This window comes from Lithobates pipiens, unplaced genomic scaffold, assembly GCF_037356315.1.
Source record: "Lithobates pipiens isolate NorthernLeopardFrog02 unplaced genomic scaffold, aLitPip1_a1.2 Scaffold_1, whole genome shotgun sequence".
In the NCBI taxonomy this organism is placed as follows: domain Eukaryota; kingdom Metazoa; phylum Chordata; class Amphibia; order Anura; family Ranidae; genus Lithobates; species Lithobates pipiens.
In genome coordinates this window covers 120,969,946-121,042,034 of record NW_027507685.1, presented here as the reverse complement: position 1 = coordinate 121,042,034, position 72,089 = coordinate 120,969,946, and the positions used below count along the sequence as shown (strand labels likewise).

The 72,089-nt window shown below is 44.4% G+C and overlaps 2 protein-coding genes across 2 annotated transcripts; one reads left to right on the top strand and one right to left on the bottom strand.

The window, feature by feature from the left end:
• Window positions 1-19,935: 19,935 nt before the first annotated feature.
• LOC143987375 (extracellular calcium-sensing receptor-like) lies at window positions 19,936-42,365 on the top strand. The gene is made up of 7 exons (XM_077486046.1): window positions 19,936-20,027; window positions 21,350-21,565; window positions 29,701-29,989; window positions 30,742-31,578; window positions 33,117-33,341; window positions 33,451-33,574; window positions 38,026-42,365. Exons 1-7 carry the CDS (start codon window positions 19,936-19,938, stop codon window positions 38,925-38,927), a joined length of 2,685 nt encoding a protein of 894 aa, XP_077342172.1. The 3' UTR covers window positions 38,928-42,365.
• A 3,489-nt stretch (window positions 42,366-45,854) lies between these two features.
• LOC143987368 (olfactory receptor 10C1-like) lies at window positions 45,855-49,422 on the bottom strand. Its single transcript, XM_077486035.1, has 2 exons — window positions 49,391-49,422; window positions 45,855-46,966 (listed from the first exon to the last, which is right to left on the bottom strand). Exon 2 carries the CDS (start codon window positions 46,590-46,592, stop codon window positions 45,855-45,857), a length of 738 nt encoding a protein of 245 aa, XP_077342161.1. The 5' UTR covers window positions 46,593-46,966; window positions 49,391-49,422.
• Window positions 49,423-72,089: the final 22,667 nt, after the last annotated feature.

Genomic DNA, 72,089 nt, shown 5'->3' with positions numbered 1-72,089 from the left:
GCATAATCGCTCAGTGCCACCAATTATACTCAGACCAATCCTGCTCTGATGCATGAGCTGCAAAACTGTCTATTGTGCACTCTTGGCATTTGGAAAACCAGTTCATGGACCCCATTGTGAAAAAGCTGCTGGAGGATATCTCTGCCTTATAGTTAAAGAAGTGAATGTATGTGGCCATAATGCTGTTCCTCTCTTGTGTCTTCACTTCACTGCACCTGGATAGGGATGAGCTGGGTGTTCAAGTCGAATGCATGTTCAACTCGAACACCAGGTGTTCGCCCGTTCGGCAAAGCCAGAACTTTATGGGCCGTTCGCGCCATATTCGTGTGGCGCTCACGGCCCACAATGCACTGCAGAATCGCAGTGCATTGCTGGCTGATGATTGGCCAAGCATGCACTATGACCCGCATGCTTGGCCAAACACAGTGCCGGCAGTGAGGAGAGCCATAAATGGCCACAGGCCGGATGCCCGTGCCTAAGTATAGCTCAGGGGTTTTAGTACACGCCCCACACTATATAAAGCCACGCGGCCTTGCGTAGTGTATTGCGGCGGCTCATAGAGAGACAGATAGGCAGAGACAGTGTCTTCATTTCTTTTGAACCTAGTGCAATTACAGTCTGTCTATTGTGCCCCTTGCACAGTGTACACCTGAAGCTACCCCATTTGCTGGTGTTGTTCTGGTCCTATACCACAGGCAGCTGCAATAATTAGAGTCGGTGTATTGTGCCCCCTGCACAGTGTTTACTTGAAGCTACCCCAATTGCTGGTATTGTTCTGGTCCTATACCACAGGCAGCTACAACAGTTACAGTCGGTGTATTGTGCCCCCTACACAGTGTTTACCTGAAGCTACCCCAATTGCTGGTGTTGTTCTGGTCATATACCACAGGCAGCTGCAGCAGTTTCAGTCGGTGTATTGTGCCACCTGCACAGTGTACACCTGAAGCTACCCCCAATTGCTTGTGTTGTTCTGGTCCTATACCACAGGTAGCTGCAGCAGTTACAGTCGGTGTATTGTGCCACCTGCACAGTGTACACCTGAAGCTACCCCCAATTGATCGTGTTGTTCTAGTCCTATATCACAGGCAGCTGCAGCAGTTACAGTCGGTGTATTGTGCCACCTGCACAGTGTACACCTGAAGCTACCCCAATCACTCATGTTGTTCTAGTCCTATACCACAGGCAGCTGTGGCAGTTACAGTCGGTTTATTTTGCCCCCTGCACAGTGTTTACCTGAAGCTACCCCAATTGCTTGTGTTGTTCTGATCCTATACCACAGGCAGCTGCAGCAGTTACAGTCGGTGTATTGTGCCACCTGCACAGTGTACACCTGAAGCTACCCCAATTGCTCATGTTGTTCTAGTCCTATACCACAAGCAGCTGTAGCAGTTAAAGTCGGTGTATTGTGCCCCCTGCACAATGTTTACCTGAAGCTACCCCAATTGCTGGTGTTGTTCTGGTCCTATACCACAGGCAGCTGCAGCAGTTACAGTTGGTGTATTGTGCCACCTGCACAGTGTACACATGAAGATACCCCCAATTGCTTGTGTTGTTCTAGTCCTATACCACAGGCAGCTGCAGCAGTTACAGTTGGTGTATTGTGCCACCTGCAAAGTGTACACCTGGAGCTACCCCAATTGCTGGTGTTGTTCTGGTCCTATAGCACAGGCAGCTGCAGCAGTTATAGTCGGTGTATTGTGCCCCCTGCACAGTGTTTACCTGAAGCTACCACAATTGCTGGTGTTGTTCTGGTCCTATACCACAGGCAGCTGCAGCAGTTACAGTCGGTGTATTGTGTCACCTGCACAGTGTACACATGAAGCTACCCCCAATTGCTCGTGTTGTTCTGGTCCTATACCACAGGCAGCTGCAGCAGTTACAGTTGGTGTATTGTGCCGCCTGCACAGTGTACACCTGAAGCTACCCCAATTGCTCGTGTTGTTCTAGTCCTATACCACAGGCAGCTGCAGCAGTTACAGTCGGAGTATTGTGTCACCTGCACAATGTGCACCTAAAGCTACACCAATTGCTAATTGCTTGTGTTGTTCTAGTCCTTTACCACAGGCAGCTGTAGCAGTTACAGTCGGTGTATTGTGCCACCTGCACAGTGTACACCTGAAGCTACCCCCAATTGATTGTGTTGTTCTAGTCCTATATCACAGGCAGCTGCAGTAGTTACAGTCGGTGTATTGTGCCACCTGCACAGTGTACACCTGAAGCTACCCCAATCACTCATGTTGTTCTAGTCCTATACCACAGGCAGCTGTGGCAGTTACAGTCGGTTTATTTTGCCCCCTGCACAGTGTACACCTGAAGCTACCCCAATTGCTCGTGTTGTTCTAGTCCTATACCACAGGCAGCTGCAGCAGTTACAGTCGGAGTATTGTGTCACCTGCACAATGTGCACCTAAAGCTACACCAATTGCTAATTGCTTGTGTTGTTTTAGTCCTATACCACAGGCAGCTGTACCAGTTACAGTCTGTGTATTGTGCCCCCTGCACAGTGTACAACTGAAGCTACCCCAATTGCTGGTGTCCTGCTGATCCTATACCGCAGGCAGCTGCAGTAATTACAGTTGGTGTACTGTGTCATCTGCTCAGTGTGCACCTAAAGCTATCCCAATTGCTGGTGTTATCATCTCCCCGCAGGCCATTAGTATGTCTGGAAGGCCATCAAGGAGAGATAGACAGTCACGAGCCAATAAAAGTGGGCAAGCAGGCTCTGTGTCTAGAGGCAACAGTGCTGGTCATGGACGCGTACATCGTCATCAGCACGTGGCCATGGGACATGCTTGTCCTTATTTTCGGCAGCTGGACTTTTTGAGCCAAAACATGCCGAAAGACTCCGTAGACTGGATGACCAAGCCCTCCTCATCCTCCTCATCCTCTCTCACCCAGGCTCAGGGTACTGGCAAAGCAGCTGCCAACACAGCCTCTTCCCTCGTCTCAATGGCATCAGTCACTCCTTCCCTAGACCCAGCATGTCCTCCTGAGGAGTCCCCGAACTGTTTGAGCACAATGTTGGTTACATGCACCAGGAGGATGCCCAGAGTTTTGAAGGTTCTGATGATGATACCCAGCTAGAGGAAGGCAGTAGCGTGACCCCAGAGAGAGGGGATGCCCAAGAAGGACAGCAATCTGCCAGTCATGTTCCACCAACTGCAGCATTATGCCAGGTTTGCTCCAGTGATGAGGAGGGAGGGGATGATGAGGTCACTGACTCCACGTGGGTGCCTGATAGGAGAGAGGAGGAGGAGGAAGAGGCACATCTCCAACGAGGCAGGATGCCCTCCAGGGGCCAGCTTAAGGGCATCACACCTACTGAATCACACCGCAGAGCTCCGCCTGTACAGGGCACTGCCTCTGCGCATTATTCCAAAAGTTCTTTGGTGTGGGCCTTTTTTGAGACGAGTGCATCAGATTGCACCGCTGCTATTTGAAACATATGTCTCAAGTGTATCTCGCGTGGCCAAAACATCAGCCACTTGGGCATCACATTTATTGACCAGATATATGTTGACCTGTCATGCAGTTCGTTGGCAAGCGTATCCTTAAAGACCCACACCAAAGAACAATGCAGACCTCTCCTTGCTCCTCATCAGCTGGGATCTCCAACCCCACTATACTTTTAGTCCTCTCTGAAACCTGCACTGAGAGGAATGAAGGTGTAGAATTAGGTGTGTCACAGCCAAGTACTTGCGGGCACTCTGCTAGCAGTACACTGACGTCCGATTGTACCAGGCAAATTTCCCTGCCCCAGCTGCTGGACCGTCGAAAGAAGTTCACTCCCAGCCATCCACATGCCCAGCAGTTGAATGCTAGCTTGGCTAAATTACTAGCACTTCAACTGCTGCCTTTTCAGTTGGTAGACTCGGCCACCTTGTGTGAGTTTGTGCAATGTGCGGTTCCTCAGTGGCAGGTTCCCAAATGCCACTTTTTCTCATAGAAAGCGATTCCAGCTCTCTACCAGCATGTGGAAGGTAATGTCCATGCCCAACTGGACAGGGCAGTAAGCGGTAAGGTGCATATTACCGCTGACTCATGGTCCAGCAGGCATGGACAGGGATGTTACCTATCTTTCACGGTGCATTGGGTCACTCTTCTGGCAGCTGGGAAGGATGAAGGACAAGGTGCAGTAGTGTTGGAGGTTGTTCTGCCACCACGCCTCCAAAATGCTACTACTGGTTGTGGCACACCTCTCTCCTCCACCCCCTCCTCTTCTTCTTCCTCCATGTCCTCTTCCTGTGCTTTGGCCTCGGAACCAGCGGTGCTCCGTAGGCGTTCAAGGGGCTATGCAAGTACGCAGGCAAAAAGATGCCATGCCGTGCTTGTGCTGGTGTGCTTGGGGGACAGGAGCCACACTGGGGCAGATATTCTGTCAGCTCTGCAGGGGCAGGCTGAGAGGTGGTTGATGCCATGCCATCTTAAGCCAGGAATGGTGGTTTGCGAAAAATGGCACAACCTCCTCTCCGCCCTCCGACAGCGACAACTGACCAATGTGCCCTGTGTGGCTCACGTCCTTAACCTGGTGGTGCAGCGGTTCTTGGGCAGGTACCCGGGCTTACAGGATGTCCTGAGGCAGGCCAGGAAAGTCTGTGTGCATTTCCGCCGATCATATAATGCCAGTGCTCGGCTGGCTGAGCTCCAAAAGGAATTAAACCTGCCCAAGAACCGCCTAATCTGTGACATGCCCACCAGGTAGAACTCAACATTGGCCATGCTGCAGCGGCTGCACACAAAGCAGAGGGCCATCAATGAGTACCTGTGCGACTATGGCACCAGGACAGGGTCAGTGGAGCTAGTTTTTCTTCCCTGCACCATTGGGCCATGATCAAGGATGCATGCACTGTCCTGTCACCATTTGAGGAGGCCACGAAGATGGTGAGCAGTGACAGTGCATGCATCAGTGACACTGTACCTCTTGTCCACCTGTTGGAGCACACGCTGCTTTGAATAAGGGACAGGGCACTTGAGGCAGAACAGAGGCAGGAAGAGGAGGACTTCCTTGTCTCTCAAGGCCCCCTTTATCCAGACAGTGTTCCTGCTGTCCCGCGGATAACACAGGAAGAGGACGAGGAGGAGGAGGATTGTGTCAGCATGGAGGTGGAGCCTGGCACTCAGCATCAGCAGTCTTTTAGGGGTGATTTACAGTCCCAAGAAACCCGTGGACTTGTACGTGCCTGGGAGGAGGTGGCTGCGGATCATGTCGTCCTTACTGACCCAGAGGACTCCGGACCGAATGCCTCAGCTAACCTACGCTACATGGCCTCCCTAATCCTGCAAAGCCTGCGGAAGGATCCGCGTATTCTTCGGATCAAGGAGGGGGATCATTATTGGCTGGCAACTCTTCTTGATCCACGGTACAAGGGTAAGGCTGCAGACCTTATCTTGCCATCGCAGAGGGAGCAGAGGATGAGACATCTCTGGGGAGCATTGCAGAAAGGTCTGTGCAACGCGTTCCCAGAGCCTGAGAGGCTACAAATTCCTGGTCCTGGACAACGTGTTGCTGAGGCTTCGCTCAGTCACAGAAGGAGCGGTGGAGAAGGTGGCCATCTGACCGATGCATGTTTTAGTCCGCATGAGGTATGATCGCCAGCATCTGATTTATATGGTGCAGGAATACCTTGGGGCAAGGTTAGACTTGGATACCTTTCCCACCGAAAATCTTCTGGGTTACTGGATCTTGAGGATGGATCACTGGTCAGAGCTTGCACAGTATGCAATTGAGTTACTGGCCTGTCCTGCATCCAGTGTTCTTTTGGAACGCACTTTTAGTGCTGCTGGAGGCTTTGTAACCGATCACAGGGTGCACCTGTCCACCGACTCGGTTGATTGACTGACCTTCATAAACATGAATCAGTCTCGGATCACCACCAGCTACCAAGAACCTGAAGCTGATGTAACTGAATCATTTTTTTTGAAATGTCACATTCCTTCAAGACTGCCTATGCTATCCTGTTATGCTTACTGACTATCCTATTCCTCCTCAATGATCCTGCTGATAGCTTGGAAGAACATTTTTGGTTCTGAGCGCTGCCACCAGTGGCTAAGGCCCAATTTTTCAGCCCGTGTTTAACAGGGGCATGCAATTACAATTTTTGATGCAATGCTTAGCAGCAGGGCTCATTCCTGCACTCCAACTAGAGTATCTGTATGGGGTTGAAGTGTCGGGGCACCAGCACCAATGCCTAAGGCCCAATTTTTCAGCCCCTGTTTAACAGGGGCATTGTAATTACAATTTTTGATGCAATATTTTGCAGGAGGGTTCGTTGCGGCTCTCAGCTACAATATTTGTGAATGGTTGCATTGTTGTGGCACCAGCACCAGTGCCTAATGCCCAATTTTTCAGCCCCTCTTTAGCAGGGGCATGTAATTACAATTTTTGATGCAATTCTTTGCAGCAGGGCTCATTCCTGCACTCCAACTAGAGTATCTGTGAGAGGTTGCAGTGTCATGGCACCAGCACCAGTGCCTAAGGCCCAATTTTTCAGTCCCTGTTTAAAGGGGCGTGTAATTACAATTTTTGACGCAATACTTTGCAGCAGGGCTCATTCCTGCTCTCCAACTAGAGTTTCTGTGAGGTGTTGCAGTGTTGTGGCACCAGTACCTAAGGCCCAATTTTTCAGCCCTTGTTTAACAATGGCATGTAATTACAATTCTTGATATAATATTTCACAGCAGGGCCCGTTCCAGCGCCCACCGAGAGTAACTGTGAGGACTTACAGTGTTGTGGCACCAGCACCACCACAACCACCAAAGGCCCAATTTTTCTACCAGTGTTCAACAATGGCATGTAATTACAATTCTTGATATAATAGATCACAGCAGGGCATTCCAGCACCCACCAAGAGTAAGTGTGAGGGTTTACAGTGTTGTGGCAACACCAACACCTTAGGCCCAAATTTCTGCAGAGCATATAGGGCAGGCCCCTACTTTCAAACATCCAACTTACAAACGTCTCCTACTTGCAAATGGAAGGAGACAACAGGAAGTGAGATGAAAAAAGACGGATGGCCAAAAAAATTATAAAGGGGTGATAACCCTTCCACATGTTTTCCAAATTGATTTTTGGACTGAAGCTACACTTTAAAAATGTACCAGTTCAAAATTACAAACAGATTCTACTTAACACAACAAACTTACACAGTCCCTGTCTTGTTTGCACCGCCTATATACTGCTGTTCTGAGTATATAGGGCCTGTGGGCCCCACGCCTTTCCTTTTTTTAATTTGGGTATGGGGTTCACCTTAATATCCGTGCAAGACCCAAAGGGGCTGGTAAAGGGCAGGGAGGCTAACCATGCCATTTTTGTCAATGATTTTCATCCGTATTGCCGGAACCAGACATTACATTAAAACCACAAGCAGTTTTAAAGGACTTTCCATTCGAAATGTCATTTTGTGCAGGGACTGTTCTAAAGATGGGAAACATGTGCCACTTCACAGGCATACTATAGACACCCCACAGGCACGATATTTAAAGGAATATTTCACTTTTTTTTTCACTTTTAGCGTCATTAAAATCAGTGCTCCCGAAAAAACTTCAGTTCCTAAAAGTTTTTTTTGCATTGATACATGTCCCCTGGGGCAGGAGCCGAGTCCCCAAACCCTTTTTAGGACAATAACTTGCATATTAGCCTTTAAAATTAGCACTTTTGATTTTGAACGTGCGAGTCCCATAGATTTTAATGGGGTTCTAAAGTTCGGTCCGTTCGCAGGTTCTGGTGCGAACCGAACCGGCGGGTGTTCGGCTCATCCCTACACCTGGAAGTGACGTTGTGACTCCTTGTCATTGGTCTAGCACAAGTGGAGACTCTGCTTACTCTGTCCACACAATTCTGGTTGCCTCCTGCAATCCAACCCTAACCAGTTCACAAAAACACAGACCAGTCCACGCACTTCTTCCTGCTGGTTGCCAATGACAATGACAATGACAAAGAAGAAGGAATCCAGGACCAAGCCCCCTACTTGGTTAGGTTCACTGTTTTTAAGTCCTGGGTTCTATTACTGATAGTGCAGCAGCCAGGAAAACAGCAACTTGACACATTAATTCAGGAAACACATAAGGGTTGCCTTTTTAAAGTTTTATTGCAGCATTAACTTGGATGGGTTCAGGGAGCTGTTGGATACTCCACATTACTAACTGCAGCAGTGAGGACATTCTTCCCTGTGGTAGCTCTTCTGAACTGTGTACTCCCAAGGTAAGTCTTTGGAACCCCTGAAAGGGTTTGTGGCTGATGAGCTGGCTGGGCCCTAAGCAATATAGCCAAGAAGGCAGGCAGTCCTTCCTGGCTGGGAACTTCTCTTCCTGGGCTCTTGGCTCCCCAACCACCATCTGGACACACTTCTCTAGGATTTGGCTGGGGTTGCCCAAATATTCAAGTTGCATATCTAGCTCTTCCATTCACAATGTTCTGGAAAGCTCCAGAAAACAGGGAAAAGCAGCCAGACTATCAGCGCCCAGAGCCCAGAGGTACTCTAAAGCAATAACACACAGCTCTACTGATTACAGGAGAGCATAACTAAATTTACCTAACCAAAGTCCTAACAGCCTGTAAGGGAAGTGTTATGCATGTTTACAGATACTCCACTAGTGAACCCATCATCAAGTAAAATATGAGAAAGATCCAAACTAGGAATTCCTGTTTAACGTGTATGGGCCTGGAAATTGAAGCTGGCCATACATGGATAGAAATTAGGTTGGTTCAGCAGGGACTGGATGCATTTCAATCCATGTATGGGCAGTGAGGTTGTACAAAAGTTGATCTACCAATTGACTTCTGTACAATTGTCATATCATTTTTTTGTCCTTCAATCAGTCCCACAGGCTACAGCCAGCAGTGCTGATCAGTGTCATCTAATGGTGGAGAAGTCTCCCTGATGTCAGAAACCAATAGCTCAGGGGAAGGAGTCCTTCATCCACAAAGAATGTGCAGATGGGGGAATCAGCTCAGATTTTTTTTGATCAACCCGCTAGTTGAATAAAAAAAAAAAATGTACACATGTATGGGCTGTCCTAGAGAAAGAATTTCTAATCAATGATGGGAGAATTGGGCGAGAAATATAATTTAACAAAAAGAAATGCACATGAGCTTTCACCTGGAAAGAAAAGAAGATTACCAGCCAGGAAAAATTCTGTAGCAATGAGGTGAAATTGAAGGCTTGGTTGGTCAAATTTAGAAATCAGTGGTGGCACCATCGGATCAGAAAACACTAACAAATTCTGATTTTTGAAAGAAAATTTGTTGAAAAAGAATTCAACCTATGTATGGCTTGCATAAGGAATGTTTTTTTCTTATAATAATTTTTATAATAATTTTTCCCAATGTGATTATTGTTACATTTACCATAGTTGCAAAATATCTTTCAATGCTGAGCACCTGATACAGCCTTAATACCTTGTACTTTATACCCCATGGGTAACTTATGTGTGTCTGCATCATCAAGAAATAATGTTTAGCCGGTATGAATTTTCCAACAATTATATTGCATGGTATAATTATAATGCAGAAATTATAGTGATCACATTTAAATATATGGTGAGTGAATTAATAGACACTGGAATACTAGGTGATACAATAGGAAGTGCTGGAGGAAATCCTCATGTGGCTCAAGGAAAACTCTCCCTACTGACCAGACTAAAAGTATATATTCAGGCATCCATCGGTGCCCCATCCAGCTCTCCAGAAGACTGTATTATCATTCATGCTTTGTGTAAGAGAAGTTGAAAAAGGCAAGTTCGCTCTGTTTGTCTAGGTCTATGCCTAGTCCAGGTCTATCTATCCATCCATTCATCTATTTATCTATCTACATATCTATCTATCTATCTACATATCTATGTTTCTATCAAATCTGATACTAATTAAAATTGTAGGTATTTTTTTAAATCAATTAACAGCCTCAAAGGGCAGAAAAAGGAAAAAAAACATTAAATTAAATCATTATTTGGCGTATCCAATTGTTGCATTAAAATTGCATTAATTGAGTTGCAAGGTTTTATGCATATTTTGTCAAGCTAGATATTGCCTTTCTGTCTCCTACAGGAGGGCTTTGATCTCTAGGCAATTATTCTCCCATGGATACTTGCACACAGCTAAAGCTGAACTCCAGGATTTTTGTTAAAAAATAAATAAAAAAAAAACCCTTGCAGTGGGTTCCTCCTGCACTACAAGGGTTACCAGTTGTTAAGTCTACAAGTAGAGGAATAAGTTGTAATATTTGGCTTATTCCTCTCTCCGGCAGGCCTCCAATGTTCTCACTTATAATGCAGGACTGCTGGGCCCAAATGGTACAAGATGACCTCAGGGTGTCACTACTGCCTAGAGTGCTGAAAAGAGTAAGTATTACAGCTAATTTCTCAACCCCTAAGCTTTATGAGCATTTAATCCTTTGCTGTGTGGGGGATGGCAGACTGCAAGTGTATTTTTTTACAAAAATCCTAGAGTTCAGTTTTAAAGTGTAACTCTTGTAACTTTTGTTGAGAAAAAAGCATTCCCCTCTGGGTGATCTATGTACATTGCAAGGATTTCAACAAACTTTGTTGCAGATTCCTACCTTTTGTTAATCTGAAGAAATCCACTCTTTTTTCTTCTGTGCCCTTTTGCTGAGTGACTCTAATGGGAGTGATTTTATAATTATTAACCAGCTGCTGCGCCTGCAGGCGTCTAATGAGAAAAGCTGCCGGGCCTGCATCTCTTTAGCCATGATATCCTATTCAAAGTATCTCACCAAAAATTACATTTTTGTTGCAGGGGATGCCGGAAATCTGATCTGTATCTTAGTGTAGACTTTTGGGAAAATCAGTGAGTCAATCACACAAGCAGGAAATTATGTTTCTGGGGGGCGTTCTGTACACACACTGTGTACAGAACAACTTCAGTTAACCATATTGCCTGTCATTTTCAAAATATTACGAAGCTGCAGATTGAAAAGGAAAGGTCATTTTTAATATCATTCAATAACATTATGGCTTGTGTCGCAATTGTATACACTATATTATTTTTTCTCTATTTGCTGTTTTTTTCCCCCTACGAAAGCAGAGTTACCCTTTAAGGATTTTGACGGCATATGGGTCTAGTGCATGATTAAAACAGTATTAAATCCCAAAACAAATAAAATATTAAATTGCAGCTCTTGGAAGTGGTGGCTGCAGTATTTATTTAGGCTTATTTCCTTTATTTTCACCTGGTGATCTAGCCATTACATCTGTTATTCTTCAACTTATTTTAACAGGCCAAGTTGCCGAAACAAAATAGCAGTTAGGGAGTTTAGACAAATAATTTAACACTGACTGGGGTGCTTGCAATGGTCAGGTTTTATTTATTCATGTAAAATATTTATTCCCGGGGGCGTGACCGGAAGTCGACCCGGATGGCAGCCTAAGTCTCCTGCTCTCCCACCAGCCTCAGCTATATCGCACCAAAGGGGAGAATCCAGCTCCATCCGATGGGGAAATCTAGGGCCACACGGTCCTTCAGCTCCAGGGGACCTCCCGCACCGTCGCTGGGCACTGCCACGGACCTCCGGTCCTTCTTTTCCACAACGGAGCTCCCGACCGCCGGGCCTCCCAAAATGGCGCCGGCGGCCGCAGCCGCGCCGGCGCGGGCTCCTTCTCCAGCCCGCAGGGCCCATCCGCACATCCAGCACGGACCGAGAGATCGAGGACCACCGCAGATGACGTCCCCGGGCCCGGAGGCCTTCGGTGCGGTGAGTCAAACCCCGGTCCCGCCCGCCTCCGAGGCCGCCCAGCTAGGCCTGCGGCCTACCACGCCGCCGCCAGGGCACAAGACCAGGCCCTCCCTGGGACCCTCTCTAACCCCATGCTGCACAGCACCGCAGTCCCCCCACCGCACGTCCGCGGCTTTAGACGCCGGCGAGGAGTTTCTGAGCGGGACTGGACAGATCAGGGAGGGGGGTGGACTAGGCCTGGGGCCCTCTGGCAGTAGGTCCCCCCCACCTCCGGACACTCAGTGCTCACTGGCCTTGCCCAGGCTGCTCCGGACGCCCCCGGACTCCAGTGCTGGGTCCGAGGGGTCCCCCCTCTCTTTTGCAGCCGAGGACTTTCCTGCCCCCCCCCCCCTAAAGAGCCCCTGATCTGGGCGTACCGGGGGCCCGGGGGAATGGACGGACCCCTGCTGAACCATGACTCGGGGTCGCCCCCACCTAAGTCCCAGAGGCTGGGCACCTCGGGGCACCCCTCCCCCACACGTGATTGCGGGGAACGACCAGGGATGACGGCTTATCCGGGGGGGTCCGCAGCCCTTCCACCCCAGGATACCAGGGGACGACACCAGCCACCTCCCTTGGCCTGTGCTTCAGAGTGGCCGGGGGTCTGGGATTCCCTCCCTGAGCATGCCCCCCCCTCACGTACTGCAGGCCCCGCGGACCCTAGACCACTGTCGCCACGTCATCACACAGACCGGGACGACCCGGGAGACATGACCACAACACCACCGTATCCTCAGTGGCAACAATACTTACAAGCGATCCCTACTAAAGAGGATTTTAAACAACTGATTGAAGATGTCAAATCCACGTGTCGGGCGGAAATACAAACGCTCCACTCGGGCCTTAAGCACCTTGCGGACAGGGTGGAGATGGCTGAAGAGGAGATACAAGAAACCAAAATTGCGGTCCACAAAACCCAAACGCAAGGGGCTGAACACCACTTGCTCCTGAGAGATATGCAGCGCCATGTGGAGGATTTGGACAATAGGGGGCGCCGGCACAACATCAGAGTACGTGGGGTTCCGGAGTCGGAGGGCCCAGAGGACGCTCAGATTATCTTGCAGGAGCTATTCAACACTCTCCTCGGAGAACCCCCCACTAAATTTATTGAGATGGACAGAGCTCATAGGGCCCTACGCCCCAAAAATGCTACTTCTGGCCCCAGGGACTTTATTTGCAGAGTCAACTCATTCCACCTCAAGGAGGATATCCTGCGACAAGCCCGTTTAGCCCGTGAGGTGTCTTTCCGGAACCACCCAGTGCAACTCTTCCCGGACCTCTCCTGGATTACGCTGCAAAAACGTAGACTTCTCCAACCCTTGCTCCGTACCCTGCAAGAAGCCCAGATCCAGTACCGCTGGGGTTTTCCATTTAGCCTCACTGCCAAACATCAGGGTAAATCGGCCTCCCTGAGATACCCTGAAGATCTGCCGACTTTTTGCGAGGACCTGGGCATCCGCCCACCCAGGCTTCCCGATTGGGACCTCATCGCTACTCAACCCACCCCTCCGACGCTGTGGCAAAAGGTCCCCCCACGCCAACGACCCAGAAACCGGGATACGCAAAACAAACCTAAGAGGCAAGGCCCTGGCTGAAGATCCCGGCCCTTCATCCCCCTTTTTCTCTTTTCCAAGTGACTTTTAACTTTTCTCATCACGGCCTAGTTGGCCCTCCGCGACCTGTTGCCGGTGGAGATGAAGATTTGCAGCGTCCCGGACCGCTTAGCGGCGTAGTGATCAGACGTTGTTTTGCCCTAGTTCTAGTTGCACTCATTACCCTTTCCCCTTTGGTGCCTTTTCAACAATCAACCGCACTTAGGCTGCTGGTTGGGAGATTCGGGAGAGTGGGTTCCCCCTTGCTCTCACGACCCTCCCTCTAACCCCTTTTTTTTGGGGTTGCTTTTCATTTTTAGTTACTTTATTCATATTATCTATACTTTAGTGATTCTGTTCCTGTTCAAGTTTTTACACATATTAAGCTCCTCTATTCCTCCTTAGGACCTGAATGAGGAGACCTGGACTCCTATGCGGCCGCCAGGCCCAGGCCTTGTGCCCTGGGTCTGGTGGCCCCCTGGGAATCCGCGTAGTCCCGGATAACTTTTTTACCCGGGGCCGTATATTGCCCTTTGTTTGGTCCGGTTATGGGCCCATGTTTTCAATGCAATGCCTCTTTTGTGGTACTAATGTTTTTCTCCCTTCTCTCACTTTCTACTTCCCCCTCTTTTCTCTCCTCTGTCATCCTTCCGCTGCCTGCAGGGATCGGACACGTAGTGGCGGGGCCCTACGACCGGAAAGCGTCTGCTCCTGGCTCCTGGCGGTCCATCCTGGACGTGGTGGTCGGGTAAGATTTACTAAACACAGACCGCTCCCCTACCCCCCCCCACCCCCCCCGGACTTGACTGATGGCTAAGATTCTATCTATGAATGTTCACGGCTTAAATTCAAACAGGAAACGGCATCTGGCACTAAGGGAGTTTAAACAGTCGGGAGCGGATATTATCCTGGTTCAGGAAACGCACTTTGACAGAGGGGGATCTTTTGCCTTCGCCTCCAGGAGCTTTCCGCTTGTGTATCTATCCTCGGGATCCCACAAGAGAGCGGGGGTGGCTGTCCTGATCCGACAAGGAGCACCCTTTACCTATGTTGATCACTACAGCGATCCTCGGGGGGGTTTCCTGATACTTAAGGGTACATGGCAGTCACGGCCGATCACCCTGTGCACGCTATACGCCCCTAATGTCCATCAGCATAGTTTCCTCTCCAGGGTTTTTGCGCGACTATTTAAGGAAGACCACGGTTATTTGGTGGTGGGAGGAGACTTTAACTTGGCTCACTCGGCCACGGCTGATCGGCAGACAGCGCCCACCCGCGTCCCCTCGCCTAGAGCCCTTCGGGATTCGAGGCTTTTTCGGCAACTTACTCGCCGCTATGCATTGTTCGACGCGTGGCGGGCTCTCCGGCCCGGGGATCGGCAGTACACATATTACTCAGCCCCTCACCACATGCACTCTCGAATTGACTATTTTTTCACTAATAATGCTACATTGAGAGCGACGCGTGCCGCATCTATCCTGCCGATCTCCTGGTCGGACCATGCCCCGATCTTACTTACCCTAGATATAGGCCCCCCGATAACCCGGCCATACAATTGGAAGCTGAACACCTTCCTTCTTCAGCACCTTCCCTCTCAATCGGAATTAACCATGACCCTGCGTCAATATTTTGCTGAGAATTTGACCCCAGACGTCCCCCTCTCCACTGTGTGGGAAGCCCATAAGGCGGTGATGCGGGGTAGATGCATTGCGCTTTCCTCGGCCTTGAAGCGAGACGTCGCGGCCACCAAGCTTAACACCGAGAAGGAACTTAGACAGTTAGAGCAGAACCTGCAGGCCTCACCGACGGTACCACTCCTTAGGAAAATTGTTAATTTGCGTACGGCGCTGGCGGACCTGGCGCTTCGCCGCGTCGAGAAGGCCCTTCTGAGGATCAAACAGACATACTATGACAGGGGCAATAAGGCACACTCCCTTCTAGCGCGGAAGCTCAAAGACAAAACCCTTCTCTCTGCCCCACACCAGATAAAAACTAGATCTAATGCGGTTGTCTCCCACCCCAAAGACATAGTTGATACGTTTGCGGGCTTTTACGCGGAGCTCTATAATAGTCCTGACATCCCTAGCAACCCAGTGTCGCTGGAGGTCTCACAGCGTATACAGCAGTATTTGTCCGACAGCGCCATTCCCAAAATTAGAGATTCGGACTTGCTCATTTTGAACAAGCCCGTCACGGAAGACGAAGTGGGAGAGACCATTCAATCCCTCCCCGCACATAAGTCCCCAGGCCCAGACGGGCTGCCCTACGAATATTACAAAGCATTTTCTCCCCTCTTAACCCCGCATATGAGCAGACTCTTTAATGCTTTTCTACAGAAAACACCCGTCCCCCCAGATATGCAACGTTCCTTCCTTACCTTAATCCCCAAACCAGATAAGGACCCCATCCACTGTGCGAATTATAGACCCATTGCGCTGCTGAACGCGGACCTAAAAATTTTTACTAAATTGCTATCTATGCGCCTTAACAAGGTCCTACCCTCTTTGATCCATAAGGACCAGGTGGGCTTTGTCCCCCTCCGACAAGCGGGGGATAACACCCGGAAGGTGATAGACCTGGTCGAGGTGGCGAACAGGGAGGAAGTGCCGTCCCTGCTCCTGAGCTTGGACGCAGAAAAAGCATTTGATAGACTGGGTTGGCCCTTCCTCTTCGCCACTCTGACCCACATAGGGATGGAGGGACCTTTTCTGCGAGCCATACAACATCTTTACACCGACCCGTCTTCTCAAGTGAAGACTCCCTTTGCCACCTCTTCCCCCTTTTCCATCTCCAACGGCACGCGTCAGGGATGCCCGCTGTCACCCCTACTATTGGCCCTCTGTATTGAACCCCTGGCGGCGTCTATCAGGCGGAACCAGGCTATAAGAGGGGTTCCGGTGCGAGGCCAGGAGTTTAAGATATCACTATTTGCGGACGACGTAATTCTCACTCTTACCCAACCCAGAATATCCCTGCCCAACCTGCATATGGAGCTGGATCGTTACAGTGAGCTATCGGGTTACAAACTTAATGCGTCGAAATCCGAAGCCCTTCCGATTAACATTCCACCGTTGGAGGTGGAACACCTACGATCCAACTTCCCCTACCATTGGAGGTCCACCTCCCTTCGATACCTGGGGGTAAACATCACCCCAACCTATACCTCCCTTTATCAGGCAAACTACCCATCCCTCTATGGAGATATTAGGCGTCTCGTGCTAAAGTGGCGGAAACACCAGATATCTCTGCTTGGTAGAATAGCCTCTGTGAAGATGGTTATCCTCCCGAAACTCCTCTACCTTTTTCAGACTCTCCCCATTCCAGTCCCCTCCTCTCACCTGAAAAAATTGCAAAGGGACCTACTTCGATTTGTATGGAATTATAAAAGGCACAGGATACCTCGTTCGGTCATGACCGCCTCCAAATCGGATGGGGGGTTAGCGTTCCCGGACCTAGTCAGATATTATCAGGCTGCCCAACTCCGCGCGGTCGCCTCCTGGACTACCCAGAGGCCCCACAATCGTTGGTCGGAAATTGAATCCCGGTGGTTGGCCCCTACACACCCTAATAGTATGCTCTGGAGTGCGGTGGCAGCGATCCCTCAGTCCCAATTGTTGGGCCCTATGTCCCACCTGCAGAACCTATGGCGTAGGTCTTCCAAGGCATTTGCCCTGACCTCAGCTAAATCGCTCCTGACCTCTTTTATATCCAACCCTCTAGTGCCAGATAGCCTATCTCGCCAGATGCAACACCCCTGGTCCTCCCGGAACCTTTTCCAGCTGAGATCTCTGGTGGATCCCAGATCTAGGAGACTACTGACTTACACTGAACTCCAATCCCGGTTTGACCTCCCCCGGCAGAGCTTCTATAGTTACTTGCAAATCCGTCACTTTGCCCAGACCATATCCTCTGACCTCCGTTTCTCCCCGCCTACCATGTTTGAAATAGTAATCTCATCAGGTACGGCACAGAAGGGGATGATATCGGATATTTATAAAATAATTAACGCCTTTCCTATGGGCCCTAACGGCAAACATGCATACATGCTTAAATGGGAGGAGGCTCTGGGTGAAGTGTTCACGGAGGAGCAATGGCGGATGATTTGGTCGCAGGCATCCAAGAGCTCCATGTGTACGCTCTACAGGGAGAACGCATACAAAATATTGTTCTTCTGGTACATGACCCTGGACGTCCTGCACGCTATTTACCCTTCTACAACAGACCGGTGCTGGCGATGTGTGGGACATAAGGGCACCCTCTTGCATATATACTGGCAATGCCCTCGTATAGTCCCTTTCTGGACGGAAGTCCGTACGCTCTTGGCCAGTATCCTGGACCAACCCCTGGACTTACACCCAAAGCACTTTTTACTGGGAGTCCCTTTCCCCAAATTGTCCAAATCCCTACAGAAACTATCCCGCCACATCCTGACCGCAGCGAGGTGTCTGGTTGCTCTCCACTGGAAAAAAACACACCCCCCTACCCCGGACGCATTATACGCCCGCATCAGAGATGTGGAGCTTATGGAGAGGATGACCGCCAGGATACAGGACCGGCTGGAAGCACACGACGCAGTCTGGAACCACTGGAATCTTAAGGACGATCGACCCTGACAGGCAAGCGGAAGTTTTCGGATGACTACCCACCCATACCCCCTCCCTTTCCTCTCTATCTTTCTTTCTATCCTTAGGTACCCCTTTCCTCTCTCTTTCTATCCATCTTCTTTCTTTTTCCCTTCTTCCTTTCTCTTATGCCTATTATTCTTCCAGACCCCCCCCCCCCCCTTGAGGGGGGGTGTTTGTTTGGATTAAAGTGTATTATAAGTGTCTTATATTATTCGCTACCACACGTATCCTCGGATTGCAACCCTGGTTTGGCGGTTAAGTCTAGAGGATAGGTCTATTGCTGGATGGACTGTATCCCTGTTTTACATGTGTTGCAGAACATGCTGTCTGTGAATAGCTCTACCTGGCCTGGCTGGTACCTGCTCCAGGTGGCTGTATTATGTAGGCCAATATGCTTTTGTGGTATGTTCTCCCCTGTAATTTTTCTGATCCCTTTTTTTCCGCTCCCCCAATGCTGAACTGAAGTGTTTGACGTGTAATGTTTCACTTTAAGATAATAAAAAGTTATTTGACAAAAAAAAAATATTTATTCCCCCAAAAAACGTGTTTGTTGTAAGTGCTTATAAAGTGTTAGCTGGATTTCAGCTTCAATTTGTTAGTCAAGTCTAAATCTAAATCTGGTAGTACATCTAATGCTGCGTACATGCGATCTGACTTTCCGGCAGACTTGGTCTAGCGGACCACCAATCCATTGGACAGTTCGATCGTGTGTGGGCTCCAGCAGACTTTGTTTCCCCAAAAGTCAGACGGACCTAGAAATAAAACATGTTTCAAATTTATCCGACGGACTCAAGTCTGACGGACTAAAAATAGGGAAAACAGTTCGTCTGTGTGCTAGTCCGACGGACCAAATACAACGCAAGGACAGCTATTGGCTACTGGCTATTGCACTTCCTTGTTTAGTCCCGTTTATGTCATCACATTCAAAACTAATGGACTTTCAGACTGACTTAGTCCAGTCGTGTGTGGCCAAGTTAGTTTTGTTCAGAAAGTCAGTTGGACCTCTGCCAAAAGTCCTTCGGGAAGACCGTCGGACCTAGTCCGTCGAAAAGTCCGGTCATGTGTACACGGCATAACAGTACCCTCTCCCCAGACTGACAATGTTGTTACTTCATCTAGAATGCAGACATCCTAAGATAGGAAGTGTGTTACTTGCTGAATCATCAAGTGATATAAAGAAAAAAAAGCCTACAAAAGGAAAACGAATGCAACCACCACATCTACATATTACATTTTTGTTTTTGGGTGTAATACTGCTTTAATTTTAATACATACTAACTAAGATTAAACAGTATATGGAAGTTCTATAGATTATTTCATTGTGTGGCACTGTAAGGCCTTCTTAAAACACAAGGTATTCCTGTGTCTTATTTCATCGCATATCCCAAAAGTTAGAGAATTATCACTCATATCAGGACAGTGGGCAGAGCCATGCAAGTCATTGTTTTTCACCCCTCTGGTGAAATGCACATCTAGAACCACTGGTGTAGAATGCAAATATAGCCTAACATTATAAATCCATTTTTATTCCAAATTACATACAGCTGTTTCAGGCTACTTGGGCATCATCAGTGAAGTGTATAGTAACCATGGCTTCTATGGATTAGGGCTTGGGGACCATAGGTGAGTGATGTTTTATTCTAGTGTTAAGATTTAAAACGTGTCTAACATAAACAGAAGTATAACAAATGACAATAATAAAATATCTCTGCCTATGATCAGCCAGATATAAGAAATCTCGTCATAGCGGCGCTCCTATCAAGTTAAATACATTAACTCACTGACAAGATGAATGAATAAACTAACTCAGATTAATATTCAAACGGCATATAAAAGGGGCTGATATGAAAAGGCTGGAAACAAGTTCATATGTTGAAAGATATGAGGTATCACTCGTTTTGGATCTCTAGGCAATCTGTTGGTGTGTGCACCTACACCGCGATCCTACAATACATACCACACGCCCCTCTGGGGTTTTAACTCACCGAAATTATGTTAAAATCAGGCCTCATATCTCCACATTATCCTGCCAGATCTCTCAGCACAATCGCATTGGAACACTCAGAATGTGGATGTCCTTCCAGGTAAACACGTCTAAGATATCCTCCCGCATACACTGAACGATCGCACCAGACGATCTCAGGCGATCAGACCATCCATAGACATAGGAAAAGATAAACTGCACATAGAGCAGTTACGTTTTTCAAAGGTTATTGTATATTTCTAAAAAATCTTCTATGAAAACTCTCCAGAGTCATACATAAACTATGTCCCCGATTGGTTAAATAGTAAAGTGTCAGGCAGCATGTAACACTTACTAAATTGGTATTTCTTATTGGAATTTCGAAAGCACTACATGAATGCTGCGGGAGAAGTTGCAATCCATTCACCGCTTCCAGTGTCTCAGTTCAATCAAGGGGAACATACAATCACATTCTTTCCCGGTCGCCGTGAGATCAAACCCTGACCGGTTTTGTCGTACTGGTAAGTGAACCAACAATGCACTAGCTTAAAGGAACCTATTTAGAAAATAAAAAAAACAAACCTTTACAACCCCTTTAAATACATTAACTCACTGCCAAGATGAATGAATAAACAAACTCAGAATAATATTCAAGCGTCAGACAAAAAGGACTGATATGAAAAGGCTGGAAACAAGTTCATATGTTGAAAGATGTGAGGTATCACTCGTTTTGGATCTCTAGGCAATCTGTTGGTGTGTGCACCTACACCGCGATCCTACAATACAAACCACACGCACCTCTGGGGTTTCAACTCACCGAAATGATGTTAAAATCAGGCCTCATATCTCCACATTATCCTGCCAGATCTCTCAGCACAATCGCATTGGAACACAATGTGAATGTCCTTCCAGGTAAACACGTCCACGTTATCCTCCCGCATACACTCCTTCGATTTCCCTTCCAAATGTTTTTTTTCTTTGTTTTCTTTGTCTGAATTTCTCACTTCCTGTTCCTCCTCAGTAAGCTGTTCAGTAAGCTGTTCTGGCTGACTAAACACCACTCGGATGATGGTGTGAAGTTTACTGAGGAGAAACAGGAAGTGAGAAATTCAGACAAAGAAAAAAAACATTTAGAAGGGAAATCGAAGGAAAAGGTAAGTGAACCAACAATGCACTAGCTTAAAGGAACCTATTTAGAAAATAAAAAAAAAGCTTTACAACCCCTTTAACTTGATAGGAGCGCTGCGATGACAAGATTTCTTATATCTGGCTGATCCTTTAGGCAGAGATATATTATTATTGTCATTTGTTACTTATTTTTATTGTTTTTTAAGCGGCTGCTATATGGTATATACTGGGAGGAACTGGTTATAACAGTATTTTCTCCTCTTTTCTTAATAAACAGAAGGGTAACTCATATTAATTGCCCCTTTTACTTTGCAGGTCAAAAATGAGCTTTTGCATCCAGCTGGGTATTGTAATACTGCCCCTGTGTTGTATTAGGACCCTGGCTTCCAGATGTTTCCTCTCCATGTCCCTTCGGGCAGATTACACTGAGGAAGGAGACATCACTCTGGGGATGATCAATCCAATACGTGCCACTTTAACTCAGGCGTTGCCAACCTTCTCCAGTTACCCTACTCCAAGGTTGTGTGACTTGTGAGTATTATGATAGGCTGTACACTTGATTGAAAACTACTGGAAGGGACAATGATGTCATTACAGCAAACAATGAATAATAATTACAATACTACTTATTGTTAATGAAGATGGTTTAATTTAGCGATGCCCAACCACCAGTCCATGACCTGTTGCTAGTTTACTGTTGACTCATGCTTACCCAACTTGTCAGATTTACAGCTTTAAACATAATATAACAAAATGGTTCTGCTTTCTTTAGGAAAGCAACCAGGTGGTATTTCAAATTAAAAAGGTTGGAAAGGGTGATGATCAAAGAGTTCATTACCTTTTGTGAATAGGTAAAATCCGAAGCTTCTAGTTTTTTCCTTCCAGTGTGAGAAACAGACATTTTCAAGGCAAGCTGCCATGTTTAAAGTTTTGGCATATAGGGGAGGTTTAATAAAACTGGTGCACTCAGAATCCGGTGCAGCTGTGCATTGTAACCAGTCAGTAAGTACTGGGGTAAAAGCCCTATGAACCCTACAATGGTGGACTAAAACAGCCATAAAGAGGAGACATATTAAAATGTTAATAATTTTTTTGTACAATTTTAAAATCAGAGAAAGACCATGCAGATGACACCAGATCATTTTTTTTAATATAGTATATTGTGCTAACCATTTACAATGTTTTATTATGTGTATTGTCTAGTCCCCTCCTATGTTGGGTGAGGGCATTTTTTTTTCTCTGATTTTAAAGTTGTACAATAAATTTATTAACATTTTAATGCTGTATGTCTCTTTGTCTAGACTTTCCTGGATGAGGCCTAAGTGCAAGTATATTTTTTCCAATTTAGTAACCAACCAGCTTCTAATTTCAGCTTGTTCAGTTAAGTTTTGACAATAAAACCTGGAAGCTGCTTCAGATTCTGTGTGCATCAGTTTTAGTAATTCTTCCCTGTAATGTAACACTTTTTTTTAATGGTAAATGCAGCTTAAAAACTAGAATTCCCCTTCACCCTGCTAGACAGTGCAGTCCAAAAATGGAGGGAGTGAACAAGGTTCTTATATCATTTTCTAAGCTCCTGCAGGTAGAGTAATCTAAAGGGATGTTGTGGAGCTAGGCAACTGCTATCATCTGTGTAAGCATCTACGCAGCTATAACAGCAGCAAGGGTGTCAATTCTGTAGTGAGTTGCCCTACTAAAGGAGGTGTTAACCCAAAGGTGCTGGCAAGATCAGCAAGTGCTTACAAAATGTTCCAGGGTCTACTTAAAAAAAAGAGAGCCCAACCTTACTGGTATGAGCTGCCTGTATTTAATTTTACTGTATGACTACAGAAATACATCAACATTTTAACTACTTGCCGCTCAGTCACAGTAGATTTACTGTGACCACGTGGCAACTGCAGGCTCAGCAACATAAATAAACATTGCCGGCTTGCTTCCAGGTTTGGGGCTGCTAACACACACTGTGTTTGGAAACAACGCGATTTTGTCAGCAGGGATCAGCCAATGATTTATGGCTGAGACCTGCTGATCAGCAATCACAGCACCGAATCCTGTGTTTACACACCGAGCACACACAACGAGCAAAGCAGGGACAAAAACAGACACATCTCTTAATAAAAGCAGCACATATTACACACAATACACTTATTAGGCACACAGTTAACTACTTGATTGGCCCTAGATTTTAACCCTTCCCAGACAGTGTCATAAGTACAGTGACAGTGTACAGTATTATATCTGATCACTGTATTAGTGTCACTATCGATGTTAGTGTCAGTTAGTGTACCTCCCAGTGAGGGTCTGTTTGCTCCAAATTGCCTGTCACACTATCACAGTTCCACCATAAATTGCTGATCATCACCATTACTGATCACCACCATTACCATAGTTGTGTAAATTGGTAAATTGTATATATATATATATATATATATATATATATATATATATATATTAGGGCTGTTACTGATTAATCTTTTTTTTTATAGTTTTTTTATCGATTAACCACTTAAGGACGGCCTCACGCCGATGTACGTCGGCAGAATGGCACAGCTGGGCACAAGCATGTACCTGTACGTTTCTCTTTAAGTGCCCAGCCATGGGTCGGGAGCATGCCACCGGTGGCTCGCTCCTGACCCGGTCCTGAAATCCATGACCAGGACCAGCAGACCCGATTGCTGCTGGTGTCCCGCGATTGGGTCACAGAGCTGAAGAACGAGGAGAGGTCTGTGTTTCTCAAATCCAGTCCTCAGGCCCCCCCAACAGGTCATGTTTTCAGGTTTTCCATTATTCTTCACAGGTGATTTGATCAGTTTCACTGCCTTAGCAATTACCACAGCCGTTTCATCTGAGGGAAATCCTGAAAACATGACCTGTTGGGGGGGCCTGAGGACTGGATTTGAGAAACACTGGTGTAAACAAACCTCTCCCCGTGCTTCCTACTGTGGCTGTCACCGATTGTCTTTCCCTATATCAGGGAACAAACAATCGGTGATGTCACATGCCAGGCCACGCCCCCTACAATTAAAAAAACACATAACGTCATACATAACCCCTACACTGCCCCCTTGTGGTTAACTCCTTCACTGCTAGTGTCATTTACACAGAAATCAGTACATTTAAATGGCACTGATTGCTGTATAAATGACAATGGTCCCAAAAATGTGTCAAAAATGTCCAATGTGTCTGCCATAATGTCGCAGTCACAATAAAAATTTCTGATCACCGCCATTAGTAGTAAAAAAAAAATATTAATAAAAATGCTATAAAACTTTCTCCTATTTTGTAAACACTATAACTTTTGCGCAAATCAATCAATAATCGCTAATTGCGATTTTTTTTACCACAAATATGTAGAAAAATACGTATCAGCCTAAACTGAGGGAAAAAACTTTTTTTTATATATTTTTTGGGGATATTAATTATAGCAAAGAGTAAAAAATATTGCATTTTTTTTTAAATTGTCGCTCTATTTTTGTTTATAGCACAAAAAATAAAAACCGCAGAGGTGATCAAATATCACCAAAAGAAAGCTCTATTTGTGGGGAAAAAAAGGACATCAATTTTGTTTGGGAGCCATGTCGCACGACTGCGCAATTGTCAGTTAAAGCGACGCAGTGCCGAATCGCAAAAAAGTGGTCTGGTCTTTGACCATCAAAATGGTCCGGTCTGTAAGTGGTTAAAGAAAACATTATTCGGTAGGTTGCTCACTTGTGAATATTTTTATGGCAGGGCGGCATTGAAGATTGAACGTACCTGTACGCCAATATGCCTGCCCATGCCATTCTGTCAACGTACATCATCGTGCGCTGGTCGGGAACCGGTTAAGTAAGTGTAAACCACAATGTCAAATGACTTTATTGTTCATATGCAAATTGTCTGTATGAAAACTATGTAATCCCTTTTCTCTACAATAAAAACTTGTTATGGAAAAAAAAAATAAACTCAGTGGTGATCAAATACTACCAAAAGAAAGCTCTATTTGTGTGAAAAATTATATAAATTTAATTTCTGTACAGTTTTGCATGACCACAAAATTGGCAGGTAAATTAGCGCAGTGCTGAAAAATGCTATGGTCATGAATGGTGTAAAATCTTCCAGAGGTTAAGTGGTTCGATCAGGAGTTGTGTTTGTTTCTCTAGGTAAACATATGGGTAGCAAAAGTGTGCAAAGACAATGATAATATGAGTGTTTTGTAAAGTACCGTATTTATCGGCGTATAACACGCACCGGCGTATAACACGCACCCCAAGTTTAGCAGGGAATTTTGTGGAAAAAACTTTTAGGAGGGAAATTTAAGGAAAAAAAACTTACATTTAAATGCCCATCAAGGCAGCCTTATCAGTGTCCTTCCGAAGCCTCGTCAGCGTCATTTGCAGCCTTGTCATGCAGCCTGTCCGCATTGCAGCGTTGTCATGCAGCCTGTCCTCATTGCAGCCTTGTCATGCAGCCTGTCCTCATTGCAGCCTGTCCTCATTGCAGCTTGTCTGTCTTAGTGCATTGAGCGCTTATGTTTTTAAAAATGGCGCCGCCGAGATGTCCCATGTATCTTGGCGGCACCCGGAAGTTCTTGGCGGCTTTCGGCCACTCTCGAACCTTCTCTGCGGCTTTCGGCCACTCTTGGAACTTCTCGGCAGCTTTCGGAGGTCCGAGAGCGGCGGAAAGCCGCCGAGAAGGTCCGAAAGCCGCCGAGAAGTTCAGAGAGCGGCCGAAAGCCGCCAAGAAGTTCCAAGAGCGTCTGAAAGCCGCGAGAAGGGCTCTGGGCGGCTGAAAGTCGCCCAGAGCCCAAAAAATTGTGCTGAAATCGCGGAGTATCGGCGTATAACACGCACCCGTGATTTTCCCCTGATTTTAAGGGGAAAAAAGTGCGTGTTATACGCCGATAAATACGGTACTTCCTATTTCTTACTTACATGTAAGTTAGGTCTTGTGTAGATAGGCACATGCAGCATGTTAAAGTGTGCATGGCCTGCAATCTAGTGATGTCCAGTTCATGAACGAATCGTTCTTTTGAATCGATTCTTTTCAGTGAACTGGATGTATCGATTCATCTAACTGAACTGATTTGTTTGAAACAGTTCACTATGCACTCAGTACATAGCAGAGCAGGCCTGGTAATATGATCCTAGAGTGAGAGAGCTCCGCCCCTCCCTGCAACCAATCAGCTGACTCAAAGCAAAGTGACACTCAGGAACTGGATACAAACTTAAAGCGGAGCTCCACCCTAAAGTGTAGCTTCCGCTCATTGGAACCCTCCCCCCCTCCGGCGCCACAATTGGCACCTTTCAGGGGGAGGGGGGTGCAGGTACCTGTACAGTACAGGTATCTGCACCCACTTCCGGCATAGCTATCTGCAGAATCTGCGGATATTTATGCCCCTTTCCGCAGGTCCCCCGCTGTCTGCTGGGAAACACACGGATCCCAGAGACAGCGGGATCATCCTTATTGCGCAGCGCGACTCGCGCATGCGCAGTAGGGAACCGGGAAATGAAGCCGTGAGGCTCCACTTCCTGATTTCCATACCCAAGATGGCAGCGGCAGCACCCGAGAGACTACCGAGAGATCGGCTTTGGGTGCCGACATCGCAGGCGTGCTGGGCGGGTAAGTGTCCTTGCTGGCTTTTTAAAAAAAAACAGCGGAACTCCTGCTTTAAAACAAGAGTTAGGAGTTCACAGTACACCGAGTTAGAGAATCATACAAGTTACCGAGTTAAAGAATCATACAAGTTACCGAGTTAAAGAATCATATCAGTTTTTAGAACACAGTACACTGAAAGAACCATGAGTCACCACCAGTAAAACAATACACTAAACCAATGAGGTAGCAGCAGTGATAAGGTGGTACGGACAGCCTAAGGCCCTTTCACACTCATGCGACTTGTCCTGCGACTTGAGACTGCAAAGTCACACCCCGTGATTTCCAACAAGTTCAGTTCATATCTGTACGACTTCAATGTAGTTTTTGTACTACTTTTGTCCGACTTTGATGCGACTTGCGGCAGAGACCTCAAGATTACACAGACATTGCTTCAAGTCGTGGCAAAAATCATGGCAAAAGCACTTGACTTTCAAGTCGCACAAGTGTGAAAATAGCCTTAACAATTGAATTTTACTACCAGGGGTACTTTGCCCATGGTAGTGGTAGTAAAATCTGATCATCATTCCTGCGCATGCGCTGTAAAGGCTACGGGGAAATCTAACGGCTAGCAATGTTAACTGTGAAGTTGGCCCATCAGAATGCAGTTCACATGCACAAAAACCCACTTTTCATTTAGGCTCCATTTCCACTTGTGCAACTTGTCCTGCGACTTTGTACTCTATGATTTCCGATGAGTATTATTCGTATCTGTGCAACTTCAAAGTAGTCCCTGCACTACTTTGGTCCCACTTTGATGCAACTTGAGATCCATAGACCTCCAGAATACACAGGCATTGCTTTAAAGTCGCATCAAAACTGCAGCAGAATTGTGCAACTTTCAGGCTGTGTTAGCCTGAAAAGCCTGAAAGTTGCGCGATTCTGCCGCGAATTGAAGCAATGCCTGTGTATTCTGGAGGTTTATGGACCTCAAGTCACATTAAAATGGAACCAAAGTAGTGCAGGGACTACTTTGAAGTCGCTGTGACTTGAAGTCGCACAGATATGAATGGTACTCATTGGAAATCGGGTATTTCTTGTCATGCAACTTTGCAGTCCCAAGTCGCAGAACAAGTTGCACAAGTGGAAACAGAGCCTAAATGAAAAGCGGGGTTTGTGTGCTTGTGAACTGCCTTCTGGGGCAACTTCACAGTTAACATTACTATCCATCAAATTTGCGGAAACCTAGGCTCAGGGCCAGTTCACACTGCTGCATAGTGCAAAATTGCATGCGATTTGCACTGCAGTGCAAATCACAGGCAATGTCAGTGCAATGTGATTTCAGCCATACAGCTAGTATGGCTGAAATCATATCGCATTCGGACTAAACTCACACAGGACCCTTTTTTTGGTCCGCACCAGAATCGGATCGCATGGCACCCATGCGATCCGATTCATGTCCAAACTGACACTTTGCAGTGCGACATGCGAGCTGAAATGGGGGTGTCATTAACATTGTATGACACTCCCCAGCAGATCGCATATGTCGTTGTGAACTGTTGTGCGAGTCTGGTGCGATGCAGGAACCCGTAGTGTTCCCGCATTGCACAAGTGTGAACCCAGCCTGACACAGCTGTTTGTGTATCACCAAAATTCATGGCACTGAGCTAATCTGACAACAATAGGCTTGTGCTGTGCGCCGATGAACTAAATCAAAGTAAACATTACCAGGACCTGCCAACCTTCTGTGTGAATCAGTCTTCTGATTCTAATCATTTAATATGGTTGAATCAGAGCTTCGGTTCACTTGCTTGTCAGTAGACTCAGCAAGTGAACCGAAGAACCGAAGAATCGATTCATTGAATCGGCTCATTTCAGTGAGCAGTTCAAAGTGAACCGATTCACTTTAAAGATCCGGACTTCCCATCACTACTGCAATCTACATTTTTGAGAAAGAGATTTTAAAGCTTTTTAAGTTTCTTTTTAAGTTTGTTCTGACCTACCTCTGACTTTCTTCTCAACTGCTTTAAGCTATTTTGAGCTGCTGCTGCATTCCCAGTGCTTGTTGAAAACAAATGCCCTTAAAGTAAAGGGCCACCCTGAAAAAAAAAATACATTAAAAATTAGAAAAAAATCATTAAAAAAAATGAAATTTTTTTTTTTTACTTACCAGAAATGCCTGTTGCTAGGCACATCATCCTAATCTGCCTCTTCCTCCTCCGCGGAGATCTTCTTTCTTCTCTCCTCCGTGTGGCGTCTTCTGGGTAATGGGTCGCGCTGTGTTCTGGGAACTGTGTGTCCCAGAACACAGCGTGTCCCATTCACAAAGCGCTGTGCGACTCGCGCATGCGCAGTAAGAAATGGGCAGTGAAGCCGCAAGGCTCCACTGCCTGTTTCCCTTACATAGAATGGCGGCGCCGGGACCCGAGAGCCGAGGGATGGGTCGGCCTCGGGCGGCCGACATCGCGGGCGCCCTGGACAGGTAAGTCGGCTTATTAAGTCAGCAGCTACAGTGTTTGCAGCTGCTGACTTTTAATTAGAATTTTTTTTCAACCAGCCCTCCTCTTTAAAGTAGAACTATAGCAAGTTTTTTTTCTATTTTAGATCAAGCAAGGGAGGGTTATAACCCCTGTAATTTTTTTTCTGCCATCTGCATCCCATTGCAAATATTTCTCTTCATTTTCTGTCCCATAGTGAAACAGGAGTGATAGGAAATCCGTGCAAATTAGGGGAATTCCTTGGGGACCCCCAGATTGCCAGAACTAGTGTCCCCATTGGAAGATTTCCCCACTATTACTTTTCTGGGGACAACCCAAAATTTGGGATTTTCTTTTACTGTCACTTTCAATGATAATGGTAAACAGGACAAATAGAGAGGGAGAATCTCCTTAACAAGGACACCGACAACAATATCAACTAGCAGGTGTTCTAATCCATCTCGACTCTATTTAAAACTAAAAAATAGTTTTTACCTTTTGTTATATTTTAATATAAACCTTATATATCTAGTTTGAGAACAAGCCAGCAGAAGATTGGAACACACTATAATTATTTACTGAACAATGAATTACTGAATTTCTGAAATTTTTCTTCAGGTTCGTTTCAGAGCTGTATAAGTCAGTCCTGGCTTTACTATTTGCCACCAAAGAAGTCAACAACAATCCAGATCTCCTGCCAAACATCACACTGGGGTTCCAAATGTATGATTCCTGTTTCTTCGAGGCCGCTTCCCTTCAAGCTACCATTCAGGTGACATCGGGAGGCAGAAAATGGATTCCAAATTACCACTGTGGGCCACAACCTATTGTTCCGGCTATCATTGGCGATATATCATCTTCCTCACTGGCAATCGCAAGACTGCTGGGTCTATGGAGGTTACCTCAAGTAAGTGATTGTCTTCCAGCCTTGAGATTACAATATTTCCAAGTTATAGCACACTTTTCTGCTTATAAAATATTGAAAGGTAAATTGCAGGAAAATGTTAAAAACCTTGATGAAGAATGTAATATACTGTTTACCTACATACTCACTTACCAAAGCACATACCTTGCACACTTGTGATGCTAATATAGGTTCTCCTTGAAATTTAGTTGCTTGTTTTAAAATTCTTTAGTATGAGATAACACATTTATAGTCTATGGAGTCTCATTGAATGCTGCCATCATTTTTTTTTAATTCTTTTAATCTGGTATCTCAGCACTCTATCCACCTCCACTGAGTTTAACTCTTTTTAATGCACCCAGTTTTGATGGCTGAGAGTGAGACTGTTCAGTTGTTTAGGAGGCAGAAAAGCAATGGGGAAAAGGTCAAGCTGTCATTGTTCCTCCAAAGTTTCCCTATAAAAGCCATACTTTCCATAATTTCCACTGATGAGAGCTAACAAGTCTAAAATAACTGCACGTAAGTTAAATAAATGTCTGCATAATTTAGGCTGGATCTGCTTTCTCTCAATAGATTTGTGATCAGAGCAAAACACATAACTAAATACACTGGCAAGATGGCAATGCTGTTTTTTGCCGTTTGTATCCTCTGTGTGTATTTTCTTGCTAATCTTGAAAATTTGACTGAAGGGAGTCTTTAGAAACAAATGTGTCTTTTATCTCATCTAATTAATATTGTTTTTCATGTGTCTGCAGGTCAGCTATATAACTTCACATCCATCTTTAAGCAACAAACTGGAGTTCCCTTCGTTTTTAAGAACCACAGCCAGTGCTGGAAGTCAACCACAGGCTTTGATAGAACTATGCAAAAAACTGGGGTGGAACTGGATTGGGCTGGTTGTTTCCACGATAGACTACTGTCTCCAAGGAGCCATAGACTTCCAGAAAAAGGCTGCTACTAATGGGATTTGTATTTCATTTTTTGAAACAGTTTCATTTGGTCTCACTGATCCAAGAATGGCAGGGTTAGTAGCAAGCATCAATAGGTCAACAGCAAGGGTAATTGTTCTCTATTGTTCCCCTGCAGATGTCACCATGATATTTTTGGAAGTCCTTCAACAAAACCTCACAGGGAAAGTATGGGTGGGAATAGAATCTTGGTACACCACACCATTGACCCAGTATAACAAGTTCTGGAAGTTACTTAATGGCTCTATAGGGATTGCCAAGAGTAGAAAAGTTCTCCCAAATTTCTCCAGCTTCCTCCAGACTCTAAATCCGTCTGCTTATCCAAGAATGTTGTCCATCTGGCAATTCTGGGAGACATTGTTCAAGTGCAAGGGGACTGCTGATGTTTGGAATAATAGCATATTAAAGCCGTATGATGACAATCAAACATGTACAGGTTTAGAAAGAATAGTAACTGATGATGTCACAGAATTACATGACCCGAGATCACAAGCTGTATATATGGCCCACAATGCTCTCTATGCCATTGTTCATGCTCTTCACAACCTACTGTTTTGTAAATCTGATGGAAGTCCTTTCACAAGAAAATTTTGTGCTGATATGAAGGATATACAACCCTGGCAGGTATATATAGATGTATGTAACAGATAACTCATGTGAAATATGAACACCAGTATGTGGATTGTTGGATTGTTGTAAACCAAAACTTGAGAGCTTTAAATGTTAATGCTTTTTTTTAAAGTAATTTTTTAAATAATTCTACCATGAAGGTCCTTGTTCAGGCACTTCTTGGTATAGGGTCACAACTCTATGTCCTTGGCTTATAACTTTTATTTTGATACATTTTCATAAATGATCATTTCAAAATGGATTGGGATTGATTTATTAGAGACAAATACACAGTGGGAGTTTTAGGTGTTTCTGTCCACCTTTGCATGTTCCAGCTTCTTATGTTTATTTATTCCTCGTTTTATTGCAGGTATTTTTATAGCACACTCAGTTTATACAGAGCTTTACATATAGAATTATATATATATATATATATATATATATATATATATATATATATATATATATATATATATATATATATTGTACATTTGCATCAGTCTCTCCCATCAAGGAGCTTACAATCTAAGGTCCCTGACTCACATTCATACATACGCATACTAGGGCTAATTTAGATAGGAGCCAATTAACCTAACAGCATGTCTTTCAGAGTGTAGGAGGAAAACAAAGTACCAAAAGGAAACCCACACAGGGAAAACATGCAAACTCCATGCAGGTAGTACCATTTCTGGGATTTGAACCAATGACCCTAGGGCCCCTTTCACACGAACGATCCGTTCAGGCCCGCCTGTCAGTTTTTCAGGTGGACCTGAACGGATGCTCCATAGGGGTCTATGGAGCGTCGGATGTCAGCGGTGACATGTCCGCTGACATCCGACCCGCTCCGATCCGAAAAAGTGTGACGGAGGAAAAAGCAATTTTTCCCTCCGTCATCGGATAGGATCGGATCGGGTGACGGCGGACACTGCGGTCCATCGTCCCCCGATCTCCCATAGGGGAGAGCGGTGCTGTGACAGGTCTGTCCCTGCACAGTGTGCAGAGACGGACCCGTCATCTTCTGCTCAGCGGAGATCGCTCTGGCGATCCCCGCTGAGCAAGCGGACATCCACGGGGCGGATCAGGACTGATCCGCCCCGTGTGAAAGGGGCCATAGGCTGCTAGGCAGAAGAGCTAACCACTTAGCTACTCTTAATAATATTTCAAAGATAAAAAATTCAGCAGGGATGGTGGGAGCTCCTCATAATGGCAACATCAAGTTTTTTTAAACTCCCTTTATAATGAATCTATTGTTTCTTGAATGACATACTAATTTTAGAACAGTGGCATAATTTATAATGAAACCAAAATGATTCACTTTGACTGCTTTTAGACTAATGTGGGTCAAAGAAATGAAGCTTTCAACTTAAACTTTCAACACAAATACTTTTTTTTTATAACTATTTATGTATTTATTTATTTTAATATAGGGGAGCTATACTTCCTCATTACATATACTCCTTCATATCTATGGGTTATGCTACTTCCAATGAATTTGGTTTGTGTTTACTTTACTTAAGTAATGTGTAGCACATTTTTATTTATTTCTTCAATAGCTCCTTTATTATCTGAAGAGAGTTTATTTCATCAACACAGCTGGGGATGAAGTGTCATTTGATTCCCATGGAGACATCTACGGTTATTTTGACATTTTGAATTGGCATATAAATGGAAACAAAGGTCAACATGAGAATGTTGGGATCTTTAATGAACACATCAACAGCAGTGAAAAACTCTACATTAATGAGAGTCTCATCTACTGGGCTGGGGGACAAGGGAAGGTAAATCTTATCCAAATGTTCAAAAAATGGTCTTATCTAAAAAGTTCTTTCCTACTCAAAAAAGTAAATATCAAGGCAAAGCATAATTAATTTGGCTCTTTTATTCAAGGTTCCATCCTCAGTCTGCAGTTTGGTCTGTCTGCCTGGCTACTGGAAGGCACCAATGAAGGGTCGACCCGTCTGCTGCTATGACTGTAAACTATGTCCAGAAGGGACCATCTCCAACGGAACAAGTGAGGATACTGGGACATGCTTCACTGCCCATCTTTTACAATCAAATCTGATTATTATACTTTTATTGTGAGATAAAGATACAACCCTAATTCAAAAAAAGTTAAGACGCTGTGTAAAATCCTATATAAAAACAGAATGCAATCATTTGGAAGACTCATAAACCTATAATTTATTTACAATAGAAAATAGAAAACATATTAAATGGTTAAACTCAGAAAATGTACCATTTTAAGAAAAAAATAAGTTCATTTTGAAATTGATGGCAGCAAAATGTCTAAAAAAAGGACAAACAGTTAAGAAGTAAAATATTTTAAGTCCACCGGCTCACCATTGATTAAAGGTGTGGACCTAGCACCTAAAATGAACCAAGATTAATATCTAGGAATAAAGTTCCTACAACGGAGAGTGCTAATAAGGTACTTTAAGTAACCTTTAATAATAATAAGGAACTTTATTCCTAGATATTAATCATGTCTCAAAAAAGTTGGGACAGGACAACAATAAGCTGATCAAGTAAGTGATACTAACAAGGAAGAGCTGGAAGAACATTTTGCAACTAATTAGGTTAGTTGGCAACAGGTCAGGATTGGGTATAAAAAGAGCATTTTATAGAGTCAGAGTGTCAGTGTTAAAGATGGGCAGAGGTTTACCAATCTAGTATTACAAGAAAAATTAGACTTTAAATACGTTATCATCTACAGTACATAATAGCATCAAAAGATTCTGAGAATCTAGAGAAATCTCTGTGCACAAAGAATGAGGCTGAAACACAATATTGGATGCCCATGACCTTCGGGCCCTAAGATGGCACTGAATAAAAACAGGCATGATTCTGTGATGGTCATCACTACATGGGCTCAAGAATACTTCCATAAATCACTGTCTGTGAACACAGTTTGCCTAGCCATTCAAAAATGCAAGTTAAAGCTCTATTATGGAAAGAAGACACCATATCTGATCCAGAAACATTGTCTCTGGACCAAATCTAATTTAAAATGGTCTGGTACAAAGAAGACAACTGTTCTGTAGTCAGACGAATCAACATTTAACATTCTCTTTGGCAACCATTGGTGCTGCGTCCTCTGGACTAAAGAGGAGAGAGACCTTCAGGCTTGTTATCAGTGCTCAGTTCAAAAGCCTGCATCTCTGATAGTATGGGGGCCCATTAATGCACATAAAATGGGCAACTTGCACATCTGGGCACCATCAGTGCTGTAAGATATGTCCAGGTTTTAGATGCTCCCATCTGTGCAACAATGCTAAACTGAATACTGCATCTATAACAACAGTATAAGGCAGTATAACAGTCCAGGTGCTTAACTGGCCTACCTACAGTCCAGACCTTTCACCAATTAAAAATAGTTATCTCTTCTTGAAAAGAAAAACACAAAGAAGACCTAGAACTGTTGAGCAGTAAGAATGCTATGTCAGGCAAGAATGGAGCAATATTCGTCTCCCAAAAACTCCAGCAACTGGTCTCCTCAGTTCCCAAACATTTACAGAGTATAGTTAAAAAAAGGGAATGCTACACTGTGGTAAATATGGCCCCGTTTCAATTTTTTAAAGATGTGTTGTTGTCAGCAATTTCAAAATGACCTTCTTTTTTTATAAAAATTGTAAATTTGACCATTTTTAGACAGCTTTTCACAGATTGGTGAACCTCTGCCCATTTCTACTTATAAAACAATCTGGTATTGATTCACTAAAGGCAAGTAGGCTGTTCACTTCGTAAGGGGAAGTTGTACTGTGCAAGGGCATCTCCCCAGAGCTTAACTTTGCAAAGAATACCCAAGGGAAATTGAAAAAAACTTTATTTTTGCGTGCACATGATTGGATGATGGACATCAGCAGAGCTTCACTTCATTAATTAAGCAGTGGGGAAAATTCCATTGCAGAGAATGCAACTTCCCTTTAAAAGTGAATAGGGTGTTTGCCATTAGTAAATCAACTCCTCTGACTCTCTAGGATGATCTTTTTATACCCAATTATATTACTGAACTGTTGCCGATTAACCACTTCAGCCCTGGAAGATTTGACTGCTCAATGACCAGGCCATTTTTTGCGATACGGCACTGCATCACTTTAACTGACAATTGTGCGGTCATGCAACCTTTTACACAAACAAAATTAATGTCCTTTTTTTCCCACTTTTGGTGGTATTTGATCATTTCTGTGGTTTTTACCCAATTTTTTTTTTTTTTTTAAAAGCTAATTTTTTCCTCAGTTTAGGCCGAAATGTATTCTACATATTTTTGGTAATAAAAATCGCAATAAGCATATATTGATTAATTTGCGCAAAAGTTATAGCGTCTATAAATTAGGAGAAAGATTTATGGCATTTTTATTATTTTTTACTAGTAATGGCGGTGATCATAGATTTTTATCTGGACTGCGACAATGTGGACAGATCAATACTATAAAAATGCACTGATTACTGGGTAAATGTCACTGGCAGGGAAGGTGTTAACATTAGGGGAGATCGAGGGGTTAACTGTGTTCCCTCGTGTGTGTTCTAACTGTAGGGGGATGGGACTGACTAGAAGAGATGACAGATCGTTGTTCCTAGCTAGTAAGAACACACAATCTGTTTCTCCTCTCCTCACAGAACAGGGATTTGGCAAGCGGTTAACCTAATTAGTTGCAAAATATTCTTCTAGTTTTTCCTTATTAGCACCACTTATTTTGCCAGATTTTGTTGCCCTGTCACAACTTTTTTAGACATGTTGCTGCCATCAATTTCAAAATGACCTTATTTTTTTCTAAAATAGTACATTTTCTCAGTTTAAACATTTGATACGTTTTCTATTTTCTATTGTGAATAAAATTTGGGTTTATGAGATTCATTGTGTTCTGTTTTTATGGAGATTTTACACAACTTTTTTGGAACCCAGGGTTGTATAATAAATCAAAGCAAGGTCGACAGTTATAGGAAATAGGCAACCACAACTAAGAGTATCAGTATGTCACCAAATATAAGTACTTAGAGGACCTGTTCACTCTCCCAAAACAATGGCTGCTGCAGCAGGAAGTCATTCATTTAGTGTCAGTATTATTACCACCACTAAATGACAACATCCCGCTTTGGGTTGGTGGAATGTTGTCATTTAGTGCTGGTAAATAACAACAGGTGTCTTTGTTTGCTAGGGTGCGAACAGCCACACAGTGTCATTGGTTGCTAGGGCACAGGCAGCCACAAGCATCCTAGCAACTAATGATCCTGCTGACTTGTTTCAAATTGTAAATCAGCACACATCATGCGTGATGTCATTAATCAAATATGGTCATGGCCATTTTTGCTAATGACGTCAGTCAGCATTACTTGCTGCCTTGATGACATTCAGCAGCCAGCCAGCAAGCTGTCAGTTACGACAAGAGTACAGTTGGATAGGATTGTTGTATCAGATAGAGAACGACCTTCAGAGCATCATTCAAAGTAATTGACATTAAATCTACATCGATGGATGATATGACTTGCAATAGATTTACATTATGGGACATTTTTGGGGAGAATTCTTAAAATATAATTTGTCATGGGGAGCATGTGTGTGTTTTTTTTTACAGTCTATATTTTTTTACAAATGAGTAACAAAGGGTACTATGTACCTGATACTCATTCATATGTATATATCTGGGGGGCTCCCTTATTCTAAAGGAGGCTTCCTGTGATTCCAATGACTTCTTCCCGCAAACCCTCCCATCCACCCTCCCTCCCGTTGTTCCCATCAACATGGTTCCTTGCCAGATACTCTCCCAATGTTAAAGGCATGTGGCCTGGTATGGTTCAGGCAGCATACATGGATAAGGATCCAGTACGTATTTTAGAAGACCCCACATTATTGTTTTGTTTGGTCATGACTTGAAATTCCCTCACCACTTTATTTACAAACAGGAGCGGGCCAGGGATTGAAACTGTCATTTTTTTTTTCTTTTGAAATTTTGTTTTTGTCTTAGTACATCATACAAAGCAACCACCAAGTATGTTATTTAAGGACATTTTTAATATTCCCTCTAAGCCTTATTAGAAGGCCCACTCCCCAGCAAACAGCATTTTTTTAAAACATTTTTTGCATTGCCCCCCTGACAGTGCCAAGCTCCCCATGCTTTTGGTTTTACTGCAATGTCACCATCACAATATTATTACTAGATAATTTTATTGCTGCTTCCCTTTATTGCTTATAGCTCCTAACTCAAGGTAAGTCTCTATTTAAATGAGCAGTTTTATGCGTACTGGGTATAAACAACAGGGCAACTTTAGTTTAAAACCAATTTTATTTTAACGTTAATAACCAAAATAAAAGTTCACCATTCTGGAATTCTGTTGTCTGTATTATTGTTGTGTTAAGGAAAGAAATGAAACCATGCTACTAGCATTTTCAAATAAAAGGACAATAATGGCAGCCTACACACTTCTCCCAGTATGAAGTTTAACAATTCTAACCCTTCTTTGCAGATTATGTTGCTTGTTATGTCTGTCCAGAAGACCAGTGGCCCAACAGCAGAAGAAGTGAATGTATTCCTAAAGTCATCGAGTTCCTTTCTTATGAAGAGCCTCTTGGTCTAGTGATGGCCTTGTTCTCCATTTTGTTCTCCATCATCACTTTGATTGTTCTGTACATATTCCTAAAGTTCCGAGACACAGTAGTGGTAAAAGCCAACAACCGGAACCTCAGCTACCTTATCCTTCTCTCCCTAAACTTTTGCTTTCTCTGCTCCTTAATGTTCATTGGTTACCCTACTAGACTGACTTGTACTGTCAGACAATTTCTTTTTGCAATTACATTCTCATTTTGTGTTTCATGTATCTTGGCCAAAACTATCATAGTTGTCATTGCCTTTAAAGCTACCAAACCGGGAAGCAATTTGAGGGTATGGCTTGGTCTTAGGACAGCCATCCTCATTGTCACGATTTCCACTTCCTTTCAGATGATTATTATCCTGGTGTGGCTGGCTAGATTTCCACCTTTCCTGGAACATAACTACCATGTCTTGGTTGGCACCATCCTTCTAGAATGTAACGAGGGTTCGACTGTAATGTTTTACTGTACATTAGGGTATTTGAGCGTCTTAGCTGTCATAAGTTTTATGGTTGCTTTCCTGGCCAGGAACCTACCAGATCATTTCAATGAAGCCAAATACATAACCTTTAGCATGCTGACTTTCCTTAGTGTTTGGTGCACTTTTATTCCAGCTTATCTCAGCACAAAAGGCAAATATATTGTTTCAGTTGAGATTTTTGCCATCTTGATGTCTAGTTTTGGACTCCTGTGCTGTATATTTGGTCCAAAATGTTATATAATCATCCTGAAGCCTTCAATGAATACAAGAGAGTATTTAGCATCCACGTCAAAATAAATTGCAGCCCTTCTCTGTTGTTAGATCAAAAAAGTTTCAGAAATGATTTTCAAGATGTTTGTTTGTTTACAGACCTATTGTTTTTGCTACAATTAGTAGGGCAAGTTCTGAGAATAATCACAATACTATTACTTAAAAACACTCAAATTGATCAAAATGACCACAAAAAATACATGTAGGATAATGGAAAGTATTACATACTGCTGCTAATTAGTTGATTCTTTTATCAATTATAGTGACAAAAGATGGCAGTGCAAAAAGCAGGTACAATCTCATGATTTAAAGGTCTATCTGACAATAAAAATCTATTATTAAATGCAGCAAGTTTATATACCAGATTCTTTTCTTGATATCACCCCCTAATCTCCTGTACAGTAGCACCTAGACTGTGAAAGTAAAGGGTGCACTAGGAGCCAACCAAGGCCAGTATGGTGGTCTGAACTTATCAGAGGAGACAGTGGGGTATTTAAGCAGACCACCCACAGTGGTCTTTTGTTGTTTCCAGTGCACGGTACTACACTCTTCCAGCTCACCTCATGTTCGTTAGTCTGTGCATTCGATCACAAGTGCATCGCGGCTTCTCTATTTGCAGTCTTCGTCGTTGGTTCCCTCTCACTGTTGCAACCTTTTCGTAATATGTGCAATCTTGCAATTCGCTATGCTTCCTAATCCCGCATCCCTTTAGTTAAAAAACCTGCTGCTGAGTTGTTGTCGGTCATGTCCCAACATCATTTGGCACAGGCGTAGTACGTTTGTAGGTCTCTTCTGCCTTGTTTGTCATCTTATCTGCAAACATACAATTCATTTGTAGATCCGAGCCTCCAAGTCACTGTGGGTCCTTGTCCGATATCACTCAACATAGGCTTCACTGGTTATAGAATTCACTGTTCATGGGCTTGCCGTCTCATCCATTTGGAAATGAGCATGTATTGCTTGTACGGGTTCTGTGGCTGATTGAGGTAATATTTAGGCCCACCTTGTCTGCACCTTGATTAGCCTAGGAGGTTAGGTGGTTGGTTTGTGAGCTAGAGGTAGCATACACTCTACAACCAATTCGTATCAAAACCATTTAATACTACTTACTACCGATTCGTATTGGATTTGTTTCATATATTTATAACCAATTCATATCGGAGTCATCTCTCTTTACAAACTGATTCGTATCAGATATCATTGCATATGTTCGAACCATTGTTTCCCATTCATAAAACTGTTGTTACCGCATGCCATAAGTTCCTTGCATTATCCCCACTGCCTTCATTTAACATACCGTATCATTTGCATGTATTCGTACCTAGTCGGTTTCTCAAAAATCACTACCACCCGATAGTAAAATATTCTACACCCCATTCGAGTCCAGTCGCACTGGCGATGTAACGACTCATGTCACCCCACTGCTCAGGCTGTTTTGTATCAAGTCTGCATCAGCGAACGATTTGAATCCACATCACTCACTCACACTTCAGCCAGTTCCCGAATCTACTCGCACCAGTGACATAGTGACACCCAAATCCTCGGCTCTATATACCATGCCATTTTCAGCCCGATCCAATTCTAGTTGCATCGGAGTGACATTGCAGTGGCACAACGATTCAGATCCTCTGCACTACACTCAACATCAAAACCATTTACTCCCTCTTCAGCCCCATCTGAATCTAGTGGCATTGGCATGACATTGCAGCATCACAACGATTTGGATCCTCAGCTCTACAATCAACACCATTTACTCACTCTTCAGCCGATCCGAATCTAGTCCCATCGGCGTGACATCGTGGTGGCACAACAATGCAGATCCTCGGCTATACACTTAACACCAGTTACTCACTCTTCAGCCCAATTCAAATCTAGTCGCATTAGCGTGACATTGCGGTGGCACAACGATTCAGATCCTTGGCTCTACACTCAACACCAGTTACTCACTCTTCAGCCTGATCTGAATCTAGTCACATCAGTGTGACATCGCGTTGGATCAATTCGGATCCCTAGCTGTACATTACTCTTATCAAGCATAAACATACATATCTCACTCTATCTATTTTTACGTTGTTGCGGTTGGTCATTCCTACATGCGCAAATTCTGCTATCTTTGTTTTCGCCTTTCTGATAAGGCTGCTTACTTGTAATCGTTAAAAGCATTTCTGCCAGTGGCAATTCAGCCATTCACCTATTCTCTGTCGCTTCCCCTTCTAGGTCAATAGAGTTTGAATTGGTCCATCATGCACCAGGTTTAGACAGTATTCCCGTCAGGTAAAAAAGAAAAAGAAAAAAGAAAAAAAAGAAGTGTGTTAATTAAAAAAAAAAACTTTTAATCAATTTCCTATGTCACCTTACTACAGGTCCCCAGTCAACCCAGTTCTCGATCCCAACCAGGACTTCACAAACTAGGGCATCGGGTCGGGTGTGCAGTACAAACAAGGGATCCTCCCTTGCATTTCCCTTAAGTACTCTTTCACGACATGTTTTACTTCACATACATGATTCGAGTTGCTCATGTGGCGTTAGTAACTACCACATATTTCTGTGCACTTCACTCTCTTTTCAAAGCGAGATCCTTCACCACACAAATAAGGTCATGCAACGGCAAGCTTGCTGTCAATGCAAGCGTTAGCAGGCCGAACATACGTCAATAAACTACAGATCGCAACTACAGATTGCCCCTTTTCCAAGTCACCTTTAACCATCTAGTCTAGTCTAGTTAGTCAGCCTTAATGGACCATCCGAGGACATGTATTCTAATAATCTTTGTTATTGTATGATTTGTCCGCGCCTCATTGTTCTCACATCCCAATTTTTTTTTTTTAAATGTATATTTATTGAAAAAAAAGGATTTTCGTACAACAGATGAATTCGTACATATTGATACAAATAATCAAGATTGATAATGTAACATCATCAAAGAAAACCGCCGCAGGCGGGAAATAGACTGTTAACATTTCAATACAGCACGTCAAAAGGTAAGAAGAGAAGGACACACCACGAATCTACCAATAAAGATACATAGATAAACCAAGAGATATATTTGTCATTGTGGGAGGGGTCATGGAGTATAAATCCTAAGGCCAAACCTGAGAAAAACATTCCCGAGAGTAAATGGCCAAAAAATTAAGGTATTGTCTCAGGGTTAAACGTGGAAATGTCCCACTTGTCCCATATTTTAGAAAACTTGGGTAGAAAATCTTGTACCAACGCAGTCATACGTTCCATCCTGCGTATGTATGCAATAGCAGAGATTAGCTGCGGTTGGGACGGAGGGGAGGTGGACAACCAAAGAGTAGGAATCGCTCTCTTGGCAGCTAGAAGAATATAGGCTGTCAATTTCTTGGCGTGTTTAGATAACGCCGCGATAGGCAGGCCTAACAAGTAGTGTTTAGGGTCTAATGGAATATCTACCTCCAAAACAGATTGTTGTAGGGATTGGACCATAGACCAAAAAGGTACAATCAAAGGGCAGCTCCAGAAAATATGGTAATGGGTGCCCTCATCTCGTAGGCATCTCCAACACAACTTAGATACGGAATGATCATATTTATGTAACATTTCAGGGGTTTTGTACCAAAACATTAGTATCTTATAGGCCGTTTCTCTCTGCTCCACACATCTGGAGACTCTAGAAGGGTCCAGATGTCCTGCCATTGGGCACATCCCAATTTTGAACTCCCTAAATACCCTCAGAAGAATTTTCCCTTAAAGCGGTTGTAAACCCTTGTTTACAACTTTATGTTACAGGTAAACCTATATTAAGGCTTACCTGTAGCTAACAAGGATATCTCCTAAACCTGCACGGTTTAGGAGATATCCCTGTATTTGCATGTGCTGACGTCATGCGGCACATGCGCACTTAAGACAATTGAAGCAATGGCTCTATATGGTGTTGCTTTAGTTGTACTGTGCCGTTCCCACGCACATGCGTGGAGTGATGTCATCATGGCTCAGGCTAATCACAGCGTCGGAGCCGCGATACCTGAAAGTCACATGTCGGCGGTTGGAGGGTGAGACGTGCACCGATGCGGGGGCTTCGATCTGAGGTAAGTGATACATAATTAGCTAGTATGCTATGCATACTAGCTAATTATGCCTTTCTCTTGCAAGGTTTTACATAGTTAGTAAGGTTTAATAAAGACACCAGTCCATCCAGTTCAACCTGAGTGAGTGTCTACAATTGTCCCTATCCTTGTACATTGCACACTCACATCGTTTTTTGTTTTTTTATTTTTTTGCTGCGGGTTTACTTCCTCTTTAAGTATTCGTCAGTCGACCTAGCCATTCAAGCCATCATTAGCATAGGAGTAGGTGTTTGGTGGTCCAAAGTATAAAGCTCAGATGCTTTCAAATTACTTCCCATCGAGCCATCCCTCTAGTGATGGCAAAGAGATTAAGTGGGAAGGCTTATATCATAGTATCTGTGTAGTGTGAGTACCTGAGTGTTGTCTGAGTAGTGTGTGTGGATCGTTAGTACTTGTGTATTGTGGGTGCACGCTGGTCTGTGAGTACCTGTGTACTGTCTTGTTGAGTATTAGTGTCAGGAAGCTAGTTGTTAGGTAATTTGGACTGGGTATAATCTCTAATCCTCATTAAATTAATAGGTACGATGACTGGCGGGTGTGGAGAGGCGACTCGGTGTACATCTTGCGGCATGTATACTTGATCATCTGATCGAGGGCAAATACTGCTGTGCAAAATGTAAGCACAGTGTTTCCCTGGAAGCCCAGGTTCTGAATATGGGGAAGCAACTGTCAGCACTGAGAGGACCCTCCACCCGAAATGAGAGCCAGGAATGTACACGGCAGGTGCTGGCAGGGGCCAGCACAGAGGTGGGTGGAGACAAAGAGGTGCAGGCACTAGCAGAGAGTAGATGGGTGACAGTCAGGAAGGGTAGAGGGGCAAGTGCCAGGGAGGCCGATCCAGGGCTGGAGCATCCCAATAAGTAACAAAGACCTGAAGTGCCGAACTGTATGTTGTCTGCCGGGCACTCAGGTTTGGCACATCACGGATCTGGTGGACAGATTACTGGGAGGGGCTGGGGAAGACCCAGCTGTCATGGTGCACGTTGGCACCAATGACAAAATCAGAGGCAGATGGAGTGTCCTAAAGAATGATTTTAGGACCTAGGCTTTTAGCCTAGGCCATCTGTATGTAGAGCAACAATTGTTTTTTTAGATCCTCAGAGAGTCCTTTGCCATGAGATGCCATGTTGAACCAGTATGACAGAGTGAGAGCGATAACACCAAATTGAACACATGTGTTCCCCATACACACCTGAGACTTTGTAACGCAAAAGAGTCATATGACATTGGGGAAGGAAAATGGCTAATTGGGCCTAATTTGGACATTTTCACTTAGGGGTGTACTCACTTTTGTCACCAGTGGTTTAGACATTAATGGCTATGTGTTGAGTTTTTTTGAGGGGACAGAAAATTTACACTGTTATACAAGCTGTACACTCACTATTTTACATTGTAGCAAAGTGTAATTTCTTCAGTGTTGTCACATGAAAAGATATAATAAAATATTTACAAAAATGGGAGGGGTGTACTCACCTTTGTGAGATACTGTTATATATATATTATTATTTATTTTAACGATGAATTAAGTTGCTTGCCTAAAGTTCAGCTCTAATTTTTAATGTTTTATGATTAATAATATAGGTATGTTTATTTATATAACATTTTAAACATCATCTCATAATAGGACTCTAAGCACACTGTAATATTTAGCATTTCTCAGCAAAAAAAAATATATATAGAAATTTAATCAATTTATTATATGAATATATTAACAAAGCTGAAACTACAAGAGGGAAGAAATGCAAAATAACAGGTTTTACAAAGTGAATTTATTTAAAATAGGAATGAAATGAGTGCACACCAATTAGAATAATATAAGATGAATTATTTAACATGATTTTTTTTACTTACATGTTTGTTTTAAAAGAAATGATATAAACATTTAAAAATGTGTATTTAATAATTTCACATTTTAAGTAAATAGTTGAACAAATTTTTAAATAAAGAATTTAAAAGCAAAGAAAAATATTTAAATAATGTATTTTGTAACTGGAAGTTTTTTGCACTCAGTAAATTAAAGTAGTAGTGCAGTAATAATATTAACATTTATACATTAATTTAAATCAAAGATTTAATCACTCTAAATTTCTCAGCAAATGTTAAAGCGGAGTTCCACCCATTTTTTCTTTTATTAACGTGTAGCTACTGACTTTTAATAAACAGACACTTGCCTGTCCCACGGCCCAGCGATGTGGCCACCTGGAGCCTCACTCCTCTTCCCCTCCTCTCCGCGGCGCCGTCATAGCAACTGTGGGCACCCGGCCATGACAGCTTACGCACTGCGCTCTGCTTTTGGCCAGGCAATCTTCTGGACCTGTGACGTGTCCCAGAAGATTACAGGGAGGGAGGGGCTGTCTAGGGGGAGAGGAGGAGTCGACTAGGAGTTAAATTTACTTTTAGATATGTAATTACAAGGCTAAGCTAAAAAAGGTAAGAAATTAACACAAATAAGTTTTATTTTTATAAACTATATTAAAGTTGAAAATGTAAATGATTGGGCACATAGTATAACAACTCAGACATCTAACATAATACATATTATGTTTATACTGTATACAATCATTTAAATGATTTACTTCATCTTTTTTCTAAAAATGAGAATTAAAGAATTTAAAATGAATATATTTTAAGAAACAAAATCTAAATAATGCCGTTTCTAACTGTAAAAAAAGGCACGCTTTGTAATCTTAAGTATAGCCATCTGCAGCTGTTGTTTAGATTTTGGATAAGTCTGTGTTCAACCAACCGTAGACAAAGGAACCACAGTGGTGCTGTGTTAACCCTATGGAAGAGATATGGAATTTGAAAATCCTATAAATAAATTAAATTAATAACGTTAACGGCTTACTTCTGCTTTTTGTATTCATATTCTTTTATAGGAAGCACAAGTGGAGAAAGTCTTCTGTCTGCTGGCCCTACTTGGGGTTCTGAATATGGTCACCAAAATAAAAATGTAGGAGGCTAGAATGAAAATGAGGCAGCTGACTCCAAACACAACCGCTGAAAGTGTAGCCAAGATGTCGTTTATGTGGGTGTCAGAACAAGAGAGACGAATGAGAGGTTGAACCTCACAGTAGAGGCGCTCTATGGACTTTTTACCACAAAACCAAAGACTTGTTGTGAAAACAGTGTTGATCGTTGAGTTTAGAATTCCACTTAGCCAAGCAAGTGCTGCCAAACACAGGCACACCATCCTATTGATGATGACTGTGTAGTGTAAGGGTCGACAGATGGCCACATAGCGGTCACAAGCCATACAAGCAAGAAGAATACATTCACTGGTGGCACACAGTGTAAATAGGTAGACCTGGATGATGCAGCCAGTGAAAGAGATCACATTGGTTCCTCTTGCTAGTGAGAATAATATATTGGGTATTGTGATAGATGTATAACACATCTCTAGTACTGAAAGGTTAGATAGGAAAAAATACATGGGAGTTTGGAGCTTATTGTTTACTCTGACTGCCACAATAATAAGACTGTTTCCTACAACAGTCATAAGAAAGATGATCAGAAAGACCACAAACATCACCTTGTTCCACTTAGAGAAATATGAAAATCCAAGAAGGATGAAATCAGTCATAGTGGTCAGATTGTGCATTACTACTAAATTATATAAAGCTTCAAACTGTTAACAATTAGATTTATGAAAATAGGTAAAATTTGTTTAACCTGAGAGATAATTCAAAAAGGATTTGTGGAGTGGCTTTTTACATAATTTCCTTTTTATTTTATTATAGCAAGACAAAATATACAATCTTATTGTTTTCTACTTCCAGCCAGGTAAATATGAAATATTGCATAGTAACATTTTAACACTCTTGTAAGCCAGCAGGTGCACCTTTTCACTTTTCACCTTTGTTTACAGGCTATATAGCTCAAGCTGAACCTTACATCTAGTAGTGAATAACTCATCAGCAGTGACTATTATTTTGTATGTTTTAGTTTGAAGTTTCAGTCAGAGAAACAGGGCTCCTAAAAAATGTGTAAAAAAAAATCATTAAAAGATAAAATAATACAAACAAAAACAACTCAAATATGGAGCCAAAGACAGTCACCAATGGTGAACCACACAAAGGCACTAGCAGCGCTTTGTTTTTTTAAAACATAAACATAAACAAAACTAAATATATCAACCTACACCCAGTAAGAAACCTTATATTATAATTAATTTCAAGCCGAAAGCGTAAATACTGTATGTTAGTTGAACTTAAAGCGGGAGTCCGTCGGGAGTTCCGCCGTTTTTTTTTTTTTAAAGCCAGCAGCTACAAATACAGCAGCTGCTGACTTTTAAAATAAGGACACTTACCCGCCCAGCGCGCCTGCGATGTCAGCACCCGAAGCCGATCTCTCGATCGTCTCTTGGGTGCTGCCGCCGCCATCTTGGGTATGGGAATCAGGAAGTGGAGCCTTTTGGCTTCATTTCCCGGTTCCCTACTGCGCATGCGCGAGTCGCGCTGCGCAATAAGGATGGACCCGCTGCCTCTGGGATCTGTGTGTTTCCCAGCAGGCAGCGGGGGACTTTCGGAAAGGGGTGTAGATCTACGCCCCTTTCCGCAGAGAGCTATCCCGAAAGTGGGTGCAGATACCTGTACTGTACAGGTACCTGCACCCCCCTCCCCCCTGAAAGGTGCCAATTGTGGCGCCGGAGGGGGGGAGAATTCCACTGAGCGGAAGGTCCACTTTAGGGTGGACCTCCGCTTTAATACATTTCTCTATGGATCACTCTGCCTATATATTTCTCATATTCAATAGGCATATGTCTATTCATATATTTGGTTGCAATACAAATGCAAGAAACAAAAAATTCATTACATATGCCAGAAATGAAAAAACTGTCAAACGATCGTTCAATCAGGTAAGCTGCATGACTAGGGCGTAGTCACGCAGCTTACCTAGGGCGTAGTCACGCAGCTTACCTGACTGAACAATCGTTTGACAGTCTACCCTTCCCGGGAACACTGCGGACGGCGGTGTAAGGTTAGACCGGACCGATCGTAATGTGATTTTGTATTTTATGTACTATTCAAGATGTTGATTTTGTGAGTGCGCATTTTTATGAGTTTTTTTAATATAAATAAATGTTTTGATACAAATGGGATTACGCTATGTAGTTTTCTTCATTCCTTCACATGTGCAAATCACCTTTTAGAAAAGTGACTAATATATAACCAAGGGGATATATCCGATGCCTTGTCATATGTGAGAGCTGAAGATACGATCGGTCATCTGTTAATAAGAGATGTGCTTTTTAACCAGGGTCTTCTGGTAAGTGCATAACCTATAGGGATTTGCACAGGAGGTGTGGTGGTGGACTACAGAGATTCTGAATGATCTGCTAGCAACATTTGCCACTTTTTTACTTGAAGCACTTTTTTACTTGCAGTAATTTTGCTGAATATGAACTATTATTGAAACATTGATGGACTTTTTTTGTTTCTGGTATATGTAATGAATTTTTGGTTTCTTGCATTTGTATTGCGACCAAATATATGAATAGACATATGCCTATTGAATATGAGAAATATATAGGCAGAGTGATCCATAGAGGAATGTATTGAGTTCAACCAACATACAGTATTTACGCTTTCAGTTTGAAATTAATTATACTATAAGGTTTCTTACTGGGTGTAGGTTTATATATTTAGTTTTGTTTATGTTTTAAAAAAACAAAGCGCTGCTAGTCACCATTGGTGACTGTCTTTGGCTCCATATTTTAGATTTTCGAGTAATATAGCAGCAGCTATAGTTTAGTACTTACCGTGAGCGATAAGGGAGTGGGATTTTTAGTTTTCTAATATCTTGCTCATATTTCTTTTAAATAAAAACTACTGACACCATCCACTGCCTTACTGACACCAATTTCTACCCTAATGACACCGTCCACTGATCTACAGAAAACCATCAGTATATATACACATGCGCATACACATATGTATTTCAGCTTTGAGGTGATCAACCTAATGCAATAGGCTGTGCACGCCTATGATCATGATGATAATGATAATATTTTTTCTATACTTTTTCTGTTCTATGGGTGCTTCTTACATTTAGAGAAGAAAGGTGAATTCAATTAACATTTCATATTTTCTTCTGTATGTTAAGATTGTTACAAAAATAAATTCGCTAATAATGAAAATATATCTCAAATGTTAGTAATGCAAGACTTGCCTAGGTGTAAAATATTTTGATATACAATACAGTTAACAAAAAATAAATAAAAAATTGGCAGACTAGGTGGACTACTCAGTCTTTTTCTGCTTTCATTTTTCTACGTTTCTATGATTCTGGTAGTTTGCTTTGTCAGCTTGAATAGAAATATGTAATTGTAAAAGTATTGAATCTTCCTGAACTAACCCATACAAATTATTATGATAAAACAAAAAATGTAAACCTCACCTGCTTTTAACAGAAAAAGCAACACAGCTGAGACTATTGGAGAGAGAGGCTTATGTACAGAATATTGTAGACTTGGAAGATTCCCATTAGGACCCTTGAGTCCCTCCTGAATATGTTCTTTATAAAATTAGAAATAATGTAAATAAGACAATGCAAAACACAAAGCCCATAATGCATTTTATTAAGATAGTCTAATAATAATAATAATAATTATTATTATTATTATTATTATTATTATACAGGATTTATATAGCGCCGACAATTTACACAAAGCTTTACAACATTAGGGCAGACAGTACAATTACAATACAATTCAATAAAGGGGTGGAATCGGAGAGCCCTGTTCGTTAGAGCTTACAATCTAGGAGGGATGGTCAAGTTATACAAAAGGCTAATAGCTATGGGGGATGAGCGAATGGAGAAAATAGTGCAGTTGTTAGATGGAGGAAGGATAGGCTTCTCTGAAGAGGAAAGTTTTCAGGGATCGCCTAAAAGTGGATACATTTGGAGACAGCCTGACAGATTGGCGTTCCAGAGGATGGGCGAGGTTCGGGAGAAGTCCTGGAGGCAGATATGGGAGGAGATGATGAGGGAGCTACAGAGCAGGAGGTCTTGAGAGGAACGAAGAGGGCGATTAGGTTGGTATTTTGAGACTAGGCTAGTGATGTAGCTGGGTGCAGAGTTGTGGATGGCTTTGTAACTTTGTATTTTGAATTTAATTTGTTGGGCAAGTGGCAGCCAATGGAGGGATTAGCAGAGATGAGTAGCAGGCACTGTGCGGTTTGTAAAGTGGATGTGTCAGGCAGCAGCATTCATGATGGACTGAAGGGGGATAGTCTATTTAAAGGTAAGCCAATGAAGAGGGAGTTGCAGTAGTCAAGGCAAGAGATAACCAGGGAGTGAATCAGGAGCACTGTGGTTTCATTGGTTAAAAAGGGACATATGAAAAAAGCAAAACACTGCGCTACTTAAATCAAAATAGCGGCTAACATTCAAACATACAAAGTTAAGATAAGTGTTAAAAATAAAATGTAGCGCTAAACAAACATTAAATTCAAAACACACCTTTTTTGAGTAGGTGTGAGTGACCTATACTCAACAAAGAAAAAACTATTAGGCTAATTAGCAAGCAAGTGCAAACCACACTATGTGCAGAGATATAGTCCCTGGTGCTATATAAAAAAAAAAAAACAATAGTGCATGAACAATATAATCATATTATAGACACATGACGTGGATCCTAAAAAGAAAAGAAAAGTATTGCCAGTTCATCAATCTGTACACAAGTCCACTTGTATGGAGAGAGAGTGGCCAATCTTCTCAAATAGACTTTAACTCAAAGTATCCACAAGACACTTCACAGCAATCTGTTGGTCTATGGGGGTACCTGTAGATGCAACAATCGGAAGATAAAAGATGGATACGCTTACCAGAACAGTTGGACCCGCATGCCATACGACAATGGGTCAAAAGAGCTTGTTAATCCCAACGGATTGCACTCCAACTCCTGGGGAGAAAGGGTCTCAGTGTGAAGTCCTCTCAAAAGCATCAGCAGTACCAAATCGGAACAGGTGAATCCGATGATTACCAGCCAGTAGTTCACATATTCAGGGGCGAAGGTACCTCAAGGACCCAATGTATCTCACTTTCAATTCAAGGGTTCGTGCAGGTAGTATATAAATGGGAAGAGGAAAAAAGAAAAAGGCTCCGGATGGTGTAGGTCAAAAAAAACAATAGGTTTTAATAAAAAAATACGTATTATACAAATATAAAAAGTGATCACAAAAACAAAAATTTAAATGAACTAGAAACAAAGCAATATGGGGTGCAAGTAATGCTGCCCGACACGTTTCGACACAAGTGGTCATCCACAGGGGCTTACTCTGTCCCCCCACATTGCTACTATATAAATGCTTTGTTCTAAACCAGATCCACCCATAAGTGGGTGGAACAGGAAATTGAAGTTAATGAAGGTAAATAGAAACATGTGCATAAGAGCATTCACTTGCAGACTTATTTGAGTCAGGACGAACGCACATCCATATTCACAAATGAGCCCCCCACCACACACGCTAAATCCCCAATCCAAGTATCCACAGAGACCATAACATTCAGGGCAAAGCACAAAAAAAATCGGCCAAAATAGCACAGACTTATACACTCGTAACCTCTATATATTGTGTCCCCAACCAGGAAATGGATAAAAGGCACTTCCGGGATGACCAGACTAAATACCATAGTGAGCCACAATGCCAGGGGACATCTGTGCATACAAGCACATATATATAAACTTGCAATGTATGAAAGTGTATAAACCCATAACATCAAAAGCTACATAAATGCATGAAGGGAAATATAATCAAGCAAACAGTGTGTGTAACGAATTGAGAGGAAGGGAAACGAGATGAATTGTATTGTGCACCTCTCCACTCCCACAGCGGTCACATGACTGCTAACACTCAGACGGTCACGTGACCCGAGGGGGGGAGGGATCTCCGTAGTTATGGCGATGCAACGCCATACCACAGGCTTAACATTGTTCAAGGACGTGCGCCGGCCCACATGTAGGCCGGGCACGTCCGTCCAATTACGCCGCAATATGGGGACACCTCATTGTGGGCTGACTGTGGCCACGCCCATCCCCAGCACTTCCTCCTATTGTCTATGGAAGTTAAGGGACTGTGGCTCGGATGCACTTCCTATGGTGCATACAAGGTGTGTGACTCCATATTTGGAGTTGTGGTTGGCGTCACGACGTGTTTACTATGTCGAGATGGGGGAGGTGGGGTCCGTTCTGATTGCAGGACGTGCCTGGCCTGCCCCCACCCAGCCCTTCATGGTTGCCGCCTCGTTCCTCTTCATCCCTTCCTGTGTGGGGGTGGCTTGCCGTGCGGTGCGGTGGGACGGACGTGCGCGGCCCTCTTGTGGGCCGGCGCGTGTCCGCGGATAATGTACGGACCCTCGGTATGACGTCATGGCGTTATATCGCCATGGCTACCGATACTACATGTTGTCCCCCCTTCTTTCAGGTCATGTGACCCTATGTGGTGTCCTGTCATAGGGGGGTGGTTCCTCTTGCGGCGTAATTGGACGGACGTGCGTGGCCTACATGTGGGCCGGCGCACGTCCTTGAACAATGTTAAGCCTGTGGTATGGCGTTGCATCGCCATAACTACGGAGATTATGTGCTCCCTCCCCCCCCTCGGGTCACGTGACCGTCTGAGTGGCCGATTTTTTTGTGCTTTACCCTGAATGTTATGGTCTCTGTGCATACTTGGATTGGGGATTTAGCGTGTGTGGTGGGGGGCTCATTTGTGAATATGGATGTGCGTTCGTCCTGACTGAAATAAGTCTGCAAGTGAATGCTCTCATGCACATGTTTCTATTTACCTTCATTAACTTCAATTTCCTGTTCCACCCACTTATGGGTGGATCTGGTTTAGAACAAAGCATTTATATAGTAGCAATGTGGGGGGACAGAGTAAGCCCCTGTGGATGACCACTTGTGTCGAAACGTGTCGGGCAGCATTACTTGCACCCCATATTGCTTTGTTTCTAGTTCATTTAAATTTTTGTTTTTGTGATCACTTTTTATATTTGTATAATACGTATTTTTTATTAAAACCTATTGTTTTTTTTTGACCTACACCATCCGGAGTCTTTTTCTTTTTTCCTCTTCCCATTTATATACTACCTGCACGAACCCTTGAATTGAAAGTGAGATACATTGGGTCCTTGAGGTACCTTCTCCCCTGAATATGTGAACTACTGGCTGGTAATCATCAGATTCAGCTGTTCTGATTTGGTACTGGTGATGCTTTTGAGAGGACTTCACACAGAGACCCTTTCTCCCCAGGAGTGGGAGTGCAATCCGTTGGGATTAACAAGCTCTTTTGACCCATTGTCGTATGGCATGCGGGCCCAACTGTTCTGGTAAGCATATCCATCTTATATCTTCAGATTGTTGCATCTACAGATACCCCCATAGACCAACAGATTGCTGTGAAGTGTCTTGTGGATACTTTGAGTTAAAGTCTATTTGAGAAGATTGGCCACTCTCTCTCCATACAAGTGGACTTGTGTACAGATTGATGAACTGGCAATACTTTTCTTTTCTTTTTAGAATCCACGTCATGTGTCTCTAATATGGTTATATTGTTCATGCACTATTGTTTTTTTTTTTACATAGCACCAGGGACTATATCTCTGCACATAGTGTGGTTTGCACTTGCTTGCTCATTAGCCTAATAGTTTTTTCTTTGTTGAGTATAGGTCACTCACACCTACTCAAAAAAGGTGTGTTTTGAATTTAATGTTTGTTTAGCGCTACATTTTATTTTTCACATTTAAAAAGGGACATAGTTTAGAGATGTTGCAGATGTTGAGGTGGCAAGCTTTGGAAAGTGATTGGATGTGGGGCCAAAAGGAGAGTTCAGGGTTCAGGATAACACCTAGCACGCTGACATGTGGGGATGGTTGGATGGTTGTGCCATTGCTCTTTATAGATAAGTCAGGGGAAGTGGCACGTGGGGGGAGGAAATATTATAAGTTCAGTTTTGGACAAGTTGAGTTTGAGGAAGTGATGTGACATCCATACAGATATGTCTGTTAGTAAGTTAGTGATGCGTGAGGAGACTGATGGAGTGAGTTGAGGGGTGGAGAGATAGACTTGTGTGTTGTCAGCGTAGAAATTATATTGAAAGCTGTGAGAGGCTATCAGCTGACCCAGGGAGTGGAGAGGTGTAGATTGAAAATAAAAGAGGTCCAAGAACAGAACCTCGGGGGACCCCAAAGGAGAAGGGAAGAGGAGTGGAGGAAGTAGAATTGTAAGTGACACTGAAGGTGCGTTGGGATAGGTAGGATGAGAGACACTGCAGAGCCCAGTCACAGAGACCAAGGGAGTAAAGTTTTTTGAGGAAGAGGGGGTGGTCAACCATGTCAAAGGCAGCTGAAAGGTCCAGAAGTAGGAGTACAGAATGGTGTCCATTGGTTTTTGCAGTTAGTAGGTCATTTGTGAGTTTTAAAAGAGCAGTTTCTGTGGAGTGTTGAGGGTGAAATCCAGATTGAAGGAGATCAAGAACGTTATTCTTATTGAGGTGGTCACTCAGTTGGTTGTAAAGGAGTTTAGAGGAAAAGGGGAGCAAGTAGATAGGGCATAGGTTGTTAAGATTGGTAGGGTCCAAGGATGGCTTTTTAAGTATGGGGGTGACCAGTGCATGTTTTAGAGCATTGGGGAAAATTCCAGAGGTGAGGCAGAGATTGAAGATGTAGGCTAGAGAGTGTAGGATAGAGTCAGAGGGCGACTGTAGTATTTGCAAGGGAATAGGGTCCAGGGGGCAGGTGATTAGGTGAGTGCTGGAAAGGAGTTTAGGAACTTTGTCTGTAGTAGCAGATTTGAATAAGGGGAGTGTTAATTGTACCTGTTGATATGATAATAATGGGCAACGATAGGCAGATATCCCAGTGGAATAGGGCAGTGCCCCCCACCAGCAATCCTCTTTCTGGTTTAATCAGTGGGGTGGATGTGGTGCATGGACAGGGACTAGCCATGTTTTCCCCCAGCATAAAAGGGGATTATTGTCAGTTGCATGTGCAATCATTTTCTAACATGCCTTCAAATATATTTTGGAAACCTTTGAGTGGAATTCCTACTGAGTTCAGGATAAAAGTTGTTATGGCCAACATTATTTAAATGTATTTTTTGTCTGTTATAAGCCATTTATCCCAATGCTCCAAACAACTGCAAAATTGCAACCAGGCAGTTATACTGTACTGCAGTATTGTAGTAGAGTAGTTACTCTAGGAGAAAATATTCAATTTTCTCCTGATTGGAACGTTTCTGTAAAATGCACATATCAACAAAATAGATAAAATCATCTCGATGAGTTCTATCAAGCCCGGTGTCAACCAAAACAAAAAAGCTGACTCTGGAACAGGAAAGCATTAAACTTTATCCATCTTCTACAGTGCCCCGGGAGCCCCACGGCATTCACAATCTGTCATGGCAGACTGCTCCTTGCACCTTGATGACACCACGCACATCTCTGGACTGGGCTTTTCACTTTATACTAAGGAAGCCCTATGGGCCTTTGCTCAGCAATTATTACAATCACGGTTACTTATTGGGCATGACATCACTATTGATGCAAACCTTTTTGTTCGAACGGACCGAAAATTTGTACGAACTTTAGAACCCCATAAAAGTCTATGGGACTCAAACATTCGAAATCAAAAGTGCTAATTTTAAAAGCTAATATGCACGTTCTTGTCCTAAAAAGGGTTTGGGGACCCGACTTCTGCCCCAGGGGACATGTATCAATGCAAATTTTTTTTATAAAAACGTCTGTTTTTTCAAGAGCACTGATTTTAATGACGCTTACAGTGAAATATTCCTTTAAATATCATGCCTGGGGGGTGTCTATAGTATGCCTGTGAAGTGGCACGTGTTTCTCGTGTTTAGAACAGTCCCTGCACAAAATGACATTTAACAGAAAAAAAGTCATTTAAAACTGCTTGCGGTTTTAATGTAATGTCTGGTTCCGGCAATAAGGATGAAAATCATTGATAAAAATGGCATGGGTAGCCCCCCCCTGTCAATTACCAGCCCCTTTGGGTCTTGTACAGATATTAAGGGGAACCCCGTACCCAAATAAAAAAAAGGAAAGGCATGGGGCCCCCAGGCCCTATATACTCAGAACAGCAGTATACAGGCGGTGCAAACAAGACAGGGACTGTGTAGGTTTGTTGTGTTAAGTAGAATCTGTTTGTAATTTTGAAGTGGTAAATTTTTAAAGTGTAGCTGCAGTCAAAAAATCTATTTTTAAGCTTTTTGGAAAACATAGGGAAGGGTTATCACCCCAGTATAGGTTTTTTTGCCGTCTGTCATCTCACTTCCTGTTGTCTCCTTCCATTTGCAAGTAGGAGACTAGGAAGTAGTAGCAAGTAGGATTTGTAAATTGGGTGTTTGAAAGTAGGGGCCTGCCCTATATGCTCTGCAGAAATTTGGACCTGAGTGAGAGAGGATGAGGAGGGTGAGGAGGGCTTGGTCATCCACTCTACCAAGTCTTCGGCATGTTGCAGCTCAACATGTCCAGCTGCCGAAAATAAGGACAAGCGTGTCCCATGGAGATGTGCTTATGACGATGCACCGCATCCACGACCAGCACTGTTGCCTCTAGACACAGAGCCTGCTTGCCCTCTTTTATTAGCTTGTGACTGTCTGCCTCTCCTTGTTGGCCTTCCAGACATACTAATGGCCTGCAGGGAGAAACCCAGCAATTAGCTTTGGGTGCACACTGAGCAGATGACACAGTACAGACTGTAATTACTGCAGCTGCCTGCCTGTGGTATAGGATCTGAAGAACATGAGCAATTGGGGGTAGCGTCAGGTGTATACTGTGCAGGTGGCATAATACACTGACTGTAACTGCTGCAGCTGCCTGTGCTATAGGAACAGAACAACACCAGCAATTAGGGGTAGCTTCAGGTGTATACTGTGCAGGTGGCACAATACACCGACTGTAACTGCTGCAACTGCCTGTGGTATAGGAACAGAACAACACGAGCAATTGGGGGTAACTTCAGGTGTATACTGTGCAGGTGGCACAATACACTGACTGTAACTGCTGCAGCTGCCTGTGCTATAGGAACAGAACAACACCAGCAATTGGGGCTAGCTTCAGGTGTATACTGTGCAGGTGGCCCAATACACCGACTGTAACTGCTGCAGATGCCTGTGGTATAGGAACAGAACAACACGAGCAATTGGGGGTAACTTCAGGTGTATACTGTGCAGATGGCACAATACACTTACTGTAACTGCTGCAGCTACCTGCGCTATAGGAACAGAACAACACCAGCAATTGAGGGTAGCTTCAGGTGTATACTGTGCAGGTGGCACAATACACCGACTGTAACTGCTGCAGATGCCTGTGGTATAGGACCAGAACACCACCAGCAATTGGGGTAGCTTCAGGTGTACACTGTGCAGGGGGCACAATACACCGACTGTAACTGTGCGAGGTTCAATCACAAGAAATGTAGACACTGTCCCTGCCTATCCTTCTCTCTTTGAACGCCGCAACACATTACACAAGGCCGCCGCGCAGGCGGCCTTATATACTGTGGGGCATCTACTAAACCCTCTGAGCTATAATTGGCCACAGGCATCCTGCCTGTGGCCAATTATGGCTCTCCTCGCTGCCGGTGCTGTGATTGGCCAAGCATGCGGGTCACAGTGCATGCTTGGCCAAATCATCAGCCAGCACTGCACTTCGATGGCGCAGTGCATTGTGGGCCGCGAGTGCCACATGAATATGGTGTGAATGGCCCACAGAGTTCTGGCTTTGCCGAATGGGCAAACACCCAGCTCATCCCTAGTAAAGGTAATTCACATGGTGTTAATCAATCTTCTTCTGCAGGACCTTCTAGTGTTGGCTCTGACTACACATATTGGTGATTCTTCACTTTCCTCCACAATTGCAACTTTATCCAAAACAGACAAAGATTTTTAAGTTCACAGAATGGAGGAAAGTCGTCCAGACATTTAGTTCTATCATTCACTTTCACAACAGATTCTTCTTCTAACTCCAACACTCAAAACATTATTAATCTTTAAAATCACTCACTTACCCAAGCTGAGAAAGACCTTCTATATAAAGGCCTCAGCTTTTGTTCAGACGCTGGTTTGGATACTTTTTAAATAATAAAAGATCTGCACCTCTTTGCTTGAAAACTTCATTACAAAAGTATTTTTTCCAAAGAAATTAATATTTCTAAAATGGATACCCAAAAACCAGACGAGGCCCTAGATGACATCTTGACCCTTCTCGAGGAACAGGATCCTAGTGAACTTATTGACTCAATTGATATTGAGGCCCTATTGGAGGAACACATTTCAAAAGAACCTCTACCTCCATCAGATTTGCATACATTTTAAAAAAAGTCTGCCAAATTTCCTTCATTTGCCCGCAATCCTGGTCTGGCGGCTTTCATAGCTTCAACCACAGAAGAGATTCGCAAAATAAAACCATATGTACCCTGCAGTAACCTTACAAATGATGAATATGCTGCTTTAGAATCCCCAAAAAAGGAACATTCTTTAACTATTAAACCATCTGATAAAGGGAGGAAACATTGTCGTTATGACTAATGAGCAATATGCAGCGATGTGTCAAACAAATCCTAGTATAAATCCATTTCAAAAGGCGTCATTGAAAAGTTCAATGACGCCTTTTATGATCTAGTGGATGGAGCATTTTTCAATGGGGCCATTGATAAAGATATTTGGGAGTATATTAAAACATCCCATCCGCGTATTCCTACTCTATACTGTCTCCCGAAAATACGCAAAAACTCCAAAATTCTCCCGGGCTATCCCATCATTTCAGGGAACGGTTCCATAACTGAAAACTTGAGCAAATTTATCGACAGTCACCTTAGACCCTTTGTTACTAAACTATCTTCATATATTAAAGACACTATCCATTTATTACAAAATTTGGAAGGATTACACATCCTACCTCACTGTCTTTTGGTTGCTATTGACGTGGAAGCGTTATATAGCTCTATCCCTCACAATCTTGGCCTTTCAGCAATGAAACATGTCATATCACAATCTCACAAAGACGATCGGAAGTTAAACTCCTTTTTAATAGAGGTGTTGGAATTCATTCTAATGCACATTTTTTCCTTTGATTGATCCCACTACCTCCAGGTGCAGGGGGTTGCGAAGGGGACTTGCTGTGCCACATCATATGCCAACCTGTACCTAGGGGAGTGGGAGCAATCTTTCTTGTCTAGTGACAATTTATCATCTTATACCACCCATGTTGTGGCAGGGTTCAGGTATATAGATGATATCTTGATGGTATGGGACAGCACACCAGACAACTTACAAGCTTTCATCTGTGCCATATCTTTACTTTACAGTGACCTTTAGTGACACCTCCATTACATTTCTTGATCTAAACATCGTCAAATCAGTGGATGGTTTATTATCCAGCAGTCTCTATCGCAAAGAGACCGCTGGAAATACCATTCTGCATGCGTCCAGTTTGCACCCCGAGCCCCTGATTCTGTCCATTTCATATGGGCAGTACCTTAGGCTTAGACGCAACTACTCTACAGATACAGAATTAGTCTGTGAGGCGAATTTACTCAAAAACCGCCTCCTAGATCAAGGTTATTCAACCACGTGCCTGAAAAATGCCTTTAGACGTGCACGTGGAAAAATAAGACAGGAGGCACTTTTTTCTAAAACAAAATCTGATGTTTTCAAAACCAATCACCAGATTGATAATGACTTACAACAAGGAACATAAAGCTATAAAAAAAAATCTTACAAAACCACTGGCATCTGCTACAAATCAACCCAAATTTAAAACCACATGTATCTGCTACACCCACCATTACCTTTAGACGAGCACGTTCACTGAAAGACCATTTGGTCAAAAGTGAGTATACTGGTACCTTTCGGTCTGACATCTGTAAAAGACTTGGTACTTTTACTTGTGGTGGTTGTACATGTTGTCGATACATGAACACACAATTGAAATTTGTAAATTTGTATTACCAAATGGCAAAATGTATAGACCCAGACACTATGCTAACTGCAAAATTACCTACTATCATGCCAGTGCAAATGCTTCATCATGCCGGAAAACCCCCCCCATGTTCTATTCACCATCCTCAACTGAGTCCATCCGGACAATAGAGGTGGTGACTGGAACAAGATCGTGCTCCAGAGGGGGGTCTGCTGGATTGCTGACCCCAATGCAACTTAATTTCCAGGTCTTAATAACCAACTAAGCTTCTGTCCTTTTTTGAATGGTTCTGCTTCAGGAGGATGTGAAAAAAGTGATTACCTGTCTAAAAAAAAAAAAAATTCACTATACTCTTATCCATACTTGAGAACTTATCGATTAATTTTTGATATGATTCGTATCTCTGCGTATCCCCCCCCCCCCCACCTTTTATCTTCCTCCCTCTTCCATTCCTTTTTTACCTTGTCTCCATATCATCTTATAATGAAAACTGATATGACATATGAGAATATTGTAATTTATGATTTTTTGTTGTATGTCCCATTAAATATTTACATATTGAAGTCATGATTGTATGTTTTCCATAATTGTCTCTCCACAGTGGGCTCTATTGAATGCATCTGACCGTGTCCGCATACTTGCCTTCATGTACAATCGTTATTTTTGCATATAATACGGAGCTATTCTTTGGTAGTGATGGACGAACTTCCGACGGGACGTTTCGCGAACGCGAAACGCGAACGGACACAAACGTTCGCGAAAACGACCGTTCGCCGCGGGCTCCATTGACTTCAATGGGAGGCGAATTTCGCAAACCTTTAGGTCGAATTTGCGGCCACGGGGTAATTATTAGGGGGTAGCACGTAGTCCCACCACCTGGACAATAGCATAATACATGTATGAGGTGAATTTGGGATCGATAACTACAAGCATTTTTTTTTTATTTGGGAAATTGTTCTGACAATTCAGGACTATGGAGCTAATGAAGGCAATGGAGGAGAGGGAAGGTCAGGGACCAGGGTAGGCAAACAAGAGGGTGCAGGAGATACAGAGCACTGACAGCAGCACCGTAATACAGAGCACTGACATCAGCACCGTGACATACAGCGCTGACAGCAGCTCCGTGACATACAGCGCTGACAGCAGCTCCGTGACATACAGCGCTGACAGCAGCTCCGTGACATACAGCGCTGACAGCAGCTCCGTGACATACAGCGCTGACAGCAGCTCCGTGACATACAGCGCTGACAGCAGCACCGTGACATACAGCGCTGACAGCAGCTCCGTGACATACAGCGCTGACAGCAGCTCCGTGACATACAGCGCTGACAGCAGCTCCGTGACATACAGCACTGACAGCAGCTCCGTGACATACAGCGCTGACAGCAGCTCCGTGACATACAGCGCTGACAGCAGCACCGTGACATACAGCGCTGACAGCAGCTCCGTGACATACAGCGCTGACAGCAGCTCCGTGACATACAGCGCTGACAGCAGCTCCGTGACATACAGCGCTGACAGCAGCTCCGTGACATACAGCGCTGACAGCAGCTCCGTGACATACAGCGCTGACAGCAGCTCCGTGACATACAGCGCTGACAGCAGCTCCGTGACATACAGCGCTGACAGCAGCTCCGTGACATACAGCGCTGACAGCAGCTCCGTGACATACAGCGCTGACAGCAGCTCCGTGACATACAGCGCTGACAGCAGCACCGTAAGCAGCCCCAGGAGGAAGTCAGCACAGCACAGGGATGGTGTGATCCCCTCATAATAAGAACCCCCAGGAGGAAGTCAGCACAGCACAGGGATGGTGGGAGCCCCTCATAATAAGAACACCCAGGAGGAAGTCAGCACAGCACAGGGATGGTGGGAACCCCTCATAATAAGCAGCCCCAGTAGAAATATGACACCGCTCAACCTCTTCAAAGAGGAGGGTAGGGGCATATAGTACGGTGTGCTTTTTTGGGTCAGGGAAGTGAGCCAAATGAATTAAGAAGGTCTGTGTGCTTGATTCCAAAAATTGTTTATAGACATATACATGGTCTACTGATCACATGTGTTGAATTCCTCCGAGATCCATGCCTCATTCATTTTTAGAAATGTGAGGTAGTTAACACTGTGGTGAGCTAGGCGAGTACGCTTATCGGTCACAATCCCCCCTGCTGCGCTGAACGTCCTTTCGGACAGGACACTGGATGAGGGGCAAGCCAACAGTTCGATTGCAAATTGGGCAAGCTCTGGCCAGAGGTCAAGCCTGCCCACCCAGTAGTCTAGGGGTTCATCACTCCTCAGAGCGTCCACATCGGCCGTTAACCCAATGTAGTCGGACACCTGACGGTCTAGGCGTTCCCTGATGCTGGATCCGGATGACACCTGTCGATGGGTCGGCTGAAAGAATGACCTCATATCCGAAGTCACCAACACATCTTCAAACCGGCCTCTTCTTGCAGGCGCTGTTGGATTGGTACCCGCAAATCCTTCTCTGGGAGTGGGAATTGCTCCTCTGCCAGCGCACGCAAAAGCAGAATGCAGCATTTCTCGAAGCAAGGCCTGGAAGTGCTGCATTCTGACAGCCCTCTGCGACGGCGGTAACATTTCCGCCATTTTGTGTTTGTACCGGGGGTCTAAGTACGTTGCCACCCAGTACTGGTCCTTGACCCTCATGCTTTTTATACGGGGGTCCCTATTAAAACACTGGAGCATGAAGGCCCCCATTTGCACTAAAGTGGAAGCGGTGTGGTGGCCTGGCTCCTGCTCATCATCCAGGATAATGTCGTCCTCTTCATTCTCCTCTCCCCATCCTCGCACAACAGGGATCCCAGAAAGGTTTAAAGCATGCTCTTCTTGCTCCTGCTCATCCGCCCCGGCACCATCCTCCTCTGACTCCTCATCAGACTCCTGTTGTTGACTTGTCTCAGATAGAGTAGCCCCCCCTGGGAATTCATCCAGCATTGCGACTTCCTCATCTTCCCGCTCCTGCTCCTCCACAGCCTGATCAATGACACGACGCAATGCACGCTCCAGAAAGAAGGCATAAGGTACCATGTCACTGATGGCGCCATGGCTGCGACTGACCAGTTTGGTGATCTCCTCAAATGGCCGCAGAAGTCTGCATGTGTCGCGCATGAGCAGCCACTGGCGCGGTGAAAAAAAACCCAGCTCCCCAGAACCGTTTCTTTCGCAGAGTTCATACAGGTAGACGTTAACTGCACGTTTCTGCTGGAGCAGCCTATCAAGCATATAGAAGGTTGAGTTCCATCGCGTCGGGCAATCGCAAATAAGACGTCTGACCGGCAGATGGTGTCGCCGCTGAATGTCAGCAAGGCGAGCCATGGCCGTGTAAGATCTTCTGAAATGGGCCGAGATTTTCCTTGCCTGCCGCAAGATGTCCTGGACCCCAGGGTATTTGACAAGGAATCGCTGCACGACCAAGTTTAAGACGTGTGCCATGCACGGCACGTGCGTGATTTTGCCCTGTTTCAATGCGCTAAGCAGATTGGCACCGTTGTCACACACCACTTTACCAACTGTCAAATTGAGCGGTGTTAGCCACTCATCTGCCTGTGAACGCAAAGCTGAAAGGAGTGCCGGGCCAGTGTGGCTCTTTGCTTCCAGGCACAACAGACGCAGCACGGCATGGCAACGTCTCACCTGGCATGTGGAATAGGTTCTGGGGAGCTTGGGCGGTGCAGTGGAAGAGACGCTAGCAGCGGAAAAGGAGGAGGCAGCTGAGGAGGAGAGGGAGGAGGATGGAGTAGGAGGAGGAGAAGAAGAGTCAGGCCTGCATGCAATCCGTGGCGGTAAAACCAAATCTACACGGGTGCCACGGGTTACATGCTTGACGGCCGTCAGAAGGTTCACCCAGTGGGCAGTAAAACTGATATACCTTCCCTGCCCGTGTTTGCTAGACCACGTGTCTGTGGTCAGATGTATCTTGGCACCGACACTGTGTGCCAGAGATACATTCACTTGCCGCTGAACATGGCCATATAGCTCTGGGATGCCCTTCTCTGAGAAATACTTCCTTCCTGGGACCTTCCATTGTGGTGTTCCAATGGCCACAAATTTGCGAAAGGCCTCCGAGTCCACCAGTTTATATGGCAGTAGTTGGCGGGCTATGAGTTCTGACAAGCCAGCCGCCAACCGTTGGGCAAGAGGGTTATCCGGCGTCATCATTTTTTTACGCTCAAACATTAGGCCCACGGAAGCCTGCCTTTTTGCAGAAAAATGTGAGCTTGGCGTGATGGAAGGTGGAGTGGAGGACAATTGTGAGGAGAGAGGAGAAGGAGAAGTAGAAGACGAGGCTGGACGGTGAGAGCCTGCAGTGTGGCTTTGTGTGTTCCGTTGCTCCCACTGGGCTCGGTGATGGCTGCTCATGTGCCTTCTTAAGGCGGTCGTCCCTAGGTGAGTATTGGGCTTACCGCGACTAACGCGTTGACTGCAAAGATTGCAGATGGCAACGCTATTGTCAGCAGCGGACACGTTAAAAAAAGCCCACACTGCGGAGCCATGTGCCGGTGTCCTGGGAGCGCCAGATGTGACCGTACATGGTCGATGACTCGCTCCTGATACATTTGCAGTCTGCTTTGTCCCTGCTGTGCAATGTAAGTCATTGCTGCTTCTCCTCCCTATCTGCTGGTCCATATCTCCCTCTGAACTCCCCTCCTCTTCCTCTCTTGTGGGCACCCACGTGACATCACTAGACACGTCATCATCAACGTCACCTTCCCCACCGCTATAAGTAGAGTAGGCAGCAACACCGGGGACCAACCTCCTCCTTGGGCTGATCTGGGTACTGGCGTCAGACTGCTGAGTAGCGCTTGTTGCTACCTCCTCTTCCTGATCCAATACCAAGAGTGGCTGCGCATCAGAAATGTCCTCTTGATATGGATCGGAAAATAATTCCAGTGACTCAAGCGGAAGGTATGTGGTGGTGGTGGTGGTGGTCGTGTTGTTGGTGGTAGTGTCTTTGGGGGTGCACATAGCAGAGAGTGAAGAAGAGGGTGCAGATCGAGAGGATGAGGAGGGTGCAGAAGAGTAAGGCTGAGCGAGCCACTCAACCAAGTCTGGTGCATCCTTTAAAGTAATTGAACGCACCTTCTGCAACTTCCCACTTTGGCTCAAGCCTGTTGCTCCTGCCCTACCCCTACCACCCCTGCGGAAGGGCCTGCCTCTTCCTCTGCATGTCATTTTTTAAATGACCCTGTGACAAAACTCTTAGTCCCTATACCGCTGAAGGACTGCTGCAGTATAGGTGAGCGGTCAGCAGTGGTGCACGTCAACCCTATCTATTGTGGACCTATAGCGGTCCTTACAGAACAGCAGACTGTACCGCACTCAAGCCTATGTACCGTAGCACCCTATACCAAGTTACCAGTCCTTATAAGAACTTTTGTGGACCAAGCAGGTTGTGTATTAGTGTTTAGCAGACTGTACGTCAGTCCCTATACCGCTGAAGGACTGCTGCAGTATAGGGCAGCGGTCAGCAGTGGTGCACGTCAACCCTATCTATTGTGGACCGATAGCGGTCCTTACAGAACAGCAGACTGTACCGCACTCAAGCCTATGTACCGTAGCACCCTATACCAAGTTACCAGTCCTTATAAGAACTTTTGTGGACCAAGCAGGTTGTGTATTAGTGTTTAGCAGACTGTACGTCAGTCCCTATACCGCTGAAGGACTGCTGCAGTATAGGGCAGCGGTCAGCAGTGGTGCACGTCAACCCTATCTATTGTGGACCGATAGCGGTCCTTACAGAACAGCAGACTGTACCGCACTCAAGCCTATGTACCGTAGCACCCTATACCAAGTTACCAGTCCTTATAAGAACTTTTGTGGAACAAGCAGGTTGTGTGTTAGTGATTAGCAGACTGTACGTCAGTCCCTATACCGCTGAAGGACTGCTGCAGTATAGGGCAGCGGTCAGCAGTGGTGCACGTCAACCCTATCTATTGTGGACCGATAGCGGTCCTTACAGAACAGCAGACTGTACCGCACTCAAGCCTATGTACCGTAGCACCCTATACCAAGTTACCAGTCCTTATAAGAACTTTTGTGGACCAAGCAGGTTGTGTATTAGTGTTTAGCAGACTGTACGTCAGTCCCTATACCGCTGAAGGACTGCTGCAGTATAGGGCAGCGGTCAGCAGTGGTGCACGTCAACCCTATCTATTGTGGACCGATAGCGGTCCTTACAGAACAGCAGACTGTACCGCACTCAAGCCTATGTACCGTAGCACCCTATACCAAGTTACCAGTCCTTATAAGAACTTTTGTGGAACAAGCAGGTTGTGTGTTAGTGATTAGCAGACTGTACGTCAGTCCCTATACCGCTGAAGGACTGCTGCAGTATAGGTGAGCGGTCAGCAGTGGTGCACGTCAACCCTATCTATTGTGGACCGATAGCGGTCCTTACAGAACAGCAGACTGTACCGCACTCAAGCCTATGTACCGTAGCACCCTATACCAAGTTACCAGTCCTTATAAGAACTTTTGTGGACCAAGCAGGTTGTGTATTAGTGTTTAGCAGACTGTACGTCAGTCCCTATACCGCTGAAGGACTGCTGCAGTATAGGGCAGCGGTCAGCAGTGGTGCACGTCAACCCTATCTATTGTGGACCGATAGCGGTCCTTACAGAACAGCAGACTGTACCGCACTCAAGCCTATGTACCGTAGCACCCTATACCAAGTTACCAGTCCTTATAAGAACTTTTGTGGAACAAGCAGGTTGTGTGTTAGTGATTAGCAGACTGTACGTCAGTCCCTATACCGCTGAAGGACTGCTGCAGTATAGGTGAGCGGTCAGCAGTGGTGCACGTCAACCCTATCTATTGTGGACCGATAGCGGTCCTTACAGAACAGCAGACTGTACCGCACTCAAGCCTATGTACCGTAGCACCCTATACCAAGTTACCAGTCCTTATAAGAACTTTTGTGGACCAAGCAGGTTGTGTATTAGTGTTTAGCAGACTGTACGTCAGTCCCTATACCGCTGAAGGACTGCTGCAGTATAGGGCAGCGGTCAGCAGTGGTGCACGTCAACCCTATCTATTGTGGACCGATAGCGGTCCTTACAGAACAGCAGACTGTACCGCACTCAAGCCTATGTACCGTAGCACCCTATACCAAGTTACCAGTCCTTATAAGAACTTTTGTGGAACAAGCAGGTTGTGTGTTAGTGATTAGCAGACTGTACGTCAGTCCCTATACCGCTGAAGGACTGCTGCAGTATAGGTGAGCGGTCAGCAGTGGTGCACGTCAACCCTATCTATTGTGGACCGATAGCGGTCCTTACAGAACAGCAGACTGTACCGCACTCAAGCCTATGTACCGTAGCACCCTATACCAAGTTACCAGTCCTTATAAGAACTTTTGTGGACCAAGCAGGTTGTGTATTAGTGTTTAGCAGACTGTACGTCAGTCCCTATACCGCTGAAGGACTGCTGCAGTATAGGGCAGCGGTCAGCAGTGGTGCACGTCAACCCTATCTATTGTGGACCGATAGCGGTCCTTACAGAACAGCAGACTGTACCGCACTCAAGCCTATGTACCGTAGCACCCTATACCAAGTTACCAGTCCTTATAAGAACTTTTGTGGAACAAGCAGGTTGTGTGTTAGTGATTAGCAGACTGTACGTCAGTCCCTATACCGCTGAAGGACTGCTGCAGTATAGGTGAGCGGTCAGCAGTGGTGCACGTCAACCCTATCTATTGTGGACCGATAGCGGTCCTTACAGAACAGCAGACTGTACCGCACTCAAGCCTATGTACCGTAGCACCCTATACCAAGTTACCAGTCCTTATAAGAACTTTTGTGGACCAAGCAGGTTGTGTATTAGTGTTTAGCAGACTGTACGTCAGTCCCTATACCGCTGAAGGACTGCTGCAGTATAGGGCAGCGGTCAGCAGTGGTGCACGTCAACCCTATCTATTGTGGACCGATAGCGGTCCTTACAGAACAGCAGACTGTACCGCACTCAAGCCTATGTACCGTAGCACCCTATACCAAGTTACCAGTCCTTATAAGAACTTTTGTGGAACAAGCAGGTTGTGTGTTAGTGATTAGCAGACTGTACGTCAGTCCCTATACCGCTGAAGGACTGCTGCAGTATAGGTGAGCGGTCAGCAGTGGTGCACGTCAACCCTATCTATTGTGGACCGATAGCGGTCCTTACAGAACAGCAGACTGTACCGCACTCAAGCCTATGTACCGTAGCACCCTATACCAAGTTACCAGTCCTTATAAGAACTTTTGTGGACCAAGCAGGTTGTGTATTAGTGTTTAGCAGACTGTACGTCAGTCCCTATACCGCTGAAGGACTGCTGCAGTATAGGGCAGCGGTCAGCAGTGGTGCACGTCAACCCTATCTATTGTGGACCGATAGCGGTCCTTACAGAACAGCAGACTGTACCGCACTCAAGCCTATGTACCGTAGCACCCTATACCAAGTTACCAGTCCTTATAAGAACTTTTGTGGACCAAGCAGGTTGTGTGTTAGTGTTTAGCAGACTGTACGTCAGTCCCTATACCGCTGAAGGACTGCTGCAGTATAGGGCAGCGGTCAGCAGTGGTGCACGTCAACCCTATCTATTGTGGACCGATAGCGGTCCTTACAGAACAGCAGACTGTACCGCACTCAAGCCTATGTACCGTAGCACCCTATACCAAGTTACCAGTCCTTATAAGAACTTTTGTGGAACAAGCAGGTTGTGTGTTAGTGATTAGCAGACTGTACGTCAGTCCCTATACCGCTGAAGGACTGCTGCAGTATAGGTGAGCGGTCAGCAGTGGTGCACGTCAACCCTATCTATTGTGGACCGATAGCGGTCCTTACAGAACAGCAGACTGTACCGCACTCAAGCCTATGTACCGTAGCACCCTATACCAAGTTACCAGTCCTTATAAGAACTTTTGTGGACCAAGCAGGTTGTGTATTAGTGTTTAGCAGACTGTACGTCAGTCCCTATACCGCTGAAGGACTGCTGCAGTATAGGGCAGCGGTCAGCAGTGGTGCACGTCAACCCTATCTATTGTGGACCGATAGCGGTCCTTACAGAACAGCAGACTGTACCGCACTCAAGCCTATGTACCGTAGCACCCTATACCAAGTTACCAGTCCTTATAAGAACTTTTGTGGAACAAGCAGGTTGTGTGTTAGTGATTAGCAGACTGTACGTCAGTCCCTATACCGCTGAAGGACTGCTGCAGTATAGGTGAGCGGTCAGCAGTGGTGCACGTCAACCCTATCTATTGTGGACCGATAGCGGTCCTTACAGAACAGCAGACTGTACCGCACTCAAGCCTATGTACCGTAGCACCCTATACCAAGTTACCAGTCCTTATAAGAACTTTTGTGGACCAAGCAGGTTGTGTATTAGTGTTTAGCAGACTGTACGTCAGTCCCTATACCGCTGAAGGACTGCTGCAGTATAGGGCAGCGGTCAGCAGTGGTGCACGTCAACCCTATCTATTGTGGACCGATAGCGGTCCTTACAGAACAGCAGACTGTACCGCACTCAAGCCTATGTACCGTAGCACCCTATACCAAGTTACCAGTCCTTATAAGAACTTTTGTGGACCAAGCAGGTTGTGTGTTAGTGTTTAGCAGACTGTACGTCAGTCCCTATACCGCTGAAGGACTGCTGCAGTATAGGGCAGCGGTCAGCAGTGGTGCACGTCAACCCTATCTATTGTGGACCGATAGCGGTCCTTACAGAACAGCAGACTGTACCGCACTCAAGCCTATGTACCGTAGCACCCTATACCAAGTTACCAGTCCTTATAAGAACTTTTGTGGAACAAGCAGGTTGTGTGTTAGTGATTAGCAGACTGTACGTCAGTCCCTATACCGCTGAAGGACTGCTGCAGTATAGGTGAGCGGTCAGCAGTGGTGCACGTCAACCCTATCTATTGTGGACCGATAGCGGTCCTTACAGAACAGCAGACTGTACCGCACTCAAGCCTATGTACCGTAGCACCCTATACCAAGTTACCAGTCCTTATAAGAACTTTTGTGGACCAAGCAGGTTGTGTATTAGTGTTTAGCAGACTGTACGTCAGTCCCTATACCGCTGAAGGACTGCTGCAGTATAGGGCAGCGGTCAGCAGTGGTGCACGTCAACCCTATCTATTGTGGACCGATAGCGGTCCTTACAGAACAGCAGACTGTACCGCACTCAAGCCTATGTACCGTAGCACCCTATACCAAGTTACCAGTCCTTATAAGAACTTTTGTGGACCAAGCAGGTTGTGTATTAGTGTTTAGCAGACTGTACGTCAGTCCCTATACCGCTGAAGGACTGCTGCAGTATAGGGCAGCGGTCAGCAGTGGTGCACGTCAACCCTATCTATTGTGGACCGATAGCGGTCCTTACAGAACAGCAGACTGTACCGCACTCAAGCCTATGTACCGTAGCACCCTATACCAAGTTACCAGTCCTTATAAGAACTTTTGTGGAACAAGCAGGTTGTGTGTTAGTGATTAGCAGACTGTACGTCAGTCCCTATACCGCTGAAGGACTGCTGCAGTATAGGGCAGCGGTCAGCAGTGGTGCACGTCAACCCTATCTATTGTGGACCGATAGCGGTCCTTACAGAACAGCAGACTGTACCGCACTCAAGCCTATGTACCGTAGCACCCTATACCAAGTTACCAGTCCTTATAAGAACTTTTGTGGAACAAGTGAGTTGTGAATGTTTAGCAGACTGCAGCAGAAGGGCAGCAGTCAAGTATAATATCCTTTCTATATTTGGAAGAAAGAATATTATACATGTACAAGCCTATTACTGTACCACTGATACCAGTCCTGAAAAGAACCTTTGTGGAACTAATAATAACAGCAAGTCTTTAAAATTACCCTCACTGCCTGACAACACTGCTTCCTTCCTGTCCCTATACAAATTGGCAAAAAAAGAGAACGATTAGTGGTTACTGGAACAGCTCTTTTGTGGACCTTGATAGTAACAGCTAATGATGATGATGATGATGATGATGATGAAAGACTAATCTGGCTGTCCCTGTAGCATACACCGTCCTTTCCCTTTCTCTAAACTAACAAAAGACACTCAGGCTGCTGCAAGAATCAGCAGCACAGCAAACCTATCAACACCTAACACCTATACCAGTCCTGAAAAGAACTTTTGTGTACCAAATAGCTAGTGGTTTATCTCTCCCTACTCCACACAGGAACCTGTCCCTATCGTAACAGAAGAAAGAATGTAAAATGGCCACCGGATCGGGTGTATTTATAGGTTAGGGGGAATGTACAAGTGTCCATGTGCTGTCATGTCTCAATTGGCTGTCCTGTATCACATGATAAACGTGTCACCAAAGGTTAAAGTTCTTGTATACATTAAACACGTAAGTCCGCCGCGGCGAACGACGGAAAAAGGCGTTCGAACGTGCGGACCGCGAATGTCGGAAATTCGCCGCGAAACGACCGCCGGGCGAACCGTTCGGCCATCACTATTCTTTGGCTTCCATATAAGTTTCCAAAACTCCCTGTGTGCTCCTATTATCGGTAATCAGATTATTAGTATTAACCTCCCTGGCGGTATGATTAGTTCTGATTTTAGGTGCTGAAAGCGGTACAATTATTTTGCATGGAAATTTGCCATTTTATATTGTAGGCCTGCAATTCTTAGGAATAACTCTCTTAAATCTGTTCAAACCAGAGTCTCGCAGACATCCCGGGTATGATAAAATTTATAATATAATAAATAATAATAAAAACACTGAAATTTGCTCATTTGCAGAATTGTCGCTGTCATTAGATTTAGTGTTTGATGACGAATTTGCCCACAAATCTCTATCGCTCAATTCTGCAAGTGATTCTAATTTATTATCGCTGTTTTCTAGTTGGTCTAAAATCACTTTTGACATAAAGGGACAGTTTTTGGTTGCTATGGACAATCTCCAAATTCCAGGCAGAATAAACAGTATTTATAATATAAAAGTGCATGCAGGGCACTGGACAAAGGGGGTGTGTAATTTTTTTATACAGTACTGTAATCTGTAAGATTACAGTGCTGTGTGTGTTTTGTGTGTTTTTACTTTTTTTAATTTGGCGCCGATCTCCGCTCCCATGTGCCATAACGTCGCAGGGAACGGAGCTCGGCGGCACTCGGGCACTGTGTGAATGGAGCGGAGGA

What these genes read in the sequence shown, in the direction of transcription:
- LOC143987375 (XM_077486046.1), top strand. Translation starts at nt 19,936, where the DNA reads ATGTTAAAATCAGGCCTCATATCTCCACATTATCCTGCCAGATCTCTC. An exon ending in ACTCCAAGGTTGTGTGACTT is followed by an intron (nt 21,566 to 29,700) that starts GTGAGTATTATG and finishes ATTTTTCTTCAG; the next exon opens with GTTCGTTTCAGAGCTGTATA. An exon ending in GGGCTGGGGGACAAGGGAAG is followed by an intron (nt 33,342 to 33,450) that starts GTAAATCTTATC and finishes CTTTTATTCAAG; the next exon opens with GTTCCATCCTCAGTCTGCAG.
- LOC143987368 (XM_077486035.1), bottom strand. Translation starts at nt 46,592, where the DNA reads ATGCACAATCTGACCACTATGACTGATTTCATCCTTCTTGGATTTTCA.